The 72089-nt window shown below is 34.8% G+C and overlaps 1 pseudogene; it reads left to right on the forward strand.

The window, feature by feature from the left end:
- The first annotated feature begins 49818 nt into the window (after positions 1-49818).
- On the forward strand, positions 49819-50936 carry LOC119530477 (annotated as a pseudogene).
- Positions 50937-72089: the final 21153 nt, after the last annotated feature.

Raw genomic sequence — 72089 nt, forward strand, 5'->3', positions numbered from 1 at the left:
CAGCCTTTAACACCCTGACATAATATATAAGACCTTGTTTACTAGTTTACTGTTTCCTCATTCTAAAATGTAAGCTCCAAGTTTGGATAAATTTTTGTCCATTCTGTTCATTTCTGCACCAAGAGCCTGGAACAATCTTTCATTATTGAATGAATAATAAATGAATGGATAACTTGATCTATCAATTACTCTTTTTGAATCTGCATTTTGGCCTGTCGGAAATGATAAATAAGTAAAAGTGAAAACGTCTAATGATATCTTTTGATAAACAATCAAAAATATGCCACTGTAAGAATCAAATGGACATTTAATTGGTCACTGATTTTCAAATATTTATAACTCTGAAATATAAAGGTTTTACATGGAAAATAAAGTGTTAAGGCAACTTTCCATTAAAAAAAAAAAAAGCCTGGAAATTTAATGCAGTCATAACAAAGTTTACTGAGAGAAATGACATTCATCTGAGTTGCAGAACCTTGGTTAGTGTTATTTAATGATGTAGGTTATGAGTTTGAAAATAAGTTCATCTACTTGTCCTATGACTAAATTCTGGATAGATCTTGATCACTATCTCTAATCTAGTCATTCATCAGATTCACCATATAAATAGGCAGTTAATTTTTCTACCAAAAGTTAGTGTATGAATGATAATATTATATGTTCATGGAAGATTGTGACTTTTTTTAGAAAGGCTGTAAATAAATCTGAAGGATAAGTTTTAGTGGTACGATATGTTTGATTATATGCTTTAGCAAAAACTAATGTTTGTCATAACTCTTTACATGAGGACAACCTCTTGACACTTTCAAGTCAATGTCCCTTCCAATGTATGATCCTGTAGCCACCATTATAACATACCTAAATAAGTGACTACATTTGGGAATTAGGATAGAAAATGCACACATTCTGGTGTTTTTTCTTATCCCTGTGGCATACTGTCTAGAACTCAACCAACCTTCTGTCTTTGTCTCCTCATATAACTCCCACTACCTATAAAAGACAGGGTTTCAGAAAAGAGTGATGAGTTATATTAATATAAGTAATAATAATTTAAACAATGATATGCATATAAATAATAACTAATATAGATAATGAAAGTAATTATATAATAATATAAATGGATAAGTCCATTAGTAAAAATAATTTCAGCAGTAACTTGTCATAGTCACAAAATTTCTTAGATCAGATAACTGACTATCTTAATACTCTGCAAAAAGAAAAATAAAATACTAAGAAGATATTTCTTCACTTATAAAATGTTAAGTGAAAAATTAAGATGATCTCTGGAACATTTCCAATTTATTTTTAAATCTAAATTCCTTTTATTGTCGAGCCTTTGCTATAATGCACACTTCATACCCAAAGAACATTTATTTTGTGAGAAAAAGCATATAAATTATAACCTATCAATGCACAGAGACTAGACTGTTTTGATTATCTGGCTTGAGCTATAAAACTTCAAGATTACAAAGATGTCACTAAATACAAAAGCAAGAAAAATACTTTCATCTATGTTTTCTTCAACTATTCATGAGTTTCTTCAAGTGTATTCTGGAGGAAAGACTCATTTTACTTCAGAACACAAAGCCTTAGTCAGTATATTATGCTTCCAGTTCAAAGCATGCAAGAAAGCCAGCAAAGCAGTTATTTGATGTTGCTTTGTGTTAGAATCTTGGGAAAATAACTACTTTGATCAGTTTTCTTCCTTGAAAATATCTAGTTGAACTGCTCAAGAATAGTTTTTTGATAACGATCACATATGTGTCAATCCTCAATTGAGTTTGGTGCATAGATTGTGTAAAAGGAAAGTAGGACAAGAGTCCTCTAAGATGCATATACTATATTAATTCTCTCTGGAAAAAAATACCAAAAATTCCTTTCCTTTTAAAAATTCATGTTCCCAAATTATAATTATAGTTTATTTACCCAGATAATAGAAAAGATAAGTGAAAGTGAATGTATTTTAAAATGTAAAATATTTTCCAACATGTGAAAAAAATATCCTGATGTTTAATGCCTTTAATGTACCTGATACCTCTGGAAAGAAATGTTCGTGTCAAATTTAAGAGCTTCTTTACAATTAAGATGCAGTTCCTATTTTATAATCACTGAGGAACAATTAGATGGTTTCAAAGCAACCTATTGGGCCAATACTTACACAGCTGTTTATTTATGCATTTAACTAGTAAGATGATTTTTTAATCAAAGCAAATGTATTTCACATCAGGAAAGGATAAAAATTGATATGTATTCTGGATACTATTTATTATCTGTCTATTCTATTCCAGATACATAGTTTTCAATAATACTCAAAAAGTTTTACAAGTAGATATTATTATTCCAATTTTGCAAATGAGCAAAATGATTTTCAGAGAGTGAAAATGAAAAACTAGCAAGTGACTGCTGAAATTAGAAACTTGAGCTATCTAGTGCAGAAGATGTCATATAAAAATACAATGCATTACTATACATAGGCATCACCACTCCTCAAAAAAAGGAAAGATTTCATGCGGTAGAAAATTGTATGATGTTTGGAGGCAGCACCAGCAGCTGCTTCTTATTCAAATTATGAGTTTTATAAAATGAAATTATCCAAAGTGATCTTCCCAATTCTGGAAACAGTATCCAATGGTAAGCTAAGAATAAGGAACTAACTTGGTTAAATTTTGGGGTTACAGAAACACAAGGCATTGGAGTTCCTTGTAATTTTCTGCTTATAAGTAAATGATGATGCCTAAATGCAGAAAATTTTTGTGTTTGATTTCATTTTATATTTATGGATTTTATCCAACATCCAGGAAAGTATGTGTTTTTGAATAACAGAGAATTAAATGCTATATGCACAATGAACAATTAATTTTTACAAGCAAAAAATAATGTTTCACTATGATTGTGTTAAATAAAGTCCTTATCTTTTGCTGTTTGTAGAAAATTGTACTTTTAGTATACAAGAAAAATGCAATATTTTAAACTCTCTGACTGACATTACTAAAAGGCAAATAAAAGTTATTTCTATGACTTCTTTAAAAATCTTCTTGTTGCATACAAATACAATCCAGTTACTCAGAATATGTGAAAAGACAAAATGCATTTCAAAAGTGAAAATGCCAATGCCTTCATTTCAGAAATTTTAAATGATAAAGGGAGTATATTTTATTTATGTCCATCAAATGCAATTTACACACCTAATTTTTTTAATATGGACTATGAACTGCTTTTGGCTATCTGAGAGATTTCCGTAGTATATCTAAAAAAGACTCAAAATGTGGCAAAGATGGCAAACATATTTACCAATGAATATTCTGCTTAAAAATAAAAATGGACATTTCTGCTGATAGATTTTTTTTCTAAAATATTGGTGCATCACTTAACATCTCTTTTTCTAACATCAATAAAAACATCAACAGCATATAAATTCTATAAAAATTGTTTTGTGCCATTAATATCTTCATTAACTGAACTGTCTTTTTCTGAAGACTAATTTCAATACACACTTATGCTAAATGAGTAAGTTTTTTCCATAAACCTTAGAAATCTTTGGAAAACTGTTGTTTGTATGCTTAAAGTCTCTATTTATCAAAAGATATTAATAAATAGCATGCCAGAAAATTTTCTCCAACACTTTTAAAGATTAATTGTTCTATCTGCTATTCATTTGTGGATATAAAAAAAAAAAAAAACTGCCTCAATTTTCTGAAATTAATACTGGTTCAAAATATATATCACTATTTTATTCATTTTAGCTCATCTTTTGTCTGATGATGAAATAAAGCTAGGAAGCAAGTAAAACAGTGGTAAGAACATCATTGGGTACCCATTGTTTTAAATAGTCAATAGATTTTCCTAAATGGAAAAGACCAGGAAAATTTAGATGAACAGGAAGTTAAAAGAACCAACGTTATCTGATTAAGTACTGGAATTGAACCTTAAAAACATTTAAGAATTTGAAATACAAAAACAAAATACTGAAGTTCTCAATATTTTCTTCGTTGTTATAATTATTATATTGTGGAAAATAAAGTTATAAATTTATTTATAAACTTAATTCATTACAAAAATACATACTTGTCTTCTTTAATTGACTTATTTTTGCACTAAAATACTCTGACTCTAAGGGGAAATGTACAAACTTTAACAGACTATTACTGTCCACATAAAAACCAGTGAATCCTATTTTCTACTCTGAAAGCAATAGGGTATTAAGAGATATTGCTACTTAAAAAGGGCAGTATCTTCAAATATGCTAAGTGAATTTCTAGTATTATTTAAAATCAACATTTCAACAATTACAAATAAGGTAATAATTTCAATAAAGTGACATTTTTTAAAGTTTCAATGAGATGAAACTCTATCCAATGAATATTAATATTTTCCTTTTAGATATCTCTAAGGGATAGAATATTGAACTAAAATTATACAACCCTCCCTTAAATACTTGCATTACAGTAATGTTATAAATGGTTTGGGGTTCTAATTTCTAACTCATTGCCTAGCTGTCTAAAATAGGCACAAAGTAATTTAATTCTTCTATATCTCTATTTACAAATATTTGATATCAAAGGTATAGATTATGATTTTTAGTTTGAGAATCCATTCAAAACTATTATTATTATTTCCCCATGTACCCTCTGATCTCATCCATGATCCTTTAGTATCTGTTTCCCAAGTTTGACTATATACTTCTTTTTATAAAAGGAAATTTTATAAATTCAAGAAAAGCTTACAGATTCCTGTCATGTCTAGCCATTTTGATGTATATGCATACAAACCTCTGAATTTATCACTAATATTTATGGAACATTTGTATTGAACCTGGTTTTAATTATTTTCTGTGTATATGTATGTACATAAACAACTGTATTTCTTTCAAAAATAGCTCTCTAAAAATGGCATATCTATATTTACAAATATAGATGTGTATACACATATACACACATACACATGTATATAAAATATGTATAAATATATATTTTATAACATATATGTATGTACATACACATATATAGTTATTCATTCATACTCTTTCTTTAAAATCCATTTTCAGTTTGCTTCTATTATTTTAAACATTTTGAACATATTTCATATCTATATCAATATATTTATATATCTATAAATACATCAAAGTCCTTCTAATGAATTCATACCAATCCTCTTTAGAGACATTTCTTACTATAAGCAACCATTAATTTTTATGCCTATTTAAGTATCTTTCCAAGTTTTTGCCTTTACAAAATTAAATACATTAGCAATATTTTGATTTACATTCTTACAAGTGATTCTGTTGTCAAGTCACAGATGTTTTACATATTTTGTCAGATAAAACCAAAATTTTCTCTAATAAAGTATGCTAATTTTTATTGTATATAATAGTTTTAATATTGGAAAAATATTTACCAGTCATTTTCACATAATATTTATATACAAAAAGTGCTAAGAGTTATTTTAGCTAAATGGAAAACAGTGAATATGGTGACAATATACCTCTGGAATATTTTTGGTAACATTCAACTGTGTATTAAAAAAGGATAAATACTATTTAAATGATTACTGAAAATATACAGTTCAAAACATGTATGGAAGAATTTAAATCAGCATATGGAATTTAATTGATTTTAATCCATCTGATGCCAGGGTTATGGAATTAATTTCAAAAGTTTCCTTAGAAGCTATTTGGAATATAATCAGTGCCTGCCATGAAGTAAGCACAAGCATATTCCATGCAGGGATGGAGGGAGCAAGAAAGAGAGAAAAGAAAGAATGGATGGTTGAATTTGAAAGTATTTGAATTTAAAGGTACTGAGAAAACCAACTCAGAAATCTCGTAGCTCACAAAGCCATAAACTTTATTCAGGGATATCTAAACGTTCTGAACTTGACACTGTGGGGGGACAGGGGGAAGAAAAGTAACCTTGATTTTTTCCCAAGGATTTGAAAGGTTTTAGATTCATTCCAGACAGGTATTTTGAAATCTTTCCCCATTTTTAAAGGCCCTTGAGATCAATGAACTCACAGGTTTAAGAGGATTGTAAAGATTTAGAGTAGAAATGAAATCATGATTCAAAAGATTCCTTTAGTACTTGAGCTAGAACATGTTTACTTTTCTGTGGCCTTCTTTGTAATGAACCCGAGGAAGACTTTGAGTTATTTCGTTTTATTCCCCTTTTGGTATGTCTCACTGTTTAGAGGAATAGATGACCAGAGAAGTAATTCATACTCACCAACATACCCTAATTTCCCTACAATTTTAAGTAAATTTATGAGAATACTAGAATCTCCCTAAGTTTGTGAGTTTGTGGTTTTAAATTAAGTCCACTGAATTTTAAAATTACTTTCCCGCCCACTAGAATCATAACTCATGAATGTGTATTTTTTTATTTCTTTTTTAAAAATTTCTTTTAAACTCATGTATTTTTTAAAAATATATTTTATTTAGGTTGCATATTTATCACCCACAGAAGTGCCTAACATGTACTAAACATTCAGGAAATGTATATTGGATAAAGTAGCTGACAGTGATAACCAGTGATTTAACCCTGAATTTCAAGTTGTAATGTTTTGCTCAACAATGTTCTCCACAATTGAAAAAAAAATGTTTTAAATTTTACATCTGGGTTAACATATTGCATATTCAATATGTCAAAAGATCATCCCCTTTTAACTTCCATGTTTATCTAGATACCTGCCACTTCTAATGACCTTCACTGCTATCACTGTAAGCAAAGCTACCAACATCTCTTACCTACACAATTTCTGTAGTCTCCTGACTGATCTCCCCAACTAGGCCTGTGCTTCCCTTAAATGTATTTATTCTCAACCCAGCAGCCTGAGTTGTTCTTTTAAATTGTGTTGAGCATGCGTCACTCTGCTTAACACCATCCAATGGATTTACATTTTGTCAGAATAAAAGCCAAATTCCTTACAATGGTTTACAAGATTCAAACGATGGGTATCATGTTCCATGTCTGACTCTCATTCCCCACTATACTTACTCTCCTCATTCTGCTTCAGCCACTTCAACTGGCCTTCTGGCTCTCCGTTTAATCTTTGAGGCAAAGGTTCACCATAAGGCACTTTCAATGGATGCTTCTTAAACCTGGAATGCCCTCCCACACAGACCTCTGTGTCTGCTCCCTCATTTCCTTCAGAATTTTAAGGGTGGCATTCTTTTTAGGGCTATCTTTTCTAAAATTGCAATCCCACCCACTCCCAGCACTTTCTATTCCCATGCCTTGCTTTATTGCTATCCTTAGCAAGTATCACTATTTAACATATTTGATACTTACATGTCTTATTTATTATTTCTCTCACCATTAAAATGTGAGCTCCCAGGGCAGCAAGCTTTGTATATTTAATTTGCCACAGAATCTGCTATGCCCAGAATTGTGTCAGACACATCTATATGCACATACAAACTGCTAAAGAATCAGTTATACAGTGAAGGAATAAACTTTAACAGTGCTTTGTTCTCTTCCCTGAGAATTTGCATGTCTTGTGTCTTCCATATGTTTAAATCTGTTCAAATGTTACATCCTCAGAGGCCTCTCATGTTCACCTTATTTATCATTTACAACACCCACTACAGTTACTTATAACTTATTTTATTTACAGCAATTATTGCTATTTAAATTAATTTAAACATGAATTGTATTCTTTTAATTTCTTTCACTGTTCTACAATGCCTGCTTTATTAGAATAAGGACAGTGCATTCATTCACCTCCATCTCTTCAGCACCTAGTCCACTTGTAGGTAAATGATCAGCAAATAAGAAATAATTTTTGCATATGTGAATGACCTGGGCCTATAACTGCAAACTTTTTAAGCTAAAATAAAAAATTGAACTTCTGTGTAATATTGATAGTAGCTAATGAGCTTTACAATGGTTTTTATCATTTGCTAAAATTCTAATTATTCTCCTATCAATATGATTTTTGATTATATAAACTTATGAAAAAATATAGATATCTCTTCAGACTTACTTTAAAATTAAATGGCATTTATTCTTAATCTCCAAGCTAACCTTATGACTACAGGCCTTTATTAATTTCTAAATTTCATTGTATTTTCAATTCTCTGCACATTAATGACTTATTCATTTATATTTTGCATGATTAATATTTAATTTTTTTAATTATCAGTAAGATAATTAAAGAATGTGAGCATGAATTTTTGATATATATATTCATTGATATATGTAAATAACTATGATATGAGATAAAAATAGGTATGCCATAGGAAAATTCTGTATTATTTAAGCAAGACCAGAAATATATATTCAGGAACCCTACTGAATCAAGTCCTAAAATATGGAGTTGAAAGTAAAGGATATTAGTAGGAGTTTGCAAACTTGCATCAATTCCTCTTACGAGCTTTTTCTCCCCATCTGATGATGATCAGCAATTCAGGTATTTCTAGCCTTTTATCCCAAATTAAGGTCATAGGTCAAATTCATATGAACAAAGCTCTCAATCTCCTGACAATAATACAAATAAAATTAAAAAGGGGCATCATTAGCAAGGCACAGCCTCTCTTGAGATATTTTTTAGCCGTGCCTGACCTCCTTTGAAGGCAATCAATGATTTAAATTGCATTTTTATTTCTTCCTGATAATTTTTGATTTAGCTATTTTAGAAAGTAGGGAGTTACTAAAGCAATGTTCTGTGACTATATAAAGGAGAAGACAATCAAATATAAATTATGTTTCTCCAAAACATTTCAACCAAGGACATCAGCGCTTGATTACTTTTTGAAACCTTTCTAGATTTCATCTGATTTATCTGAAAGCATTTGAAATTAATATAATTGTGAGGTTGGTTCAGTATCTGTAATGTTAAACAAGATACATAAGTACGTCACTTTGCTAATGATCTTAGAGATTTGAATGTTTTCCAAAAAAATCCCATCAAATTTTATTTCTAGTGTTTTAAATAAAAGTTGAAAAGACATATTCATTTGAAAGTTTTCTTATCCTTCAAAACTTGTATTCTTTTACAGCAACTTGTCTGTACCACTTAACAATCAAATGAACTTCAGACAATAGAAAAATGTTTGCATTTCTTATTTTGAATTAAGTTACCTGAATTTGCACTGTGGCTCTTTTTCTCTTTTTTCAGTTGCATTGGTAACTGAACAAATTGATACGAAAAAGGAGAAAGTTTTGGATTAACATCTCCTTAAGATACCCCTGCTGAGATACCTTAGTGGCAGTGATAATGGGAGTACAATACTCTTGATTACCACTAGAGTAAAGTTTAAAGGGGCTGTAAGAGATTGCTTTGTAAGGATATTTTTAATATTTTAAATTTCACTGAAAATTAGAATATTTTGTAATGTCAATAAAATAATATATTATGAAAGTCATGCATAAAATTTTTAAATTTAATTTTATCTTGACATGACATGACAATAAAACATATGGAAGAATAATTAAAAATAACATTGACATAATTTCAAATAAAAGTGTCATTACACTGCCACACTGATAAAATTGAAAGACCAGAAAACAAAACATAAAATTTTTTTATTTAACTCTCAGAGTGTTCTCCATAAATATCAAGAAGAAATGCATAATCTGGTTCCTATCTATCATTGAAAATTAATGAAAAGAATTGTGTAAAGAATTGTGTAAACAATTGTATACAAATTTCTGGAAATCTGTAGGATAAAAATGTATTGAGAAGAATGAAGAAGTCATTCCATTTGGGTAAAGGGGGATAGCATGATTACAAGTAGAAGAGTCAAAACCCTATGTGTGCTAAAGGGTCAGAGAGGAATTATAGAAAATAAACCACCACAGAGACGTTCATATGCATGTGTGTTGTAAGTGGTAGGGATTGTAAAGTTATTTCCTTTTACTGGGATAAAGGAGGAATCTACTAATCAGGCCTAGCCACTTATGGATTTCAAAGAAAGACTTCACCAGTCAGCCATGAACAGGCAAGGATGACTTTACTCACGGCCTGCTATAGCAGGGGAGAGGCAGTAGAATCAATTCCATCAAAACAAAGGACAGCAAACTTTTTAAAGGCTGGTAGTGGGTTGGAGAAAAAGCACTTGAAGACCCTAAGGGGGGTTCAGTGGGATGGGTGAGGGATTTACTGAGTTGCAGTTAGCACCACTTGGCTAAGAATGTTCTCCTTTGCAGTAATTAGGCCACCTGCAGTCTGTAAGCACTGGGAGATGTAAAGGAGGAAAGCTCAGCTTTGGGGGATCTTTGGAGAAGCTCCCAACAAGCTTCTTGATACCCTCCACAAAACACTTTGGAGTCAGTCTGTGCCTCACTCATGGGTCCATGGATCTGTTTTGGCTGGCAAAGACTGACTTGAGAAAGTCCTCTCAGGGATGCCCCTCCACCCAGAATTTGCCCTGCTGGCAAAAGCAACTTTAGACCATGAAAAGAGTATAGTTTTTACAGGCATTCTGAGGAAAGTCCTGCTGACCTCCAGCACCCAGAAAGAGGGAGATCTGCATGCTGGAAAACAGAATAAACCACTGAACTCCTGTAACAGGAGAACTCCAAAACCACTAAGCAAAATCCTAGAGCAGAAACACAGAAGGACAGGGAAAACCCTGCTTACTGCAAGGGCTTTGGGCAGGCCTTCCTCACAGGAGGGCTGAACCTCAAGAAAATATTTGTCTTATCACCAGCTGGTTACAAAACCAAGAAACAGACATTTCAGGGAGAAAAACCCATTGTTAACATTTTAAAATATTAAAATATATAGTGAACAGCAGAAGAGTACAAGACAAACAAAGAAATAGCAAATAATGGCCCATCCAAAGGAAAAAGATAAAAATACAGAAAACACTGATGAAGAAGACAAGAATGTAGACATACAGGAAAAAAAAAAAGCCTTTAAAAATGATCTTAAAAATGCTCAAAGAGATGAAGGAAAATTTAGAGAAAGAACTAAAGAATATCAGGAAACAATGAGTGAGCAATATAAAAGTCTAAGTAAAGAGATTAAAAAATTAAAAAGAAATAAAACAGAACTCCTAGAGTTGAAGACCACAGTAACTGAAATCAAAATGAAAAAAAAAAAAAAAAAAAAAAAAAAAAGCCCAAGGGGGTTTCAAGAGAGGATTGGAGCTGGCAGAAGAATAAAAGAAACACTGAACAGGAAGATAAGACACTGGAAATGAGTAAGGCAAGGATAAGGAAAAAAAAAAAAAAAGAAAGATTAAAATTGAAAATGGTCCAAGACAGTTCTGGGGCACCATCAAGCACACCAATCTATGCTTTATTGGAGTCCCAGAAGTAGAGAAAGAGAGAAAGGGGCAAATGAATAGTCAAAGAAATAATGACTGAACTTCCTAAGCTTAGCAAAAGATGTAAATATGTATATCAAAAAGGCTCAAAGAACACTAAACAAGATAAACATGAAGAAATAGACACCCCATCATATATTGATATGATATATATACCCATCATATACCAAATGCAAGGAACAAGGAGAGAGTTCTGAAAAATAACTGACTATATACAAGGGAGTCCCAATTATATTTATTGCTGATTTCTCATCAGTAACCATGGAGGCAAGAAGGCAGTGGGTTGAAATGCTTAAAGTGCTGAAAAAAAAAAACGACTGCCAGTCAAGAATTTTATGTCCAACAACATTCTCTTTTGAAACTGATGCAGAGATTAAGACATTCTCAGATAAACAAAACCTGAGGGTGTTCATCATCACTAGAGGGCTCTACAAGCATTGATAAATGGAGTTTTTCAGACTCAAGGAAAGAACAGTAGACAGTGGTTAAAAGCAGCATAAAGAAATAAAGATCTGCAGAAAATATACCCATTTAGTTAATTTAAATGCCAGTATTATTGTATTGCATTGTTGGTATGCAACTCAATTTCCTACTTCCTACAAGTGCTAAAATGTGAATTCATAAAAACTAATGATAAATCTGTGTTTTTGGACAAACGAACAAATATATAAATGGTAATAAGTACAAAAAATCGGTGGGGGGACAGAGGTATATAGGAAAAGTATATGTGCATGCTGTTGAAGTTAAGTTGGTATCAAACCAAATATGATTGCTATATATTTAAGATGTTAAATTTTAACCCCATGGTAATAACCATGGGGTTAATTATAACCTGAAAAATGGTGCATTTCAACAGGAAGATGCAACATTTATAAATAATATGCATCTATAAACAAAACCCCAAAATATGTGATGCAAATACAGATTTGAAGGAAGAAATTAATGGTTCTACATTAAAAGTAGGAGACTTTAGCACACCACTCTTAATAATGGATAGGACATCTAGTGAGATCAGTAAGGAATTATGAGACTTGAATGATATATTAAACCAACTAGAACTAACACATATATATAGAACATAGCACCCAACAGAAACAGAAAACATTCTTCTCAAGCACACATGGATCATTCTCCAGGACAGACTATATGTTGCATCACAAAATAAATCTGAAGAAATTCAATATTATTGAAATCATACAATTTCTATTCTCCTACCACAATGGAATGAAGCTAGACATCAATAACAGAGTGAGAAATGGAAAATTCACAAATATGTGGAAAGTAAATAACATATTATTTAACAACCAATAGGTTAAAGATGTAGTCAGAAGCAATATTAGGAAATATCTTGAGGCTAATGAAAATGAAAATGTAAATCTCATGTGATGCAGTGAAGATAGCACTGAGAGGGAAATGTGTGCTATAAATGCTTACATTAAATAAGAAGAAACACTTTAAATCTCAAACCTAATCTCAAAACTGAAAGAATTAGGAAAAAAAAAAAAAAAAAAACAGAGCAAACCAAACCCAAAGCAAGCAGAAGGAAGAAAATAACAAAGATTAGACCAGACATAAGTGAAAAGAAAATGCAAATATAATAGAAAGAATCAACAAAACCAAAAGTTGGTTCTTTGTAGAGATCAACAAAATTGGCAAACCTTTAGCTCAACTGACAAAAAAAAAAAAAAAAAAAGAATGGATACAAGTAACTAAAATCAGAAGTGAAGGGGAGAGATTACTACTGATCCTGATGAAATAAAAAGTACTATAAGAGAATATTAAGAACAAATGTAAGCCAATAAATTAGATATCCTAGATGAAATGAACAAATTCTTAGAAAGACACAAACTACCTACATTGATTCAAGAATAAATAGAAGACCCCATCAAACAATTACTAATAATGATATTGATTCAGTAATCAGAATACTTCCTACAAAGAAAGGCCTGGGACCAGATGGCTTCACAGAGGAATTCTACCAAACATCCCAAGAAGTCTTTACTCTAATTCTGTTCAAACTCATCCAAAAAATCCAAATGGAGGAAACTCTCCCTAATTAATTCTACAAGACCAATATCACCCTCATACCAAGCCAGATAAAGATATTACAAGGAAAGAAAACTATAGACAATATCTCTTATGAATATAGTTGCAAAAATCCTGAACAAAATACAAGAAAATTGAAACAAAATCATATTAAAATAATTATACAACATGGTCAAATAGGATTTATCTCTGGTACATGAGGTTGGTTCAACAAAAAAAAAAAATGAATTAATTAATGCAATATACCACATTAATAGAATGAAGAGAACGAAAATCACATGATCATCTCAATTGATACAGAAAATGCTTTTGGAAAATACACTAAACTTTCTTGATTTAAAAAAAATAGAGGACAGGTGGGGCAAGATGGCACAGTGGTGAGGTCCAGGTTGTGGTTACTCCTCTGGGGCAGTTGGTAGAAAGCCAGGAACTGTGTAGACTGCACACCGCAGAGGAATATGAGATTGGACAAACTTCATACAATACTCATGAATGTGTGGAACAGCTGAGATAAGCAAAATCTGTAAGTTTTTGCAGCAAGGGGGGCCATACTCCTCCCTGTCAGGAACAATATTGAGGGAGGAGGGGCTGTCTGCACTGAGAAACAGGAGGGAGAATGGAAGCTGCAACCATAGATAAACTGAAAGCAGACACTGGAAAATCTGAGAGTAGTCAGCCCAGCGGAGAGGAGATAGGGCTAGCAAAACAGCAAAAAAATAGAAAACAAAATAAAAACAGAGACTTCTTGGAGTCAGGTGAACATAATACGGAGAAGGGCAGGGCTCAAACAGAATCAGACATATATGCAAATCCAGGGAGGGAGAGCCCTTGTCTGAAAAGCCAGCTTCTCTGCTTTCTTAATTGTTCCTTAAATACCCTCAACTCCTGGTCTTTTAGCATTTCAATAGCCCATTAGATCTGCAAAGACTGTAAATAGTCCATACTGGGCCCTTCCTTTTTTTTTTAATTTTTTTAAATTTTTTTTCTCTTTTTATAAAACAATTACTCTATGAAGCCCATTACAGAAAGCCTCCAAGACTTGCAATTTGGGCCCAGTCAGGAGCAGAGCAAAGATATTTCTGAGAGACAAAGCAATAACTGTAGTGGTGGATAAAATTCGCTAAATACCATAACTTCCCAGCCCTTTTGGGAACTCAGATCCCAGGGGTTAGAATTCATTAACTAGCTTCAGCCAGCCACATCCCCAACAGGATCAGGATCACCTGGAGAACTAAAGGCTCCCTGCCTCCTTACACTGGAACTGTGGGCTGGCAGGTGCCACCTGCGGGACAGCATAGGAGAAGCACAGAGTCTAAAGGCCTCACAGGAGGGTCTCATTTTCAAGGAAACTCCACACTCTCCTCCCGAGACCTGGGCCTCCCTGGACTAGGAAAATCTGACTGGGGCTGACCATATCTGAGAAGATCACTACACAAAAAGGCAACAGAGAGGCATGGCAAGAAACAGAAAAACAAGAGGTGAAAAAGTAAACAGAATTTAAGTTTAAAAAGTCTAGAATAAGCTGAACTAAACAACTAAACAGAATCTAAGTTAAAGGTCTAGAATAAGCTGAACTAAATACCAAAGGTTAGAGAACAAGAAAATCCTAGGTAAAAGAGTGAAAACAAACTCCAGAATAAACTAATCAAGAAAGTCAAATGCCTAGACAGCTTAAGATAATGAGCCATACTAGGAAACATGAAAATATGGATCAGCCAAAGGAACAATCTAATAGTTCAACTGAGATACAGGAGTTGAAACAATTATTGCTAAATCAGTTCAATGAGCTAAAGGAAGAACTAATTGGAGATGTTCAAACAAATCTAAATCAATTCAAAAACCAAGTCAGTGAACTGAGGGAAGACATAGCAAAAGAGATGAAGGACATAAGAAGGACACTGGATGACCATAAGGAATAATTCATAAACTTGAAAAAACAAATGGCAGAACTTATGGGAATGAAGAGCATAATGGAGGAGATGAAAAAGACAGTGGAGGGATACAACAGTAGATTTGAACAGGCAGAAGAAAGGATCAGTGAATTGGAAGAGCAGACATCTGAATTCACACACATGAAAGAACAGATGGTGAAAACAATAGAAAAATATGAGCAGGGTCTTAGGGAGCTGAGTGAAGATGAAACGCACAAACACATGTGCTATGGGTGTCCCAGAGGGAGAAGAGAAGGGGAAAGGGGCACAAAGAATAATAGAAGAGATAATCACTGAAAATTTTCCAACTCTTACGAAAGACAGATAATTAAAGATTCAAAAAATACAGCACACCCCAAATAGGATAGATCCCAATAGATGTAAAAGTAAGACGTGACATATAAAATCCAGAAGACAAAATGATAGAAGAAAGAACTGCCCTTACGTAATAACACTAAATGTTAATGGATTCAACTCCCCAGTAAAAAGACACAGACTGGCAGAATGGATTAAAAAACGCTACTTATCTATATGCTGTCTATAAGAAACTCACCTTAGATACCAGGACAAAAATAGACTGAAAGTGAAAGGCTGGAAAAGATATTTCATGCAAATAGCAACCAGAAAAAAGTGGAATTAGCTGTATTAATATCAGACAAAGTAGACTTCAAAAGTCAAACAATTAAAAGAGACAAAGAAGGACTATATATTAATAAAAAGGTCAATGCATCAAGAAAACATAACAATCATAAACATTTATGCACCAAGCCAGAGTGCCCCAAAATTCATGAGGCAGACACTGAGAACACTGAAAGGAGAAGTAGATAGCTCCACAATAATAGTTGGAGACTTCAATACACCATTCTCATCAATGGATAGAACATCTAGGCAGAGGATCAACAAGGAAACAGAGATGTTGAATTGTATGATAAATAAACTAGACTTGACATTTATAGAACACTACACCCCACAACAGCAGGATACACATTCTTCTCGAGTGCTCATGGAATATTTTCTAGGATAGACCACATGCTGAGTCACAAAGCAAGCCTCAACAAATTTAAAAATATTGATATTATAAAAAACATTATCTCAGATCATAACAGAATGAAGTTGGAAATAAATAACAGGCAAAAGATTGAAAAATTCACAAATATATGGAGTCTAAACAACATACTCTTAGAAAACCAACAGGTAAAGAAAGAAATGAGAAGAGAAATTAGTAAATACCTCGAGGCAAATGACAATGAAAACACAACATATGAAAACTTATGGGATGCAGCAAAGGTGGTGCTGACAGGGAAGTTTTGCTTTAAGTGCCTGTATTGAAAGAGAAGAGAGAGCAGAAATTGAGGAATTAAGTGTCCACCTGGAAGAACTAGAGAAAGAACAGCAAATAAACCCCAAAGCAAACAGAAGGAAAGAAATAACAAAGATCAGAGCAGAAATAAATGAAACTGAGAACAGGAAAACAATAGAGAGAATCAACAAAACCAGAAGTTGGTTCTTTGAGAAAATCAATAAAATTGATGGACCCCTAGCTAGGCTAACAAAACAAAAACAAAAACAGAAACAAAAACAAACAAAGAAAAAAAAATAGAGAGAGAGAGAGCAGATGTAAATAAAAGCAATCAGAAATGGGAAAGGAAACATAACTACAGACCCTGCAGAAATATAGCTGATAATGAGAAGATACTATGAGCAACTATACGCTAATAAACTAGACATCTTACATGAAATGGACAACTTCCTAGAAAAGCATAAATAACCAACACTGACCCAAGAAGAAATAGAGGACCTCAACAAACCACTCACAAGCAAAGAGATTGAGTCAGTCACCAAAAACCTCCAAAAAAAGAAAAGCCCAGGACCAGATGGCTTCACATGTGAATTCTACTAAGCATTCAAGAGAGAATTAATACCAATCCTGCTCAAAATCTTCAAAAAAATTGAAGAGGAGGGAAAGCTACCCAACTCATTCTATGAAGCCAACATCACCCTAATACAAAATCAGACAAAGATACTACAAAAAAAAGAAAATTATAGACCAATCTCTTTAATGAATCTAGACATAAAAATCCTCAGCAAAATACTCACAAATTGAATCCAGCAGCACATTTAAAGAATTATACACCATGACCAAGTGGGGTTTATTCCAGGTATGCAAGGCTGTTTCGACATAAGAAAATCAATTAATGTAATACACCACATTAATAAATCAAAGCAAAAGAACCACATGATCAACTTGATCAACGCAGAAAAGGCATTTGACAAAATTCAACATCCTTTCTTGAAAACACTTCAAAGGATAGTAATAGAAGGGAATTTTCTCAATATGATAAAGGCAATATAAGAAAAACCCACAGCTAATATTGTATTCAATGGGGGAGATTGAAAGCTTTCCCTCTAAGATTTGGAACAAGACTGGGATGCCCACTGTCACCATTTTTATTCAACGTTGTGCTGGAATATTTAGCAAGAGCAATCAGGTAAGAAAAAAAATAAAAGACATTGAAATTGGACAGGAAGAAGCAAAACTTTCACTGTTTGCAGATGACATGATTCTACATATAGAAAATCCAGAAAAATTTACAGCAAAGCTATTAGAGCTAATCAATGAATATAGCAGAGTGGGAGGCTACGAGATCAACATGCCAAAATCTGTAGTGTTCTTATACACAAGTAATGTGCAACAAGAGGAAGAAATAAAAGAAAAAATCCATTTACAATAGCAACCAAAAGAATCAAGTATATAGGACTAAACTTAACAAAGGCCACAAAAGACTTATACAAAGAAAATTACAAGAAACTGCTAAAAGAAATCAAACTGGACCTAAAAAAAGTGGAACAACATACTGTGTTCATGGTTTGGAGGACCAAATATAATTTAGATGTCAACTCTACCTAAAGTGATTTATAGATTTAATGCAGTACCAATTAAAATCCTAACAACTTACTTTGCAGAAATAGAAAAACCAATAACCAAATTTATTTAGAAGGGCAAGGTGGCCTGAATAGCCAAAAATATCTTGAGAAAGAGGAATGCAATGGGAGGTCTCATACTATCTGACTTTAAGGCATATTACAAAACAGCATGGCACTGGTAAGGACAGAAATACTGACCAATGGAATTGAATTGAGTGTTCAGTAATGGACTCACATTGATGGACAACTGATTTTTGATAAGGCAGTCAAGCCAAATCAACTGGGACAGAGCAGCCTCTTCAATAAATGGTCTTTGGAGAAATGGATATCCATTTCCAAAAGAATGAAAGAGTACTCCTATCTCACACCTTATACAAAAATTAACTCTAATTGGATCAAAGACATAAACATGAGTGCTAAGACCATAAGACTCTTAGAAGAAAACGTAGGGCACTATCCTAAAGATCTTGTGATAGGAGGTGGTTTCCTAGACCTTACACCCAAAGTGCGAGCAACCAAATGGGATCTCCTCAAAATCACTTTTGTACATCAAAGGACTTTGTTAGAAAAATAAAAAGGCAGCCTACACAATGGGAGACAATATTTGGAACCCACATATCAGATAAAGGTTTAATATCCTAAATATATAAAGCAATCTTACAACTCAACAACAGAAAGACAAACAACCCAATTGAAAAATGGGCAAAAGACATGGACAGACACTTTTCTGAAGGGGAAATACAAATGGCTCAAAAACGTATGAAAAAATGCTAAACTTCACTGGCTATTAGGGAAATGCAAATCAAAACCACGCTGAGATACCATCTCACACCTACCAGAATAGCCATTATCCAAAAAACAGAAGTTTACAAGTGCTGGAGAGGATGTGGAGAAAGAGGCACACTTATTCATGGCTGGTGGAAATGTAGAATAGTGCTACCACTCTGGAAGACTGTGGAGTTTCCTCAGGAAGCTAAGTATAGATTTGACATATGACCCAGCTATTCCATTGCTAGTTATATACTCAAAGGAACTGAAAGCTAAGACACAAATGGACATTTGTAAATCAATGTTTATTGCAGCATTATTCATGATTGCCATGAGATGGAAGCAACCCAAATATCCATCAATGGGTGAGTGGATAAACAAACTGTGGCATATAAACATGATGGAATATTATGCAGCTGAAAGACAGAACAAAGACACTGAACATATAATAACGTGAATGAACCTTGAGGACATTATGTTGAGTGAAGTTAGGCAGAAACAAAAGGACAAATACTGTATGGTCCCACTAATATGAACTAACATTAATGAGCAAACTCTGAGAGTTAAAAGCTGATAACACAGTCTACCAGGAGATAGAAAGAGGGTAGAGATCAGGCATTTGATGCTGAAGGACTACAGAAAGGTTCAGCAGGATTGATTGTATAGATCCAGAAATAGACAGCATAATGCTGTATAATGATAGCACAATATTGTAAGTACATGGAACAAAGATGTCTGTGAGTAAAGCTGAAAGAGGTGGGATAGGGGAATGTATGACACCAGAGGTAAAGATAGATAATGAAGACTGGGACTGTATAACTTGGCAAAACTGAAGTGGCCAATGACTATTACTAAATGTACAAATATAAAAATGTTCTCACATGTGGGAGAACAAATGAATGTCAACCATGCAGAGTGTTGAAAAAGGGATAGTTTTGTAAAAAACATAATCAAAGGAAACTGGAGTCTATGATCAACAGTAACATTCCAATATGCTTCCACTAAATGTACCAAAGGCAATATATCAAAGTTAAATGTGTATGAGAGGCACTATGGGGGAAGGATGTGGGATTCTTGGTGGTGGTGTTTTCTGTCCTTAGTATTATATTATATTGTATGTCATTTTTATTCTTCTTTTTATTATCTTTTTATTATTCATCAAAAAAATCAAAAAAAACTTTTTCATAATAATCAATATGTTCAAATGCTGACTGGTGATAAATGTATAATGATGTGATGATGCCATGAACAACTGATTGTACACTGTGGATAGTTGTATGTTATGTGAATATATCTCTATAAGATTGTAGGAAAAAATATAAATAGAGGTAAAAGTGCTGAAGAAAACAAGGAGAGAGGGATGTACCTATTTACTGTTGATGAAAAGGCAGAATGGGGTAGCCTTTCTTGAGGTAACTGTGTTGGCTCCACAAGAAGCTAAGTATATGGGACCGTAAGGTCCTACAACCTCAATATGGGGTATGTATTTGGAAGATCCGAGAGCAGAGACATGAATGGACATTTTCACACTGGTGTTTATGGAGGCAGTATTCATGATTTGCAATGGGTGGAGGTGGCCTAGGGGTAGGTACATTGAGGAACAGAATGGTGAACTGTGATATATGCATTCAATGGAATATGGAGCAACTACAAGAAGCAGTGAAGCTGTGAGACACACAATGAGGTGAATGGATTCTGTAGACAGCATGTTGAGTGAAGTATGCCAGAAACCAAGGCAGACAGTATAATGCCTCACCAATATGGACTAACTACAATGTGTAAAGTCAGAATTAAATCTTAGAGCATAGCCTAACAGGGAAATGATTATTGTAATGGTCCCTACATTGTAAGCTCTTACAACAGTCATATTTATTCCTGAATTCTAATGGCTATCTCTAAACTCTGAGATGTTGATCCCCTAATGTATAACCTGATTGGTCACTGGAACACTGGGTATCTGAGTGACACCTGAAACTCAGAGCTAGAGCTCAGCAGATATGAATATCAGTATTAACACATACAGCAACAAATATGTACTTGGGGCCCCCCTGAAGTGCTGGGGGAGAATGCAGATGTATTGGACATCCTCAACTGGATTGTTGCTGATGTTCTCACAAACATTGGGAACTGACTGCTTGATGTGCTGAGCCCTCTGTCTTGGGGCTGACCCCTGTGAAGCTTGTTGCTGCAAGGAGAGGCTAAACTTACTTATAGTTGTGCCTAAGAGTATCCCCCTGAGTGGCTCTTTGATGCTCAGATATGACCCTCTCTCTCTAAGCCACCATGGCAGGTGATCTTGCTGCCCTCCCCCCTACATGGGACCTGACTTCCAGGGGTGTAAATCACCCTGGCAATGCAGGATATGACTCCTGGGGATGAATCTGGACCTGGCATCATGGTATTGAGAACATCTTCTTGACCAAATGCGGGATGTGAAATGAAACAAAATAAAGCTTCAGTGGGTGAGAGATTTCAAATAGAGTTGAGACATCACTCTGGTGGACATTCTTACACACTACAGAGATCACACTTTTTAGGTTTTAATATATTGGAATAGCTAGAAGTAAATACCTGAAACTACCAAACTCCAACCCAGCAGCCTTGACTCTTGAAGATGATTGTATAACAGTGTAGCTTACAAGGGGTGAGAGTGTGATCATGAAAACCCTGTGAATCACACTCCCTCTATCCAGTATATGGAGGGATGAGTAGAAAAATGGGGACAAAACGTAAATGAAAAATAGGGTGGGATGGGGGGGTGATTTGCGTGTTCTTTTTTTATTTTTATTTTTTATTCTGGTTCTGATTCTTTCTGGTGTAAGGAAAATGTTCAAAAATAGATTGGGGTGATGAATACACAACTATAAGATGGTACTGTGAACAGTTGATTGTATACCATGGATGATTGTATGGTATGTGAATATATCTCAATAAAACTGAAATAAAAAAAGAAATAGAATACTAGGAATAAAAAGAACTTTTCTTAACATGATAAAGAGCATATATGTAAAGACCACAGCTAACATTCTATTTATGGTGAAAAACTGAAAGTTAGTTTTCCCTCTATGATCAGAAACAAGACAAGTGGTCCCCTGTCACCACTGTTATCCAACATTGTGCTGGAAGTTCTTGCCAGAGCAATTAGGAAAGAAGAAAAAAAGGAACCCAAATTAGAAAAGAAATTAAATTTCACTATTTCTTTATGACATGATCCTCTACATAGAATATCTTGACAAATCCATGCCAAAGTCCCTAGAGCAAGTAAATGAATTCAGACACATAGTGGGGTACAAGATCAACATCAAAAAATCAGTACTGTTTCAATACACAAACAATGAACATTCAGAAGAAAAATCAAGAAAAAAATTCCATTAACAATAGCAACTGAAAGAATCAAATGTCTAGGAATAAATCTAACTGAGATGTAAAGGATATGTGCACAGAAAACTACAAAACATTGTTAAAAGCAATTAAAGAAGACCTACATAACTGAAGGATATTCCATGTTCATGGTTTGGAAGACTAAATATCTTTAAGATATCAATCCTACCCAAAGCAATTTACAGATTCAACACAGTCCCAATCAAACTCCAATAACCTTATTTGCAGAAATGGAAAAGCCAATCATCAAATTTATATGGAAGATAAAGGGCCTGGAATAGCCAAAGCCATCTTGAAAAAGAAGAATGAAGTTGGTAGAGCCATACTTCATGATCTTAAAAATTATTACAGACCCACAGTAATCAAAATAGCATGGTACTGGCACAAGGAGAGGCATATAGACCAACGGAAGTGGATTGAAAGCTTAGAGATCAATGCTCACATTTATGTCCAACTGATTTTTGACACTGTGGTAAAGAAGAGTCAATTGGGAAAGAATAGTCTCTTTAACAAGTGGTGCTGGGAAAAATGGATCTCCACTGGAAAAAAAAGGAGGAGGACCCTATCTCACACTATATAAAAAAATATATCAAAATGGATCAAAGAACTTAATGTAAGAGCTAGATCTATCCAACTCCTAGAAAAAAATGTAGGGAAACATCTTCAAGACCTTTTGTTAGGCAATGGTTTCTTAGATTTTAAATCCAAAGCAAAAACAACAAAAGAAAAAAAATAGATAAATGGGACCTCATCAAAATTAGGAAAAAACTTTTCTACATCAAAAGACATTATCATGAGAGTAAAACAACAGTCTAGACACAATGGAAGATATTGGAAACCACATACATTAGAAAGGTTTAATATCCAGAATGTATAAAGAAATCCTTCAACTTTGCAACAAAAAGACAAGCAATCCAACTAAAAATTTGGTAAAAGATTTGAACAGATAGCTCTCCAAAGAACCAAAGAAGATATACAAATAGCCAGAAACCACATGAAGATGTTCATCATCATTAGCCTTCAGTGAAATGGAAATGAAAACTACAGTTTGATTCTATTCACACCCATCAGAATGTCTTCATTAGCAACAACAACAACAACAACAACAACAAAAACAGAAAATAACAAGTGTTGGAGAGGATGTGGAGAAATATGACATTCATTCATTGCTCATGACAGTGTAAAGTGATGCAGCCACTGTGGAAGACAGTTTGGTGTTTCTATAGACAGCTCAGCATAGAACTACCATATGATCAGATAATCCCACTACCAGGTATATCCCCCAAATAATTGAAAACAGGGACTATAACAGGCATTTTCACACTGCTATCCATAGCAGCATTATTTAACATGCCAAAAAATGGAAGCAATCCAAGTGTTCATCATGCAGTGAATGGATAAATAAAATGTAGTATATACATACAAAGGAATATTATTCAGCCATAAAATGGAATGAAGTCTTGATACATGCAGTAAGTAACATGGGTGAATCTTGAGGACATTATCGTGAGTGACAGAAATCAGACACAAAAGGACAAATATTGTATGATCTTACTGAAATGAAACAATTAAAATAATCAAACATATAGAGTCAGAATCTAGAATATAGGTTACCAAGGGGCTGGGTGGGGATAGGGGACAAGAAGTTATGGCTTAAAATATATAGTGTACCTACTTGGAGTGATGGAATGTTTTCTCAATGTATGGTGGAAATGGAAGCACAACGTTTTGAATTCAGTTAAAAGCACTAAATCAGATATATGAAAATGATTAAAAGGGGAAATATTGGATTTATATATGGTAACAGAATAAAAATTTTAAAGAAGCAACATGGAGCTAAGTTACACAGTGAAACTTGAATTAAACACAGACTTTAATTAATAGTAGAATTATAAAAATGTGCTATCATCAATTTTAACAAATGTTCCACACCAAATTAAGCAGTTGGTCATGGGGTCTTACATGGGATTCCTGTATTTTATGCATTATTGTTCTGTAAACCAACAGCTTCTCTAATAAGGAAAAACGAAGGTGACAATACAACACTATCATTTATTATTAGTTAGTTAAATTGGTGTAAGTGACAAACAAATGTCATTAAAATTTTTGAAATAGTTCCCCGGGGTAGTAATAGTCCAGGTGCTACTGTGTGTGTGTATGTGTGTTTGCGTGTATTTAAGAAGCCATATAGAATTGTTAAATTGAGAAACAGTCTTTAAAACTGGACCCTCTGCAAACAAACACAAACAAATGCAAAGGTCTATAACTATCAACATAAGAACCATATTCATTCCCCACTTAATATCTTTACAGTATTTACTGAGCATCTACCATATGTCATGTACTATCCTTGGTTTTGTAGAAACAATCAGCCAAACAAAGCTTCCTTCATTCTAGTGGGAGAAGACAAAGGATATATACATAAACAAATCACATTATATATTAGTGAAGACAAGGGAATGAAGGAAAAAGGGTGGGGTATAGGAAGAGGCTACAGTTGAAAAAGATTGCATTTTCCACAGTACTTTCTAATGTTAACATGACTGTATACCTATTCATTTGTAGTTTATCTCTAAATGTATAATTATTTTCTGGCTACTCATGTGACAATTACTTGCTGTATGTTTCCCTTATGTAATAGCTTGGGTTACTTCAAGTCTGATTTAGTGAATACTTTTAACAATCGTAAGTGTTCCTTGTGCCATTTTTTTCTGTTTCATGACATTTAAGGCTTAATTTCTGGTACTAAATAAGCAATACTATCCATATTTATCCATTCAGATTTTTAAGAGTAAGACTCAAAATGGCCCTGCTGGTCATTGTTCTGGCAAAACTATTCATACCAGGCCCCCTCAATGATAATTCCCCACTGTATGGATTTACTGCCATTAAGTCAATTGTTCATGCCTGACCTGATCAGCTGTGGCTGATACAGATGGTGCAATTTATTACTAATAAGACTATTATTTGAAAGGGTCCATAGTCAAGAAAGGTTGCTTAGAAAAGGGGCATTGCATCATGATATTCAAATAGAATCTTGGAAGAAAATGTGTTGAAAGCAGAACATCTCATGTGTGGCTTATAACCCAGCTTTAATGGGGGGATAAAATTACACTTACCTGATTCTAGTACTAATTTTTGGTATTAAAACTTAACATCAAATCATTTGTGAAGATACTATTTGCAGATTGTGGTTGAAGGATTTTTCTACGTAGTTAATTATATACTAATTATTCAAACTATCTTTCTACTTATAAATTGTTAAATTAAAACTCATTACCCTTTCTTTCCTCTTTTCCTACTTTTCTTCCAATCAATCTATCTACTTATCCATCAATTGTCTATCTAACTGTGTATCTACCATATAACTTTTATCTAATTGTTTGCTTCTTGGTATTTCCTTTTGTTTAAATTTTCTATATAAATATACCATTACAATGTATTTATTTTTTCAGAAGACTGAATGCAGTATTCTGTAAAATAATTAAGTAGTGTTCTACATACTAAGAACCCATGGTTCCCTTTAAAATAGATATTCCAGAATCTTCACAGACAGGGAAGTGGTAAAAGAAAGCAGCCTAAGACATTCACTTAGATTGCCAATAAGTCTTAATACTTTCCTCTATTTTTGTAATAATAACCTTTTCCTTCAAAGCAAGGTTCAATAACTATCAATGAAGTAAGAGTGTTCCTTGGCCTTATAGGATGAATTATGGTGAATATATAAGATATGCTACCAGTTTTCTCCTCAAATAATTTTCCCAGAAAATATTTCAGCTACTTTAAATATATTTCATAAAAACATACTTTATAACTACATTGTGCTAGACATGAACCAATTTTATGTAAATGAACATTCTGCATTCACCAGATAAAGCATGCTAATTTTAACAATTTCAGACATCTGTGACAGAGTTTCTAAACTATCTGACTGGATTAAGCTTACAAATATGAAAAAGTAATACATGGTTAGTCACCTTTTAATTTCTTACATTTACATTAAACTACCACTTCAAAGGGCAAGGGTAATTTCACACTTTTAAAGTTTTAAATAGCTTTTATTTCCACTTAAACAAAATATGCCAGTATTGAATCACACTTATAATTACTGTTTTCTTCATTTTTAAGACTTCTATATTTTAAAAAAATATTGAATATACCTTTTTTTCAACCAAATAACCAACACCCATAAGGTTCTGTGGATATTAGTATCTTAAACTCTTTATGTCCAAAATATTCTGTGTGGAAAATGTACACATTTACAAAAGGAATTTTAATACTGTATGTATAAACTTACACTTAAAAATTATGGTTGCTATTGTATAATATCTAGTTATATAAAATGTATATATTTGGATGGGTAATTATATTCTCAAGTCATAAAATAATATTCACATGTTTATAACATCTAATATGTACCACACATATTTCTAAGTGCTTTAAATATATTAAGTTCTTTAACCCTTATCATAACTCGTCAAGGTAGTTCTTTTTATTTTCACACTCATTTTTACAGAATAGGGAACTGAGGAACAGAAGGTTTTGTAAATTTGCCAAGATCACCCAATCAGTATGTGTGCCAAGGTTTATATTAGGCAATCTGCCTTCAAAGTCTTCAATATAGATACTTTAGGATCCCTAAAGGAAAGTAGTTTGCGGTAAGTTGTTTTACATTTCAATTCAGGTTTTGCTGTATTTGAATATTAAAATTATAAATGCTTCAGGTAATATTAATTTCTTTTATATGTGACATTTAAGTATCATTGTGTCTGTGCCTTAGGAACAAATAATTTCACCTTGAAAATAGCTCTCAAATAATATAATGAAAGTCAATGCCAAATAGATTTATAATATTTGTCTTAGATATAACATGATAATTTGTGCCATTTGATCTATTGAAGCTTAAAAGGAAAATGATGTCTACTTGCAGAAGTTACTTTCAATTAAGTACAAAATTCTTTCTTTTTCTTTAAGTATCGTCAATATATTTTAAAAATTATTTTAAGCCAACAGCTAATTTTCATTTAGGAAAACTCCTCTGCACACAGAGGCCTAAATAACTAAATTCCAGCCTTCCTAGTTAGTGTTGAGAGGGTAAGTGGTTGAGGGATGCTGTGCCCTTGCCTCCTAAATGGTTCTGGAGAAACTATGGAACTGGCAGGATAGCATGGTTTGAGGAAGTGGGGGAAAAAAACTGTGAATACAAGATTGTTAGAGGCAGTACTGTATTGCAGCCTTTCATTCTAGACAGTAAGAGCTGATTCTGAGAATTCCAGGGATTTTAAAAGCCAACTAAATTTCCAATGACTTTAAATTATCTATGGTGGAAGTAATTACACCATGGAAATCAGTGAACTGCAAATCAGGATTGTGTGTTTGTGAGCCCATTGTTAAAGATTTTCTAACACTTTACTGACTCAGAAGCATCTGAGGCTTCATGATGAAGAAATGTGTGCAAATGCTTTCCAACCAGTGGCCATTGATAACATGCCTGTAGTTGGCCAAGGTGGACAACCACAGTGAGGGGGAAAGCAGATCATGGGGAAGTGGAGAATGTTTTGATACAACGGTGTTTGAAAGTAGTATAGGATTTGTTTCATGTTAGATGATATGGGGTAGAATTTGAGGAAGCGGTGCTTTACTCTGGGTTGGATGCTGTAAGGAAGTGGAGGTTATTTTATGATTGGATTACAATAAATTATGTGTAGGAGGAAAGATTTGATTGTGGTTAAAAATGAATTTAGTAAAGAAGCAGTAATCACATGTTTTATCAAAATAATCTTTTTTTCAGATTATTTTAATAAAAAGAATGGAAGACTATAAGCAAATTTGGAATAAACCAAAAAGATTAGTGGGTGTGCTGGTTTGAAGCTGTTATACACCCCATAAAAGGCCATGTTCTTTTAAACCATTCTTTTTGGGTGCAGACCTATTGTGGGTGGAAACTTTTGATCAGATTGTTTCCATGGAGATGTGACCCACCCAATTCAAGGTGGGTCTTAATTCTTTACTGGAGTGTTTTATGAGAGCATAAAGGGCAGAAAAAAGCCAGAATGCTCAGAGAGAAACATCCCAGAGAAGCAAGAAAGGACACACAGAAACTGAAAGAGCCAGAACCTGAAAACAATGAAACCTGGGAAAGGAGGATCATCAGACACCAGCTATGTGCCTTCCCATGTGACAGAGTGTTCTAGTTTGCTAATGCTGCAGAATGCAAAACACCAGAGATGGATAGGCTTTTATAAAACGGGGGTTTATTTCACTACACAGTTACAGTCTTAAGGCCACAAAGCATCCAAGGTAACACACCAGCAATTGGGTACGTTCACCGGAGAATGGCCAATGGCGTCCGGAAAACCTCTGCTAGCTAGGAAGGCAGCTGGCGTCTGCTCCAAAGCTCCGGCCTCAAAACGGCTTTCTCCCAGGATGTTCCTCTCTAGCAAGCTTGCTCCTCTTCAAAACATCACTCCCAGCTGCACTCAGTTTCCTCTCTTTGAGTCAGCTCATTTATATAGCTCCACCGATCAAGGCCCACCCTGAATGGGCGGGGCCACTCCTCCATGGGAACATCTCATCAAAATCATCACCGACAGCTGGGTGGGGCACACGCCAAGCAAATCCAACCAGCACCCAAGCGTCTGCCCCACACAAGACCACAAACATAATGGCATTTGGGGGACACAATACATTCAAACTGGCACACAGAGGAACCCCAGATGATGGCAGCCTTTTTTCAAAGAAGGTATTCTCTTGCTGATACCTTATTTTGGACATTTTTCATGGCTTTAGAATTGTAACTTGTAACCTAATAAATTCCCATTGTTAAAAGCCAGTCCATTTATGGTGTATTATATTGCATTTTAGCAGCTTCAGCCAACCAAAAGAGTAGGTACTTTGACTGGAAAATGAAGTATTAATAGAAAACAACCTTCAACCTTCTGAGGACTATCTGGATATTCAGCTATCTTTAAGCTGTTTTACAAGTTTGTTGAGTTGTAGATAACTGACAGAAATACAAAATAATTGTTTATGCATATATAAATGAACTCTATCAATTGGAGCCTCAATTGATTCCCCTCTCCACAGGAAGAAATCCAGTTTTACATACATTTATGAATTTGTCTCATCATTCTTGTGCTACATACAAAATTGTGCTTCTTTGAGTTCTCCTTTGATCCTGTTGCAATATCTATCTAGTTCTCTCATTATTAATGAGTTAAACAAAATCTTTAACATGACATATTCATTTTACTGAAAATATCCTGTCAATTATATATCCTTTAATTATCTGTGTGTGTCTGTATGCATGTATATACACAGAGGTACAAAGGGGAAAGAAATTTGTACCTACAATTTTATAAACAGAAAATGCTATTCAAATTTAATATTGTAATAAAATCCTCAAGCAAATGAAAACTTCTTATTAAATAAACTCTTGCAGGAAGTATTCAAGTAAGAAGGGGATCAAATCAAGAAGGATGTTAAAATCATTTGTGAATTAAGATTTAATAAATATATTGATACTGTTTATTGTTATGTAAAACAGACAAAAATAAAATTCCACAGTAAAAATCTACAAAGAATATTTCCTTTCAAATGCTATATTACTTGTCTTTATTATATATTGGTTATGAAAATATTGTTTATTGCTATGTAAATAAATAGTAATAGGTTTCTGTTGGCTGTTCTTTAAGATAATTTTCTTTGGAGAATTCTAAGTTTCAAACAATTTATTTAAAATTTGAAGCTTAATTTATTTGTTACTTGGCATTAAACTTGTATAAAGGAAGTGATGTTTAATAAAATGTACTTATTGTAAAACACTTGCATGAAAAATGCTTTAAAATTTCAACATATAAAATACAGGATGAATCTGAATTGTTTTTATTTTCTCACAACCCAGAGCTAAAGAGCCTTTGAATCAAAAATTTCAAACAGAATAAAAGAAAACAATTTATACAACCTTGAGAATATTTTTAATCTGTTTTGTTAATCTTGTGATGGCTAAAGGAAGTCAATAAATAGAAAATATTTGCCTTTTTAAAATTTTTTTTTAAAAGTCTTAATTTCTACATGGTAGATTAATTGTCAGACTTTCCCCAGTCCTTCACTCCACCATGTATCCATGCTTTTGCCACATAACTTTGCAGTACTTTTCACTAAAGAGACAGAGTCCTATATCCCTTGTCCTTCATTGTAAATTTGACCAGATTACTAGCCTTGGCCAATGACATGTCAACAGATATGGTTCATCTAGAGGCTTGAAAAAACACTTGTGCATTTTGGCTTAGTTTCTTGCTTCTCTGCTTTCAATAATCTTTCCTGAATTAGTCTACTGGAAAAATGAGGATCAGAGTGAAGATGCCTGAAGCATCCTTGTATAAACCATCCTGCATCAGCTGACCTACAGTAAATGGTCCAACACAAGGGTGATACCAGAGGAATTGTCCAATGAAAGCAGCCCTAAATTGCAGGTATGCAGACATATGAGTTAAACACAAGCTTATTGTCCTGAGCCACCAAGTTTTGGGTTAGTTTTTATACAGTGTGCATTAAAGGATTAATTCTGCAGGACTGAGCTGTCCAAACTCTGCACATTCCAAATAAAAGTTGGGCCCCTGACCAGCTCCTAGGAGATAAACTCTAAGCAGTTGGAATATTCTGCTGATTGATAAAAGTGTCTTTGTTTACTGAGGACTTTGGGCTATGCGAGATAGTCTATGTTAACAATGTCATTTATGGTGGGGCTTTAGGCTATATTGTATACGGTTGACCTTTGGAGGGGCTGGATTGAGTAATTAAGGTTAAGCCATACAGGTGTGCCATACCTATGTGACTGACCACCAATAAAACTCTGGACACCAGGGCTTGGATGGGGCACCGTGGTTAGCAATAGTTCAGGTGTATTATCACACAATGTTGCTGGAAGAATTAAGTGCTGTCCATATAACTCCAATAGAAGAGGACAACTGGAACACTGTGCCTGACCTCTCCTAACATCTTTCCTATCTTTCTGTTTCCTTTGCTAATTAAAAAATACATCCTTGGGGAGTGATTTCATCAACATGGCAATGTAAACTGATGCTAAAAATGACTACCCAGTTATTCAGCAAAAAAGGGGGATAACCCTGACTTATTCAGAACTCTGGAGGAGGGTATGGATGGGAGAAGGACCCTATAGATGCCAGATTGAAGAAGAAGAGAGACGTACAAAATGGAAATTTCCAAGTATAGATTTTGGTGGTGAATGCATGACTATGTGATTATACCAGAAACTACTGATTGTTTATTTAGGACTGAATCTTTAAAAAATAAACAGAGGGATACAAAAGCTGGATAAAATGTGGAGAGCAGGATGTACCTAATCACTGCTGATGGGGAAGTAGAACAGTGCAGTGCATCTGGATGGCAGTGTGGTCATTCCACAGGAAGCTAACTATGGGGTTGCCATAGAGTCCTGCAACCCCGTTATTGAGTCTTGGAATAATTGAAAACAGAGACATGAATGGATATTTGCACACTGGTGTTTATGATGGCAGCATTCATGATTAGCAATGGATGGAGATGGCCTAGGGTACATCGACTGATGAAGGGAAGAGTAAACTGTGGTGTTTACATACAATGGAATATTGAGTAGCTGCAAGAAGAAATGAAGTTGTGAGGTATGCAACTAGGTAAATGCACCTCAAGGACAGTATGTTGAGTGAAATAAGCCAGAAATGAAAAGACAAACATGCCTCAGTAATACGGACTAACTATAATGTGCAAACTCTGAGAATTGAATCTGAGAGCATAGGCTATCAAGGGAAGGCTCATGGTAAAGATCCCTAGACTGTAAGATCTTACAGCACTCACATTTATTCACGAGTTTTATAACAGTTATTTCTAGATTCTGAGATGCTGAGTTCTTGTGTATAACCTGGTCAGTTCCTGGAACTTCAGGTATCTGTGTGACATCTGAGACTCAGAGCTAGAGTTTGGTAGCTATGAATGTCAATACTACCACATACAGCAAATGTTAAAGAAGCTAAAATGTGATCAGACTCCAATTAGAGATATTAATGAAATGGCCTTGGTTAGAACTAAGATAAATCAGACCAAAAGGTAAATGGTGATATTGACATATTTTAAAAACTTCAACTTCTGTGTGAGATCAAAGGTAGAGATGATTACTGGTGGAAAAACTATTTTCTGTAGCATACTATATAATTAAACTTGTAGAGTCAGTTTATTCAAACACCATAATTACATGGAAACTTGAATAAGGAGTGAGATCTGGTTTGTTTCTAAATGTTAGTGTGAAGCCCCAATACCTCCCAAAGTAATTTGGGCAGAGGATAAAAAAGTATTTGAAAACCACCCTTGAGGGACTGGGGAAAAATGTAGAAATAATAAATTTACCCATCTGGGGAATTCCTTGTATTTTCACAAGCATTGGGGACTACCAATTTAGTAGTCCTAGCCCTTGATTTTGGAACTTGCATTTATGAAGCTTGCTACTGCAAAGGAGAGACTAAGCCTACTTATAATTGTACCTAAGAGTCATCCCAGAGAACCTCTTTTGTTGCTAAGATGTGGCCTCACTAAGACAACTTGGCAGGTGGACTTGCTGCCCTCCCCCTATGTGGAACATGACTCCCAGAGGGCGTAAATCTCCCTGGTAATATGGAACATGCCTCCTGGGGATGAGTATGGACCCAGCATCATGGGATTGAGAAAGCCTTCTCGACCAAAAATAGGAAGAGGATTGACACAAAGTAAAGTTTCATGGGCTGAGAAATTTCAAATGAGTCAAGAGGTCATTCGAGAGGTTATTTTTATGTATTATATAGATATCCCTTTTTAGTTTTTAGTGTATCAGAATGGAAGGAAATACCTGAAACTATTGAACTGCAACCTAGTAGCCTTGTTTCTTGAAGATGAATGTATAACTATATAGCTTATACAGTGTGACCATGTGACTGTAGAACACCTTGAGAAGCAGCCAATCTACATTCCCTTTATCCAGTGTATGGACAAATGAGTAGAAAAATGGGGACAAAAAGTAAATGAAAATTAGGAGAGATGGGGGGTTGTTTTGTGTTTTCTATTTTGCTTCTATTTTTATTCTTATTTTTATTTTTCTTATTTTTGGAGTAATGGAAATGTTCAAAAACTAACTTTAGTGCTGAATGCACAATTATATGATGATACTGTAAGCAATTGATTGTACACTTTATGATTGCATGGTATGCGACTGTATCTAAATAAAATTGCAAGAAAAAATATTAAAAAATAAAAAATAAGAATAAAATAAAAAATATATATCCTTGAGTTATAATAAACTGTAACCACAAATTTAACAGTTTTTCTGTGTTCTGTGAGTCACAGTGGATTATTGAACCTTAGGGTGGTCAAGGGACCCTTGACAACCCACAGCACCTGGTGGTGATAGACAATGGACACTATGTAAACTTGGCCTAGTGACTTGATTGCAATTTATTTTGACTATCACACAGATAAAACTGTGATAAAATTATATTAAAAAATCAATGTAGAGCCTGCCCTATCCAAGATGGCAGAGTGAGACACTTCAGGGCCCTTCTCCAACAGAAGCTTTGAACATCCAGCAAAGACTGGCAGAATCATCTTTCTCAAAGCTCCAAACACATTAAAGGGCTGCAACAACAGGGAAAGAACCAAATCAAGAAAAGAACTACTTAAAAGGGCCTTTATTAGGCCAGCCCTTTCTGTATACCTCAATGGCATGTTGCAGAACTGGCCACACTCCTTGCCTGGATTTCCTATCCCATATTTTAAAAGAGCAGAGTAACACTTGCCACATACTGGGAACATGTATTTCTGGCCCAATCTATCTGTTGGTGACCTCAGGGACTCACCATCCCAGAACTTGCCATATGCATAGACGGCAGCTCAAGGAACTCTCCTACAGAACACTGTGGGGGAGCAGTCAAGTAGTACTGATTACTGCAAAGGATTGCTGATGGTAGGCCATACAGCACAGTGCCCAGAACCATGTTTCCTATGAAAGAGGGGAAATTCCAACTGTGTAAATGAGGAATTCTGAGAGCCACATGTGTGTGCTCAAAATAAGCAGCATGTAAAAAAAGGATCAGGAAGGCCCCTACAATTTGGCCTGGAGCTATTATGTAAACTTAGTTTATGTGTTAGCCCTCAAGAAGCACTTGTACAAATAAATCTGCAAAGACTGGGAATGATGTTGTCTTTTTTTTTCCTTCTCTCTTTTTTTCTTGTTTTGTTTGCTTCTGGAAATCAAAGCTCTGTCATAATACTATCTGGATACAAGCTTAAGGAACAGATGTCTTAGAGTTCAAATTTCAGCAATAATACATTAAGATATTATGGAGTGTGTTGTTATTATGGTTCATCATGGGAACACATGTTCAGGGCACAACAGAAACTTTCAGCAAATGATCTATTTTACAGAATAAATAGCCCATAAAGGACATATCTTCTCATCACTTACTTAGCACAAAGAATCCAAAAGATCAGGGGAAGAAATTCCATTACAACTGGTCTCCTGGGGTGGCTGAAAACTGCTCTTATTGGGGTCAATAGATGGCAGCTCTGCATACCCCACTTAGTACTGGAGAAGAGAAGCCAATCTATACTGTCCGAGTGTGATTTTTATCCACCTTGGGGTTGAGACCCCAGCTACTGAGAATTCCTGTTTTGATAAACACCTGGAGCTGCTTGCTCCTGATCTCCAGGTTTAAAGTCTGGCAGGGCCTTTACATTAGACTTAACATCTCCCCCAGTTTGTGGAACAGTACACAATAGAAAAGAATGTGGGGTAATGAAAGGCCAGGAGCTTGTTGCTCACAGAGTGTGGTTTTATTACTTCCTCCGGAAAGGAAGTGAGTAATGTGAGGTCTGTGACTTTCCTAACAGATATCAAAATGTCCAGGTTTCAACAAAAGTTTACAAAACTTACAAGGAAACAGGAAATGATTTAAGAAGCTGTTCCAACATGTTGGTATTTGCAAATTCAGTAGCACCCCATTTCTGGTACCAAAATCTGTTCCAGTTTGCTAATGCTGCCTTTATGAAAAATACCAGAAATGGATTAGCTTTTATAAAGGTGGTTTATTTGGTTACAAAGTTACAGTCTTATGGCCATGGAAACACTCAATCAAAGAATTCCAAGCTAATCAACACTAATACATCTGCCCCCACAAGATTGCATTAAAGAATATGCTTTTTCTAAACTAGCACAATATCCCAATGCAAAGAGCAACAAAATGGAGTGATGTAGGTATACCAATTTGGACAAAATAAATGACATGAAAAGAGACAAAGCATGCAACTATATATTGATAAAAGGAGCAATCCACCAAGAATAAATAACAATCATAAATATTTTTGTACCTAACCAGGATGTTGCAACATACATGAGGCAAACACTGGCAAAACTGAAGGGAAAAATAGGTGGTTATACAATAACACTTGGAGACTTCAGTAAACCACTCCCATCAATAGATAAAACATCTACACAGAGGATCAATAAGGAAGCAGAGAACTTGAATAATATAAATGAACTGGACTTAGACATTTATAGAACAGCAAGATATACAATCTTCTCAACTTCTCATGAATCATTTTCAGGATAGACCATATGTTGAGCTGAAAAACACATCTCAGTAAATTTTAAAAAGACTGAAATTATACAAAGCACCTTCTGTGATCATAATTGAATGGAACCTGAAATTAACAATAGGCGGAGAACAGGAAAATTCACAAATTTTTAGAGGTTAAACAACACACTCTTAAACAATCAGTGGGTCAAAGAAGAAATTATGAGAGAGATCAGCACATATCTTGAAACCAATGAAAATGAAAATACAAAATATCAAAACTTATGGGATGCAGCAAAGGCAGAGCTGAAAGGGAAATGTATAGCCCTAAATGCTAACATTAAAAAGAAGAAAGCTAAAATTTAAAACCCAACTGTGCACCTAGATGACCTAAAAAGAACAGGAAACTAACTACAAAGTAAACAGAAGGAAAGAAATAAAGAATAGAACAGAAATAAATGAAACAGAGAATAAAAACAAAAATAGAGAAATCAAAGAAAAAAACAAAACAGAAGTTGGTTCTTTGAAAAAATAAAAAACTTCACAAATCCTTAGCTAGAATGACAAAGAAAAAAGAGAGAAGATGCAAATAAATAAAATCACAAATGAGAGAGGCGACATTACTATTGACCCTACAGAAACCACAAAAAAAAAAAAATAAGATCATTTAAGTGGATACTATAAGCAACTGTATGACAACAAACTATACAACTTAGATGAAATGGACAACTTCCTAGAAACATATGAGTAACCCACGTTGTCTACAAAAGAAACAGAAGACCTGAACAAACCAATCACAAGAGATTGAAATGGTCAACAAAAACCTCCCCCCCCAAAAAAAATTCAGGATAAGATGGCTTCAAAGGTAAATTCTACCAAGAATTCCAAGAAGAATTAATACCAATCATGCTCACACTCTTCCAAACAATTGAAGAATGAATGATACCTAACTCATTCTATGAAGCCATTATCTCCCTAATACCCAGGCTAGATAAAGATACTACAAGAAAATAAAAGTACTGATAAATTTTCTAATGAATGTGGATATAACAAAATACCAGTGAATTGAATACACACATGCATTAAAATAATTGTACACCATGATCAAGTGGGTTTTATACCAGATTTTCAAGGGTGGATCAACATTAGAAAATCAATTAATATAATATAACACATTGACAAATCAAAGGGAATTAAAAAAAAAAACAAAAAACAGATGATCATCTTGATTGATGCATAAATGGCATCTGATAAAATACAACATCCTTTCTTGACAAAAACACTTCAAAAGACAGGAATAGAAGGAAACTTCCTCAACATGATAAAGGGCATATATGAAAAACCCACAGCTGACATCATACTCAATGGTGGAATACTGAAAGCTTTCCGTCTGAGATCTGGAACAAGACAAGGATGCCTCATGTCACCACTGGAAATTCTAGTTAGAGCAATTAGGCAAGAAAAAAGAAATAAAAGGCACCAAAATTGGAAAGGAAGAAGCAAAACTTTCACTATTTGACATGACATGATCCTATGTTTAGAAAGTCCCAAAAATTTACTGCAAAGCTACTAGAGCCAGTAAATGAGCTCAGCAGAGTGGTAGGGACACAAGATCAAAGCACAAAGTCAGTAGTGTTTCTATAACTAGTAGGAGCAATCTGAGGAGGAAATCAAGAAAATGAATTCCATTTATAATAGCAACTAAAAAAAATATTTTAGGAGGTAGTTTCTTAGACCTTGTACCCAAAGCACAAGCAACAAAAGGAAAATTAGATAATTGGGAACTCCTCAAAATCAAAAGCTTCTGTGTCTCAAAAAACTTTATCAGAAAGGTAAAGAGGCAACCAATTAATGGGAGAAAATATTTGGAAACCATATATCTGATAAAAGACTGATATCCTGCATATATAAAGAAATCCTACAAATCAACAACAGTAGTACAAACAGCCCAATTATAAAATGGGCAAAGCATATGAAAAGGTATTTTTCTGAAGAGAAATACAAATGGCTAAAAAACACATGAAAAATTTTCATCTTCACTAGCTATTAGGGAAATGCAAATCAAAACCACAATGAGATACCATTTCACACCAGTAAGAATGGCTTCCATTAAGCAAACAGGAAGCAATAAATGATGGAGAGGCTCTGGAGAAACTGGAAGTCTTATTAATTGCAGTTGGGAATGTATAATGTTGCAGCTGCTGTGGAAAAGTTTGATGGTTTCTCAAAAAACTAGATGTTGAATTACCCTATGATCCAGCAATTACATTTCTTGGTATAGACCCGGAAGATTTGAAAGCAGTGATATGTACAGACATTTGTACACTGACATTCATAGCAGCATTGTTTACAATTGCTAAGAAATGGAAACAATCCAAGTGTTCTTCAACAGACAAGTGTATAAATAAAATATGGTACATATATATGATGGAACACTAAGCAGCAGTAAGAAGGAACAAGATCCTGAAACATATGGCAACATGGATGAAGCCTGAAGATACAATTCTGAGTTAAACAAAAGGAAACATATGTTACCGCTTCTATGAATTCTCTGAATAATGTAAAATCAATGCCTTATAATACAGAATATTGGGGACCTGGTGATACACAGTAGCTAGTGAGGGCGAATTATAATTTAATATGTTTAGAAATGTTAATGATAGTGAATTCAAAGATATAGTTTTGGATAAGGGTGACGATTGTTTGTTAATGAGATTATAAGTATCAGAGCTGTATTGAAGGCAAATAAGTTTGAAAGGGGTTGTTTAAAGGCATGTTTCCCACAGATCAGCACTACAATTATAGGCAGGTGCTTGCATGATATATTGCTAAGGCAGGACATTAGCACAGAGAGTTGACAACAGAAGGATATATTGGAAAAATCTACACATTGCACACTAGAGACTACAATTAATAAGAATATCATACTGGTATTACACAAATACTAGGGACAAATGATTAAGGACAGTCAAGAACTACAAGATGTTTTGGGTCATAAAAATTGTTTAAAATGGAGAGTGATGAGGATTGTACAATTAAGTGATGATAATGTGAGATATGGTTGGATTATCATGGACATAGCATATGCTATATGAGCTTAAGAACCCTCTACTTTATAAACCAAGCCCTCGAATCTGAGGCTTGCTTGGGTGAAATTTATGGTTGTAAAGTGGAGGCTTAAGCCCACCTGTAATTATGCTTAGGAGTCATCTCTAGAGAACTTTTGTTGCTGAAATGTGGACTTTCTCTCACTAAGCAAATAAATTCATCACGTTCTCCCCTGACATGGGACAGATGAATGAGGCCCCCAGATGAATGAGTTGTCCTGGCAACATGGGATACCAATTCCAGGAATGACCCTAACCCTGGCATCAAGGGATTGAGAATGCCTTTTTGACCAAAATGAGGAAAGGCAACAAAATAAGGTTTCAGTGGCTGAGAGAATTCAAATAGAGTCAAGAGGTTGTCCTGGAGGTTACTCCTATGCAAGCTTCACCTAGATATGACAAATGACAGCAGTATGATAAGCCCAAGTCAATAGTAGTCCCAAACCCTTAAATAATACCAAATCTCTATCTGAGACTCTATAAAAAATTTCACTCAATGGGAGAACTGGATATCAATAGCCAAAAGAATGAAGGAGAACCCATATCTCGCACCATATAGGAAAATTACCTCAAAATGGATCAGAGGCCTAAACTTTAGAGCAAAGAATAGAAAAGTCCTAGAAGAAAATGTAGGAATGCATATTCAAGATCTTGTGGTAGGAGGGGGCTTCTTAGACTTCACACCAAAGCACAGGCAATGAAAGAAGAAATAGATGAATGGGATCTCCTCAAAATTAAACACTTTTGTTCTTTAAAGGATTTTGTCAAGAAAATGAAAAGGCAGCCTACTCAATGGGATAAAATATTTGGAAACCTCATATATCATGTCTGATACAGGTTTAACATCCAGAATATATAAAGAAATCCCACAACTCAGCAATAAAATAAAACACACACACACACACACACACACACACACACAATTTAAAAATGGGCAAAAGACTTAAATAGATATTTCTCCAAAGAAGAAATACAAATGGCTAAAAGGTACATGAAGAGATGCTCAACCTCTCTAGCTACAAATGAAATGTAAATCAAAACTACAATGACATATCATTTCACACTTACCAGAATTAACATTACGATAAAAAAAAAAAACAAAACAGAAAACTACAAGTGCTGGAGAGGATGTGTAGAAATAGGTACAGTTATTCACTGCTGGTGGAAATGTAGAATGGTGGTGCATCTAATTTGGAAGGCAATTTGATGGTTCCTCAGGAAGCTAAGAATAAAACTGCCATATGATCTGGCAATCTTGTTACTAGATATATGCTCAGAAGAACTGAAAACAGGGACAGGAATAGACATTTGCATACTGATGTTTACAAAGGCATTATTCATGATTGCCAATAGATGGAAACAGACCACATATCCATCAACTGATGAGTGGATAAACAAACTGTGTTTTGAGCATATGATGGAATAGTATGCAGCTGTATGAAGGAATGAAGTTATGATGCATGAACAAATGCAGATGAACTTTGAGGACATTTTGTTGAGTGAAATAAGCCAGTAACAATAGGAAAATTTTTTGCATGCTCCCACCAATATGAACTAATTACAATGAGCAAACTTTGGTAGTTGACATTTAGAATACAGGTTACCAGGAGATAGAAAGAGGGTAAAAAATGGGTAGGTGATGCTTAAGGTGTACAGAATTTTTTATAATGTTGATTGTAAATGTTTGGAAATGGATAGAGGTGATTGTAGCACAATACTGCAAGTGTAATTAACAGTGCTGAGTGTGAGTATGGTTGAGAGGGGAAGTCTAGGGCTATGTACATCACAAAAAGGAAAGCTAGAGGATAAAACATTGAACTGTATAACATAGGGAAACCTGTTGTGGATGATGACCTTGTACAAATATAAGAACATTCTTACATGAACTAGAACAAAAGTATGTCACTATTACAAGGTGTAAATAATAGGGTGGTTGTGCTAGTTTAAAACTGGACCCAGAAGAGCCATGATCTTTTAATCCAAGCTTGTTGGGTAGAACCTTTTGATAGTCTCCATGGAGATGTGACCCCACCTGTTCCAGGTGCATCTTAATTAGATCACTGGAGTCCTTTTAGAGAGCTCATGGAAACAAAGAGCTCAGAGAAGCTGAGAGAGACATTCTGGAGACAATCTAAGATATGTATTTCAGAGTTTTCCCTGGGAAAAGCTAAGAGCCAGCACAGACTCAGACACTTTGAGACACTGGGAGATGCAGACAGAAGGACTTTGGAGATGCTAAACTAAGAGATGAGGCCCAGAGTTTGCCCCAGAGAAACTAAGAGTGGACCCCCAGATGCCTAGAGAGAAATGCCCAAGGAGAGCCAAGCAGAGAGCTGAGAGAAGCTAAGAGAGACAGAAGCCCAGAGACATTTTAGAGAAAACCATTTTGGAATGCAATACAGGAGCAAAGGACCAGCAGTCTCCAGCCACGTGCCTTCCCAGTTGACAGAGGTGTTCTGACACCACTGACCTTCCTTCAGTGAAGGTATCCTCTTATTGGACAGTTTTATGGCCTTAGAACTGTAAATTTGTAACCTAATAAATCTCCGTTATAAAAGCCAATCCATTTCTGGTATTTTGCATAATGACAGCTCTAGCAAACCAGAACAGTGGTTTATGAGAAAAATGTAATTAATGCAAACTAAGAACAATACCAAACAGTAACATTATAATATACTTTCATCAGTTTTAACAAAGTTACTGTAACAAAGCTAAACATTAAAAATAGGAGGGTAATATAGGAATAGGAATTTGTTTTTCAGTGCAATAAGAATTTTCTCAAATTGCTTGTGTTGATGAATGCATAACCCTGTGAATATACTGAGAGAATTGTTTATATACTTTGGATTGTATGGCGCCTAGATAAAACTGACAAAAAATGGGATGGGGTTAAGATAGTTAGATGATAATATGGGTAGACAGGTGGATAGATATATGGCTAGATAGAATAACACAGCAAATATGACAAAATGTTAAAACATGGTGGTCCTTTATATCTGGGTGGCGTGTATGTCGAATTTCTCTATATTGGCTTTGTCTTAGTTTTACAACTCTCCTGTAAGTTTGAAATTATTTCAAAATAAAAAGTTTTAAAATGAGGATATGAAAGCTGGTTTAGGTTTGCTTATGCCTAATTATATCAGAGACATCAACACCAATGATTACATTCGCCAAGATTTGATTAGGAATCAATAGTACATTTCTGTGTGTCTATGGTAAAGCATTTTGTTTTTCAGACTCGAGTTCTAAAATTAGAGATTCTCATTTTCATTCAGGTTTGCTACCTTAACTCAAAGAAGAAAACTCTTCTATGAAATTTTGAGTGTGTTCTAATGCCACCATCATGTGCTAAAAAGAGGAAGGTTGATTATGTTTATTTGATTAGATTTAGTTCACACATTCCTTAGGGTGGAAACTGTAACTTTGATTGGGGATGGAGTCTAATTCCCAGGTACCTTGAAAGGCCAATGTATCAGCTCAAACTCATCGCTGAGAGGAACAGAGTCCTGGAGAGGTAAAATTAGCAACAACAGACCTCCAGGAACTTAACTGAAGTCTCCAGCTCAAGAAGTGGAAATTGTTAGGTCCCTGAATGTTAGGTGACATACAAAGAAAGGACCATCAACTGTGCTCCCGGATGCTGTTAAAGACACAGTTCAGTTCAGCTTCCACAGAGAGAAACTGTGGTCAGCACAGAAAAGACTTCATCTGGAAGTCTCCAGACAAGACACATTCTGATTATTGACGAGAAGGCTCCTGATTGCCCCCAGAAGCTAATAAAGGGCAATTTCAGCTCAGTTCCACTTCTGAAGAATGGCCTTCAGGACCAATAGCTAAAAGTATGCAAGAGGGCAACACATCCTGTTTTTCTGGAATGTTCATCCAATCCCATTTCTCTCACCCATGTGCACATCTTCTGTTATGATTGCACTCAAAAATTGGATGCTAGAAAGGGAGGAGTCAAAATCGGTCTGCACTCTGTGTTGGGAAGTAGATAAGAATCCTCCTCTGGAAGAACATCAAATTCAAACCTTAGTTCTTTTCATCATGCAACACTACTGGAGCAAATCTGCACATGAGTGATGAAATTCTGAAGTCCCAAGAGTATATAACCCTGGATGCTGTCACCACCAAATCCTACCTTCTCGTCTCTGATGACCTAAGGAACATCCAGTGTGGGAAGAGCTGCCACAACCAATGAGAGGTCCTAAGAAATTTCACCCACAAAACCTGTGTCTTGTGTACACCCCCACTTTCCTAACCCCCTACCCCCTGCTTTTCCTCTGGCCACGGTTTTTTGGAAGTAGAAGTAAGAAAGGGGAAGGAGTAGGCTTTAGGTCTTGCAAGGAGTCTGTGAACAGAAAGGAGAAGAGCAATTTATCCTCTGAGCTTCATCAGCATAAAGGGAAAGGCTTTCTACACTAGCTCCTTACTACAGACCAGAATTTCTGCAAGCCCTGCCCTTGACAATGTTGGAATTTTTCTAAATGTTGAAATAGAAGAAATCAAGTTTTTTTTTATGTTAAAAATAATCCCCTCATCTATACATGTAGCCGTCTCTCCTCTTTAGAGCCTTTGTGCCCATACTTCTGTCTTGAGCAGCCCGGATAATGTGACAACAATGCCCCCTTGAGCTTCTGCCCATGAGAAACTTAGCTAAATAGACACATTCAGAGAATGTCAAATTCTGAAGACTGGTCTGCCCACCAAATGCAGTTTTGGATGTAAAAACTCCTACACATTCTAACTGTGAGACACAGTTTAACTGTATGAACCATATAGTAAGGATATAGATCCAGGTTGAAATTGCTTTCTATAAATACAGATAATGGCAGCTAATTTGGCTGGAGTAAAGTGTTCTTTGTTTGAAGTTAAAAAAGAAGTAGATGACTTTGTGAGTTTTAAATTAACTGCTTTGGTAACATGGACCTGTGTAGTTTTCCTCCCAGTCTTTGGGGAAATGCTTCTTATTTTAGTATAAAATACAGTGTTTTACTGGATATATAATCTAAAAAAAAAAAAAAAAAAAAAAAAGAAACTAGTTCTATGTAGTGTGCTAGGGAATATCAAGTATAAAACTTAATGACATCAGTCCAGCCTACCACTACTGAGATATTAACAAATCATTTAAATTAAGTTAGCACCAGTTTTCTCATTTGTAAAATGTGGATAATGGTAACCTCTCTGGCCTGTTCTCAAGTACAGCTAGGTATGTGGAAGGGGCAGGGGACAGGGGGTGGAATTGATGTCTCCTGGCACACTCATCAGCCAATGAGGGATGGGAGATGTAGCCATCAACCAATGAATGATGGGAGCTGTAGAATAAATTCCCTGGCATCCTTCATATGAACAATCTCAGGGTACATTTTAATACATCCCGAGTTCTGAGAGGACTTGAGGCCCTATTGCATATAATAATGATCTCATAAGAGAATTCTGTACTGGTTTCTCATCCTTCCTTGTTTAATTTTTTTTTCCTTGCTCTTTCACTTTCACTTTCTGAGGCTACTTTCAAAGAAACAATCAATTTCCCAAGTCTTAGACTCTACTTTCAGGAAATCCCAAATTAAGACATCATAAAATCTTAAGTAAATTTTTCATCAATGTTTGATCTCCTTTTTCATGAAAACTTTCAATATTTATAATAAATGTAATTATTACCAAGAATGGTGATTTTGAACATAATAACAGAACAGCATATCAAATCTGATTTTAAATATCACAATATGACTAACGGATATAGACTGTCTTTTATTTGCAGGAGTATATGAATGGAAGAGTATATTTTAAAGCGTTGAATTCCATCTACTTTAATACATTAATATTCTTACCTCAACACATATAGCCCAATTAAATTGACACAGTATTTTTACTAGACTCTGATAAGTGATCAAAACATAATAATTTAAACAGAACATTTTAAATTACATACCCATCTTTTGTCAAAATTTCTTCTGTGAGCTCTTACATGCATGAAGTTCATCCTTGGTAGAGTCCTCAAGAATTTCTCATAGCTGTACTCATGAGTTCTTTCATGTATACAAAATTATTGGAAACACATTCTTTCTTTCATTTTCTGGAAAATATTGCTCTTTCGTTGCTACTATATGTTGCTAATGAAAATCCTGATTCCAAACTAATGTTGTTTACATTATAAATAAATTGTCAAGTGTCTCTGATAGGGACAAAGTAGGGACTTCTGACAATCAGTTCCCAAGAGGAAACTCATATCACAGAGCACTAGAATTTTGGAAAAATGCCTTCCTTTGATGATAAATGATCTCCTTTGGAAAAATTATTTAGTCTGATTCATGGGACCTGTTAAAGACTTCATGTTTTGATATGGGAGTTCGGATGTTATTTAATCAAAGCAGCATATTATGAACTGATTTAATTTTCTTCCACAAAATTGGGTGTGAGCAGCAACTATATATTAAGAAATGAAGTGAGATTGTGTACATCAGGCGTTAAGCAGGTTTGATGAGCAGATGACTCAGACCCTAACAACACCTACCACTGGTGCATAGTTGCCATTGCCTTTGTCCACATTAGGATCTACTCACTGTAATTAGAATGAACTTCTTCTCTTCCATTAGGCTGCTGCACTTCAGTCCTTCTCCTTCCTTGACCTGAAGAACAATACTGAAGGAAAATACATCTGTGAGCAAAAATTTTGATAGGACATCAGGTTATGCATTTTGTATGGAAGGAGAAATGAGCAGAGATTAAGATTTATCCTAAAGCATGTACAATGCCTATTGGTTTGACTGGATTGGTAAGGGATTAGAAAGAAAATTATTGTAGGATTTGACAAAAAGGTATGATGAAGGAGTGCTGTGTCTCTCAAAATGAGAACAGATATTTTTGGCCTATGTGAAAGTTCACTAAAGTTTCTCTATTTCAGAGAAAGCTATCAATAATCAGGTGGACCAAAAGATTCATCCTTTGGAAGTGAATTGGATTCTTTCATCAGTCACCCTGCTGCTGATACAATGGGCCATGAACAAAGTGGCCACGGTTTGGGGTTATTCATGGACTCATCAAACAAGATTGACCCTCATCAAAGTCTGGTTTGCTGCCACTGCTGAATGGCAAACACACAAAAAGCAGAAGCCACAACTACACCTCTCTATGGTACCACTCCCCAAAAAGGATCGCTTATCTACCTGGTAGAAGATTGATTATATTGGACTCCTTCTCTCATATACCTTCCATAAAGGATTAGGCAGCAATTCATACTCTATAGAATATACATCTATTCTAGTAAAGATATTCATTCCCCAATTATAATGTTTCTGCCAGCAGTACCAATTAAGGTCTTTATTTGAATGTCTTCATCATCATGATATTCTGTAAAACATGCTCCCAAACAGGGAAAATATTTCATAGCAAAAGAAATGTAGCAGTGTTCTCAAGCCCACTGAATTCACAGATTGACCAATACTTTTCATCACCCAGTAAAACCTGGTCTGATAGAAAGGCGGAAAAAGCTCAGAGAAGACTCAAGGATGGTTGCATACGTGAGAAAACAGTCAACAATATTTGGGTGCTAATATATGGGATTCATTATATGCTTTGAACTGGAGCTACTTTATGGAGACTTTTTTCCCCCATAAGCCAAAATACAAGAATCCAAAACCCAAGAGGTACAGAGGGAATGGCCGCTTTCACTACTCCATAGAATAAGCCAAAAAATAACTCAAAGAATTTCTGTATACAGTTTCCATAAACCTGGGCACTACTGATTTAGAAGTTTCAGTTCTCAATGGAGTATTGCTTCCACTCATGGATGCATTTTGTGTTGGAACCCAGGATATTCTGGGGAACAGTTTAGTACTTTCCATTGTAAAATTTCAATTCAGAATGAAGGTTTTGTTTATCTATCAGAATTCTGATGAGTTGAGGTCCTGACTGAGGGAACAAAATGTATAAAATTGATGGTAGTCATGGTTAAGGGTGAAGGTCTGATACTTTAGACATGTACCTGCAGATAAAAATAAAATTATTCCAAGGGATCCTTATAAATGCAAATAATTCTAGAAATTACAATAGAGAATTGTGAACAACATGATGAAGGCATTCATGGAAAACAGAAAGAGGCAGAATTCAAGACCAACAAATCAAGGAAAGCCCAGAGCCTCTTGGTGTTCTTTTCCTACTTTACATCCACTTATGCATGATAAATAATAGTACTCAATTGTTAATACAGAACTTCCTGAACTAGGTGGATCTAACTAAGCATTAGAACAAAATTTTGGTCCTCAGGCTTGAATTTGTATGTATATGTCTGTTCAGAAGGGCTAAAAACAACAATACAGATGGTACTATAAAGTAATGATAATGATAAACATTAAGGTTTTTAAGTATATACTATACAGTAAGCAATCAATCCAGACCACAACCTTATAAGGCATATTAAACATTAAAATTAAAAATACAAAGGGGTCAAGTAATCCTTCCAAGTCACATAGTGAGTCGGGCAAGACAGAAATGTGCACTCACTGGATCTAAATAAAAACCTGTACTCTTATCATATACATACCTTTTTGTGATTTGAAAATTGATTTGATAACTAGGCTTAACTTACTAATTTGCAAATGTATTAATATTAAAGAGATGATTCCTGATCCATCAAGGTTTGTATTTGATCAGATAAAGTCTCACACAAACAGATTCGTTCATTCATTTATTCTGGCGTGTAAGTATTTCTAATGTGTTCCAGGGAGTATATAAGGTGTCAGTTATTCAAAGCAAACAGATGATAAAGTCCCTGACATTATGAAGTTCATATCAAATTTATAATATTTTAGTGAGGAAAAGAGAAAATTATTTGAGCGGTAACAATATAATGTAAAGAATGCTGTACTAGTGAAAGGTTAAAGTTCTATTAAACCATTGAAAGGTCAGTTAAGTCAAACTTGGGATGGAGGGAACTGAAAAAGCATAAAGCTAAAAGATAAGTTATCAGGCAAAGGAATGAGATGAAAGCAAGAAGGAAAAGAGTTCTTGTTTTAATTAATTTTTTTACAAATATACCTAAAATTGTAATCAGTCTACTGACATTTTATTCTCAGTTTGCCAATATTACAAAAGAACATTGTTCAGGATTATTATTATTTACTTGGTAACTTCACATCCAATTAACTTCACAATTACTTAGACTGGGACAGTACTGGTGGTTGCAAGGTGAACCTCTGCAAAGAAAAACATCCAGATCTGTGTGCTCAAGTTTTTATAATCACTAACATCCTAGACACATTAGAGTAGAATATTGTTTGTTATTTATCTTAATTAATTTCTATCTCTGAAGATCTATTTAGGATTCAAATGTGAAGATAGACAGTAAGGTAATTTATGTCATTCACTAAATTATTTTTGAAATATTTATTTAATGTCCACTTTGAGCTTGGTTTTGCTCAATATTGGGCATGTAAATTAATGCAAATTATTAAAATCAAACTTATTATCTTCACTTTTGTTTTCTATCATCACTATTCTCAAATGTAGTCTACTCACTAATATTGTTGGTATTTTGTAGAGTTAAAGAAATCCAAACAGTAATAACCCAAGCAGCATATAAAACACTGGTCCAACAAAACAATATTTCTGGTCATCAGTAACAAATCAGACTCAGTACACATAGACATCTCATTATCATTATCTTTAGGCTGTGTATGATGATATTTGCCTTTAAAGATATTTTAAATATATTGCTTTATATCATATTTTTCAATATCCTTTTTCCTCTATTTTATGTGCCGATCTATTAGTGATTTTTTTCCCATAAGCAGAGTTCTCACTTTATCAGGGTTGCTTACTTTTTATCATCTTTTTTTTTTTTTTACTGCTTTTTCATTGCACATAAGCAGCATTTGATGTTCTTTGCTATTAAACTTTGCTGATTTTTTTTGAGAAGTGACAGTATTTAATTTTTTTTGAAAACTGACTTTGTTCATTATGCTTTCTCATCAGCTCAACCATAGATTTAACTTCCTCAATACTTAACAGTTATCTCCAAAACATGCACAATTCAAAATTAATTAAAAAAAAAAAAGAAGAAAAAACAGTGAAACCACCTACCTTTATGATCTCATTACATCTTCTCTTTAGGCAAGATGGCTGTCAAACATCCGAATTATACTACTTTTCTTTTTCTCCTTTTCTTTCCTATGCATTATGATCATAAATAATATAAAAAAGCACTCTCAATTTACTTTTTTGGCTATTAGAGAAAGAGCCTTTCTGAAATATTTCATTTTGCTTTCCTCTCTAGTTTTCTTAGTCAGCAGGTAGTATTTCTTTTCATTATTCCAGTTTCTATTCTCTATCCTTGATAGATTAAATGCTCTTTATGCACCATAGTCTGTGGCTTCACCTCCTCAGTTTCTCATGCTGTTTTACCCTTTACATCTATAAACCTTTTTTTTTTTTTTTTTTTTTGGTACCACGACCTTTTGCAGTCTTTTGAAGTCTTCTCATTTCATGGCTCACTAACTCAGGTCATGAAACTACCCAATGGGGGGTTGGGTGGGAATACACCTTTTATGTTTTTTTTTTTTTTTGTAGACGTGCTAATTTGGCAATCTAGAGAGTAGCACAGAAAAAGGATGTTGGTGTCTAAATTAAAGATATATCAAATCCATCGAAACTTTTTATTTATCTCACACATACATCTACTTGGGTATTATCTTATTTTAGTTTCAATTCTAATTGTCAAAAGATAATTTAGAATACAAAAGAAAAAATGCATGCTCTTTATAGATATTAAGCTTCTTTTAGGACTGGAAATTTACATCAAAATGGCAATACGCAGCATCAATGAAGTAGTACATTTATCTGCCTTCTATAAGACATTGATGTATCAAAACATCAGTAGAGGCAGGCGGCTGAACCGACCCGGCTGCGCCGCCCTTTGCCGCTACCGCTGCTGCGGTCGCAGGCGCCTCGCCGTGGCTTCCCGAGCCCGACGCCAGGCCACAAGAAGAGTAGAGCTCGTCCACCACTTTTGTAATGGTGGAAACGGGAAAGAAGACTCTGCTCTGAGGAGGAAGAAAGTAACTATTGGGAACTTCTGGCTATGACCTACAAGCCGAGGGCAAGGAATACCCAAGAGGAACTCCGAGGATTCCCAGAGGGAAGTCGAGAATATGGAGCCGAATTGGAGACACAGTTGCAACAAATAGAAACCGGGAACAGGCACCTCATGTCAGAAAATAAACGCCTTCGCATGGAGCTAGAAACTATCAAAGAGAAGTTTGAAATGCTGCATTCTGAAGGCTACCGGCAGATCTCAGCCTTAGAGGATGACCTCACACAGACTAAAGCAATTAAAGATCAATTGCAGAACTATATCTGAGAGTTGGAATAAGCAAATGATGACTTGGAAAGAGTAAAATGGGCCACAGTCATGTCTCTGGAAGACTTTGAGCAGCTCTGGAATCAAGCCATTGAAAGACATGCCTTCCTGGAGAGAGAACTTGAGAATCTCCGGCAATCTATTCAGCGACTGAAGGTTAAGGTCAGAGATTTGTGGTCAGAATTGCCCGTGCAGCAGAAGCAGGAGAAACCCAGGACTCCTATGCCCAGTTCGGTGGAAGCTGAAAGGACGGACATCACTGTCCAGGCTACTGGCTCTCTACCATCTACTCCCATAGGTCACCGAGGACCCAACTCAAGTTTAAACACATCAGGGACATTGGAGTCCAAACTTGCATCCTCTGGAACTTTGTGTATGATCAGTCCCCCAAATGAGCAGTTGTCCCTCCTCTGACAGGAGAACCTGAACAGAGATGGCAGCAAAAAATGGCTAAGCAGCACCTGCATGCATCTGGGTGATAAAGGGTTGAGAAGACACCTGGAATTTGGGAAGCTACCTTCAAATATTTCCTCACCATTACTGCCATCAGCCAGGGTGTAGTCAAGATGTTGCTTTAGGAAAACCACAGAAGCCAAAGCCCTTTTCTGCAGGAATGGTTCTTGTTACCTTTCTTCTTCTCTTTAAACTATTTTAAGTTAGTTTGAGAAAAAAATGACAGTATGCAGTCACCATAGTTAGCTGTATGTTTTCTGTCCCAAGCAAATGACTTGAGGTAGTTCCCAGTGGCCCCTGGTGTTTGTCTCTTGAAATGCCTGATGATCTCCAAGCCTCGCTGTCGCATGTTGCAAAGGGACAGCAACAGACTGGACCCTCTGAGAAGAGCTCTAAGGTGCCCACGATGTGGCCAGATTTGAGCAATACCAAGAGTCCTGGTTGGTCTTCAGAAGCGTTTTTATTGTCCAGGGACTCCTTAAACCTAGGAGTCTGAGCCCATCACAGAGGCTCACACCCACCCTTTAAAATTCTCACCCCTGACCTCACTCAACTGGAGCTGTTGTCCAGAACAAAATCTCCAGTGCATTATGGCACAGTAAGGATGGGCGTACTTAAATCATTTCTAGGAGTGAACAGTAGAGTAGGTACATGCCTTTTTTTTAAGCCATGGTAGTGTACTCTGAGACTTTTTCATCTGCTTCTCAATGAGGCATTCAGTGATTTAGAGACGTGGTGGAGTTTTATAATAAATTTCATGTTGACAAGGGTCATTCAAAAATCTGAGTCCTCTTTAGGTAACTACCGACCGTTTGTTTTCCTGACCTGGGAAAGGCTGAGGGTTATGGGTCAAAGTGGCCCTGGTAATGCAGCCCCTAAGAACAGGACTTCATTCATAGCCATAATGAATTAACCAGGGTGAATGTCAAATAGGATCACCACATGAAGCCTGTTGTTGGAAGGTTCCTTTTCAACCAAGGAAATGAACACAGGATTTCCAACATTGGATGGTGTGTCATATCCTCATTATTGTTTGTTATGACCTGTCTCATACTTCCAGATATGAATACAAAAGACACACTAATTTCAGGAGCATGTGCACAGCTTACTGGCCTTCCTTCCTGAAAGAACAGCAAAAATACCCTTGAGTTAAAAATCTAGCTTTTTAAGGTCTACTGAAATTCCGCAGAAAAGTTACTGTGCTGGTTTTGTTACCCTAAGAAACATTCATAACCTGCATCACTGAAGGATGTACTTTTATTTTTTTAAAAGAACAATAAAATCAAGAGACATCAGTGTTAAAAAAAAATCAATAGAGACCACACATTTATAAACATTTAAGTATTTTTCTGAGTATTCACTACGTACAAACATATAAATGTCTGTTACTATTTCTACAAATTCAATTAAATGCTGAGCTAGTGTAGAAAAATGTGAATGTTGGGAACCTAACTAAGCATGATGAGTTTATTTTTAAGTTCTAATTTTTTTATGTAACCCTTAACAATAATAATAAATTGCTCCCTCTTCTTCATATGGTCACTGTCTGTTTTATGTATAAATGCTGTTTTATGTATAGACACATATGCAAATTAAATATGCATACATACATCCTTTCATGTATCTTCCAGCTATTCCAGTTTCTGATTTTATTCTTCGTTTTAAAAGGATAAAATGCAAACCTCTTCTCTTTTTCTCTTCTGAAACTTTTCTTCTGTAAAGAAAATATGTCACCCTCCATCACCCCCTTATCCCAAAAAATACTAAAATATTTTCTCTAACACTCTCCTCTGAACTGATCTGTAGATTCATATAATTAACTACTTGAAATTTTCATCTAGATATTGGAAAAATATTTCAAGTTTAACAAGTCCAAAAGACTTACTTCCCCCTAACAATGTATTCTCCTTTAATTGTCCCCTTATTGAGTACTTGGCATCAGCATACAAGTTGCTCAAAACCAATATCTCATAGCTTCCACCCTCAATTTGTCAGCTTGGCTCATTAGCTCTATTTCTAAACATGTTTCAAATGTGCCGTTGTACATTTGTGCACTGTCATCTCACTTTCCGAAATTATCTTCATAACTTGCGTGGACTATTATAATACTAAACTAGCTAGTTTCCTTGCTTCATTTCCTGCCCTCTGTAATCCACCCTTCATATAGCAGACACATTTCTTTAAAGTAAATCACATGTGCACTATCCTATTTAAAACTCACCAATCATTTTCCATTGCAAGTAGAAAGAAAAATAATCATTTTGTGGTCTATAAGATCCTAAGTGATTTGGCATCAGCCCACCTTTGTAAATATATTTTGCTCTTCTCCCTGTTGTTATCTAAACTATATCTGTATTGGTTCTTCTCAGTGCTTGGAGCATGCCATTTTTTCCCCTTTCAGGACTCTAGATTAGAACTATGCTCCATATGCCATGCTCAGTCTATTACACTAATCTATTGAAAGAGCAACTCTTGGAAAATACTTTATCAACAAAATATCCTTTAAGTCAGATATTGGGTTGTATTTTTCTGTAATAATTGAAAGTTCTAGTCAAAGAGAATAATAATTACCAAACTCTGTATGTAATGAATATAAAATTATGTAAAATATGAATGGATATTTCAGTACTATAGGAAAAAGGTTACTTTGACTAGAGAGAGAAGAGACAGTAATAAATATCTGCTAAGATACTTCCATTAAACAGGCACTTGTTTAGATGATTTACTTCATTTCAATTAAAATATAAAATGCTCTAATTTTGTATCTACCCCAACTACATTTTCAATTGTGATCTTACACTATAATCTTACACTATATATGCTTTCAGTTTTGGGATTTAGGAGGAGTTTTATGAAGTTCAAGTGCCTAGCACTGAGGGTTCATGGATCCCTTGTCCCATAGTAAACATGTTAGCATTGGTGGGTAAGACTCGATATTCCCCAAGGATCTATGCCTACCAATAGCTTTAACGCCACTATAGAACAGGGGATCTTGAGTATTTGGTATGGAAACCCCATTGAGATTGAATATCTGATGACGGCTAATGAAATTAACTTTTCAAAATGCAGCTCTTTACCCTTTCCTATTTTTCATGTAATTTCATAATGCTGGGGACAGCTTGAAGTTTGTCTCCCATGGGTCTCAGGGCAACAACTCATGCTGGAGGAATTAATACTTAGTTGAATGTTATCTTCATGATTAACATTATAGTCAACATAAGAATTGATAATATCTTTAAAGTCTTCCTGTTAGATTTTATATTCTCTTAGGCCCACATCAATTGAAAATCATCACTTATGCAACATCAGTAACACTTATCTCTAAGAATATTTTATAAATTTCTGCTTATTGTAAAAAGATTTTCAGCTCACTTCTTAGGCAAGACATAGTCCAGTTACTGTTGCTTTTCTTAACATCTGACAGTGTATTCTTCTCCACAAGTTACTCTTGTTGACGAATTAGGGTATTAAGAGACAAATTATTAACAAAATTCATTTTCTTTGTTTCCCTTTATTGTGAAGACTTCCTTTGAGAGTGAATCTTTGAGTTAGTTTTTTCCCTGCTTAGTACTCAAACAGTAGCATTAGCACAAACTCATAAATATCTTTGGATTCTTTGATATGGTAAAACATCATATTCAATTTCACATTTCTTAATTATTTTAATTGATTGTGCTATTCATATAATTTCCTACAAATTCTCAATATCATTGCATATCCAAAAAATCATAAACTTCTTCATTAGTCTTGAAAAACTTGTTAAACAAATGTGTATTTTGGTTGATTCTTGTACTTTAGTTTCTTAGATACATTCCAGTTATGTTGCCCTGTCACCACTATTCTAACTTCCTTTTTAAAATATCTATTCTGAGCAGATAGCATAATCTGTCATTGCTAGACTCTAGCAAAATTTCTCTGATCTTATTCTAAATGTGACTTTTATTATTTCCATCATTCAGTCTGTTGTATAAAATAAAGGTGATTTATTACATTTGTTTCTTAGAACCTTTAAACTCAACTATTTTCTCTGTCCACAATACTTCTCTCTAGAATTCCCTTGTCCATTTCCCTGTATTCTCTTAATATCAGTTTATCATAATGGTGTAGAACAAGCAGGAGAATCCCCTTCCTTTGATTTTGGTATGTATATATTGAATTTCAGCCAAATATATAATTCAGGATATTATGCTTTGATACATGCAGATATAAATATAACCTGACCTAGACCTCAATATCTAAATGAACTGCAATTCTTAACCACCTGCCTATGTAATACCACAGACCTTTCTATTACATCATTGATCATTTTTTTTTGTAATAAACTGAGAAGATTGCCCTTTATAGTCATTGCATATCAAACAAAAATGTAAATTATCTATACACATCCTTGTGTAAATTTCAGCGATACAACCAACTTGCTTCTTGCTCATTGTTCTCTCTCCCTTCCTTCTTTTCTCCCTCTCTCAATAGTTAAAATCATTTTGATCTACAAATATTTGAAATCCCTGTCCTCTTGTTAAGTGAGGCAACTTATGTAATGTGCAAAATTTCTTATTATCAAAGTTAAATAAATAAATAGGTTTCTATCAGACAGCACAAAAATATTTATTTTTCTTGTATGATATTATATGAGCAAAGTCTGGCACATAAGAATTATGGCTTATGTTAATTTAAAGATGAAATTCAATATTTTCCTCTAATATTTAAGTTATTGCTCATTATTATACACTCCTATGATGTAGGTCAGATGCTTTGCTTTTCGTTTCATAGTTATTTGTGCCTAAAACATATTTTGATTTTTTCTCAAATTTAACAAAAGCTAGGAAGACTTTCATATTTGTGTTTATTTTGGCTTTCAAAATACACCTGTTTCTCATAGCTTAAAAGAATGATGAAAGAATATTCTTCCTTTATTAACATAGAAATTTAATGTTTATCTAGCCCAACCCTTTCACTGTCCTGACAAATAAAATAAAGTTGAATGCCATTAACTTTTCTGCTATAAAGCTGAAATGTAGGTTCTTCTGAATTGTAATTGAAACATATTTTGTAATGATTTATGAGATTATCTTGCTTCAGAAGTATGATGGTTAAGTTCATGTATCAACTTGGGTAGGTTACGGTGTCCAGTTGTTTCATCAGGCAAGCCCTGGCCTTGTTGTTATTATGAAATTTTATGGATGTAAATAATTAGTCAGGTGATTATGTCCGCAATCAACAAAGGACATTGCCTTCAGCCATCCAGTCAGTTGGAGGCTTTACAAGGAGAACTAATGATTTCAGCAGTCAGAAGAATTTCTCTGTCTACTTCAGACAGAAATCCACTGTCACATTCATTAGAGTTCCCAACTTGCAGCTTCCCCTGGGGAATTCAAAGTCACCTTCACTGAGTTTCCAACTTGCAGCCAGCTCTACAGAATTAAGTCTTGCTAATCTCCATGGCTGCAAAAGCCAAGTCCTATAATAAATCACTTAATATTTGCACCCACACATGTATATCTGTGTGTGTGCATGTGTGCATCCTGTTGGTTCTGTTCCTCTGGAGAACCCTGACTAACAAATAAGTAATAAAACAGAAGAATTTAAATAACATATTTCTGAAATTGATACAAAATAATATGAGCTAAACATAAAAATTCATTTTATTAGTGAGAATGGCAAACCTTAAGTGACTAAGTATCTCCTGTTTTAAAGATAAACTTTTTTTTCTCAATCACTAGTTTTTTAGAAAATATAATCTATAATTTCACTTTCTATGTTTCTATTAGGATTCTTAAGACCAACCTATACACCAAAGGGAAATATTTTTGTAAAACCACTCAGAATACACTTATACAACATTATTACAGTACTCATCAAGCCTTCAAGATGTATGAAATTCTGTTGTATGCTTAATTTATAATTGTCTTTTTCATTATACATTTTTTTTTTTTTTTAAATCATAGTCTGCCTAGATTTTGTGGTATTTAAGCAGGAGCTATTATATTTTTGTGTACATACATGTCTGTGTGAGTTTCTACTTTGTTTGCAAAATGTTCAACTGTTAATATTTCTGCTTTATATCTTATCTAAGTTAATATTTGAATTTACATTTTATGGATAAAAAATAAGCGATGACTGTCAATGATGTACCTAACAAAATCCCAGAAATTATTCCACAATTGGGGGTTCAGTTTCTTAATTGTTTTGTAACCTATATTTTACAACCGAATCATAGATACCCCAAAGTCAATAGAGAAATAGAGAATAGCTCTTTGCATTTTTTCAGCCCTCACTAATTTCCTGTTTAATTAGTTGCCTGTAACATCTACTTTAGTTTTCTTGGCTGCTCAAGCAAATACTAAGCGATGGATTGACTTAAATAATGGGAATTTAATGGCTTACAGTTTTACACCTAAGAGAAATAAAAATCAAGCCCAAATCAAGGTCTCATCAAGGCAGTGCTTTCTTCCCGAAGACTGGCATTCCAGGGCTGTCACTCAGTGACTCTTGGTCCTTGACTTCCCAGTCACATGTCCAGGTACCTGATGGCCCCTCCATGCCTCTTCCTTCTGTTCTGGTTCCATTGACTTCCAGATTCTGGTTGTTCCCTCTGTGGATTTCTCTCTATCTGCATTTCATTCTGCTTGTAAAGGTCTCCAGTAATAAGATTAAGACCTATCCTGATTGAGCTGGGCCACACCTTAACTGAAGTGACCTCATCAAAGGTCTTAGTATAATGGGTTCACATCCACAGGAATGGATTAAGGTTAAGAATATGTTTCTCTGGGGTCCAAAGCTCCAAACCTCTACAGCTTCCTGTTACTTTATGATTCTCTTCTAGTAAGAAAAATAAAACTGTGTCAGTATTTGAACTGCCTAAATGATTCAACACAATCACCAATGATTAATGTGGAATAGAACCTGGGGATTAAACATTGTTAACATTTGTTATATTCAATTTCATAGGATAATAGGACCACATTTATAAAGAATGTTCCATAGTTTCTCTCTCAGCATAGAAAAATTTTCTTAGTTCTTGGGGTACATTTTATAAAATTATGGTATTAATATACCAATTTTATTTCAAATCAATTAAACAATAAACATAATTCTAATTTGGAATAAAAATCAAAAAGTGTGATACAAGTAGCATGTTTCTAAAATAACATTTTAATGACATATATATTATGAACATTTATGTAGGTTTTTCATCAACTTCCTGAAATAAGAGCATTTTATAAAATTCACAAAAAGGAATGCTCAATGAATAGAACATTTTCTTAAAGAAGCATCTTATTAGTATGAGTAGGTAACTGTATGCCTACACACTGTAATTTATGAAGTAATGGAGCCTATTTGGAACCAGATTTAATTGGAAAAGCTAAGGATACTAGTATGAAAATATTTGTATAAATATTTCTTGTTTATTCATTTAAACCATGCAATTCCATGGTTTTTTTTTAAAATGTTTATTCTAGTAACATATATATAACCTAACATTTCCCCTTTTAACCATTCAAATATATAATTCAGTATTGTTAATTGTGTTCACCATATTGTGCTACCATCACTGCTATTACAAAAACTTTTATATCATCCCAAATAAACTCTGTATATTTTAAATCTTAACTCCCTATTCCTTACCCCAGCCCATCCCCCGGTAAACGATATTCTAGATTCTGTATGCATGAGTTTGCCTATTTAATTTTTTCATACCAATGAGATCATACAACATATACCCTTTTATGTTTGGCTTATTTCACTCAATACGATGTCTTCAGTGTTCATCTATGTTGTCACATGTATGAGAACTACATTCTTTTTTATAGTTGAATAATATTACATTATGTATATATACCACATTTTGATTACCCATACATCAGTTGATCAACACTTTGGTTACTCCCATTTTTGGCAATTGTGAATAATTGTGCTGTGAACATCAGCATGCAAATATCTGTTCTAGTTCTGCTTTCATTTTTTTTTTTTTTTTGGAATATACCTAGAAATTGGATTGCCAGATTCTATGATAATTCTATAGCTAACTTTCAGAGAAATCATCAAATTGTCTTCCATTGTTGCACCGTTTTACATTCCCACCAGCAATAAGTGACTGTTCCTATTTTTCCACATCCGCTCCAACACTTGTAATTTTCTGATTTTTATTAGTAGTCACACTAGTGGGTGTGATATTATATTTCATTGTGGTTTTGATTTGCATTTCCCTAATGACTAATGATGTTGACCATTTTTCCATGAGCTTTTTGGTCATCTGCTTATCTTCTTTGGAGAAATGTCTTTTCCCCCTTTTTAAATTGTGTTGTCTTTTTGTTTTTGAGTTGAAGGATTTATTTATGTATTCTTGATAATAAATCCTTATCAGATACGTGGTTTCCAAATGTTTTCTCTCATTGTGGAGGTTGTTGTTTTATTATCATGATAAAAATCCTCTGAGATGAAAATTTTGAGGAGGTCCCACTTAGCTATTTCTTTCTTTTGTTGCTTGTGATTTGGGTGTAAAGTCTAAAAAACTGTTGCCTAACACAAGGTCCTGAAGATGCTTCCCTATGTTTTCTTCTAGGAATTTGATAGTTCTGGCTCCTGTATTTAGGACTTTGAGCCATTTTGAGTTGATTTTTGCATATGGTATAACATTGGTGTCCACATTCATTCTTTTGTAAGTGGAGATCCAGTTTTCTATGAACCATTTTTTGTAAAGACCATTCTTTCCTCATTGTGTGGCCTTTGCTCTCTTGTCAAAAATCACTTAGTCACAAATGTGAGGGTTGATTTCTGAGCTCTCAATTCAATTCCACCTGTTCATATGTCTATACATTACCATTCTGTTTTGATTGCTGTGGCTTTATAATAAAGTTTAAGATTGGGAAGTGTGAGTCCTCCAAATTTACTCTTCTTTTCCATGATGGCTGTGCCAGTTTGGATGTATTATGTTCCCCTTTGATGCAATCTTGTAGGGGCAGATGTATTAGTGTTGATTGGGTTGGAATCCTTTGAGTGTTTCCATAGAGATTTGACTCAATGAGTTGTGGGTGAAATGCTTGATTGAATTGTTTGATTGAATTGTTTCCTTGGAGATATGGACCCTGCCTATTCAGGGTGGGTCTTGATTTAATCACTGGAGTCCTATGAAAGTGCTCAGACAGAAGGAGCTCAGTGCTGCAGCTGAGAGAGAGATTTTGGAGATGGCCGTTGAAAGCAGATTTTCGCTGATGCTTTGGAGATACTAGCCCAGAGTTTGCCCTGAGAAGCTAAGTCCAGAGACATTTTGGAAAATGACATTTTGAAACGCAACCTGGGAGCAAGCAGATGCCAGCCATGTGCCTTCCAAGCTAATAGAGGTTTCCTGGACACCAGGGGCCTTTCTTCAGTGACCGTACCCCCGTGTTGATGCCTTTGAGTGGACACTTTCATGGTTTTGGAACTGGGAATTTGAGCCAAATGGGGCCCCTTTGAAAAAGCCAATCCATTTCTGTGTTTTGCATAACAGTGGCATTAGCAAACCGGAATATGGCTTTTGCTATTCTGGGTCCTTCACCATCCCATATAAAGTTGATGATTGGCTTTGCCATTTTTTAAAAGAAGGTTTTTGGAATTTGGGTTGGGATTGCATTGAATCTGTAAATCACTTGGGTAGAACTGACAACTTAATATTTAGTCTTCCAATCCATGTGCATGGAATGTGCTTCCATTTATTTAGAGCTCCTCTGGTTCTTTTAGCAATGTTTTACAGTTTTTTTGTGGGCATGTCCTTTACATGCTTGGATAGATGTATTCTGAGATATTTGATTCTTTTTGTTGCCATCATAAATGTTTTTTTATACCTGATTTCTATTTCCAGTTGTTCTTTACTAGGTATAGAAACTCTACTGGTTTGGGAGTGTTAATATCATACCCTGCTGAATTCATTTGTTAACTCTAGGTGCTTTCTTTTGGATTTTTCAGTATATTCTCTATATAGGAACCTGTCTTCTGCAAATAGAGAAAGACTTTTCCATTTGTAAAGCTGGGGCTTTCCATAGATTCAAGTGAATGCCCCTAGTGTTCAGTAATGTTTTCTCCACTTTAATGACTTCCATTACTGTTCAACCTCTGGAATCTCTGTTCCCTTCACAAACAGTAATTGTTTTCTGAGATTTAAAACAAAAGGCTTTCAGATTCTAGCCCTGTGGATCCCCCATTTTGTGTCTGTCAAAAGGCTCCAGAGTACTTCTATTCAGTTTTCTGGAGCTCCTCCTCTGAGCAGCTCCCTCCTTCTTTGGTACTCTGCTCTGAAAATTTCAGCCACTCCTACAGACCCAGACTTCAATTTCTCTTTCTTTTGACCAGAATCACCACCCTCCTCTGGACACCACTTACCTGTGCATGGTTTGTACTTGTTCCAGGTAGAAGGCCAAGGTGAATGTAAAATTCACCTGTGTTTCTTTTCTCTCAAGGATCATAGCCCTGCATTGTCAGATTTAACCATTTCATATATTGCCCATTTTTATCATTGTTTTCAGCTTGAAAGTAAGTCAGCATTCTTTGGGTATATAGTCAGAAAATAACAGTTGTTTGAAAATGAAATTGAAATACACACTTATTTCTTGTTACACACTCCTTTAACCATCACAAGAAAAAAGAGATAAGACTATTTATGCCCATTTACATAAATTTGAGGTTCAGAAAAGTTAACTAACACACAAGAATCATGAATTTAGGAGTGGTAGAGTCAGAATTAGTGTCCAGATATGACTGGTTTCAGAGCCTGTATGCTTTTATTACTGCACCCTCTAGCTACCTCTATGGCATTCTTCCCTTTCTAAAAACTACTACAGAATCATAAGATAAGCTTGTTTACATTTTAGATGTTTTGAAAATACCAGTTTCTCTGATGCTACTCAATGTTTACTTTTCACCATTCTCACCAATTAAAAAAAAAAAAAAAAACAAAAAACCAGTATGCCCTTAAAGAATAGCAATAACAAGTGAGTATAAAACCAAATATTTATTGTTTAGTATATGCTAGTCACTGTTTTAATTGATATATATATATAAATTTTAAAAACAATTTTATGAGGGAGATACTATTTTATCCTCATTTTAGAAAAGCAGAAACTGAGGCAGAGAAAGTTAAATAATTTTCACAAGTCAACATGATTAATATATTCAAAAATAGATTTTAATATCTGCCTGACTTTGGATTTCATTTAATTAAATGTATAATGGAATAAGAACAGAAATTGAGAATGACAAAATAAATAGGACACAAAATAGATAAAAAATTGCCAAATTCATTTTAAAGTTAGAAAGACTACTAAAGGGAATAGTAGTAATTTATTTTTTACTCTGGTACACTGATTATAAATATGCCTATTTAATTACAAAATGAAAAATAAAATGATGACTTCAGATTATAAAGCAATCGAATACATTTACAGATGTGGAAACTGATTTCTTAAATGGCTCAGTGAATGAAAGCATTTATGCTTAATGAAAAGCATAAATGTTGCACCAGTGTGGGTGCTAAACTTAATATATCAACACCTAGCTGTTCTATTTTTCTAATATACCATGCCTCCTTCTAAACACAGATATTTATGGATATTTTCCAGCTGATTTAATTTTGACTTTTTATCTAACCTGTATTAGGGACTTACTATGTAATTGTTTCCATGGCAAATGGTTAATTTTCTCATTTTATTCCCACAGAAACCCTGTAAAAAATATTATTATCTTAAATATTCAGAAAAATAAACCAAATCACAATGAAGCTAAGGAACCTGAGAAAGGCCTGTAGAATTAAAACTCAGTCATTAACCAAAAGTCTTGATTTCAGTGATTTGATACTTCATGCTTTATGTAGAAAATATTTTGTTATTAACAAAAGAGCTTTAAGTTTTTCATTCAATGTCTTAACTTCACTTAATTTCCATTAGCTTCTAAGTTAATATAAAAATTTTTTACCATTTCACAAATGACCTGGCTCCCATCTACCTTTGCAACCTTTTATTTTAACCACATAGACACCCCCTACTGTCTTCCTCTCCCTGTCCTGTAATTATCATAAAACTGTTGTATAAGGACCTGAAAAGTGATAGCAAAGTAAAAGCATATTTGACACAACTGTAGTTTGGATGTTCAGTGTAAGTTATTTGCTTGCATATTCCAAACTGCCAATGCAATCCATACTCAGTAAACAGATCAAAGACACAACACACTTATCGGTGAAGGATAACACAGTTTCTCAAGTCCATCAGCCCAATGGCAGACACAAAGCAGGAGGGCACCTTGAATAAAAGTTCTCAAGAGCTGGTCCAACACGGCATCAGTAAAGGATCCAAAGCCTTTGGTGGTAGACAGTGGTCATGGTGCAGTGGCGAGGGTGGGAGCAGTCCTCACAGCACAGCATGGACCTTGGAGGAGGGAATCAGAGTAACTGGGTGTCAGTCTGCCTGACACTCACCAGAGTGGCACCTGCACTGCCTTTTATGCCTCAGACCTCTGATATACTTACCAAAGGAGTATCTCTCTGGCAGGAATCAAGTCAGTGTATATCAAATCCTCACACAGAGGACTGGTTAACATTTGTTAAAAAACAGTTTTTGTTTTTTTTTTTTTTCTTCTCAATTTGTCTACCTTCTATTAGTGGTCAACTCATTTACAGTATTGGTGGAATTCAAGATCTTTAATATCATTTTATATCATGTTAGTACTCAACAATCCACTCTTCGATCGTGGATCACAACAATTTGCATACACTCTTTCTAAGTATTTTTAACACTGTAATTGCTAATACAATCATGTGATAGCTGCTCTAATCTCTTTAACTTGCTCAAACAACCATTCTACAAATTTCCAAAAGTTTAATTTTCCAAATCATCCAAATATGTTAACCTGACAATTTTTCTTCCATGTAAATAACATTATTTTTTTATTTTTATAAAAATAATACACATTCGAGGGCTCATAGCATGCTGTAAAGTTTATTCTGATGTCATATAGGCAGTGTTTAATGTGCCTTTATTTTTGGAAAATCTATCTCATGGCCCTTTTCCACCTTCCATAATAAGGACTGAATCTATTTGCTCTCTTCCTAAAATTTTGTTTCCCTTGATCATGTTTTGCTAACATTTTATTTACATTATTTAGAACTATTTCCTTTGTAGCAATATGATATATATCATTCTTCAACCTCAGAATTCCTTTATCATTAGTGGTCCATGTATAATGAATTTTTCCATCAATCATAATATTTGTAATTTATTGAAATTTGATACATTAGAGGAAAATTTTCCCATTTCTTCCCTTATTTCTCTAAGTTATATTTCTTTCATTTTTAGAACATATCATATAGTCCAATTACCTAGATTATGCTAGCAGTTTCTCTTGCATTTTTGCTAAAGTCATAGATATGATTTATTTCTGGTATCTCTTTGTAACTATGGATTAGGTCCCTCTGTGTTCTTGTCTGTATACCTTCTAATTCTGTGGGTATATGATTTCTGTGGGCATGTGATCTGCTCTAAGCATCCACACTCCTCTTGGAAATTGGAATATTGCCATAGTAGGATATTCTGCTTTCTGTATTCCTGCTTTTAAGGCTAATATTCACATGGAACATGCTCCTAAGTAGCCACATCCATTGCCTTAAATCACATCAAGTTTAGATATATTTGGCAATAGATCTATGATCGGCAATATTTGGTGCCCAATATCTACATGTTACAAGTGCTAGTCTTAAAATATCCCATTTATCTTTTAACTTCTGTTGCAGCATGTCTCATTTGTTTTCTAGCTGTGTTTTGTTGATAGTTTTCCTCATCTTTCGAGTATTAAAATGCATCTGACTCACTGCTGTTCTCAAAGCGCCCAATGATTCTCTGCCTTTCTCCCATGTTCCTGAATATGGTCCATGACTTCATATATATTTTTGATTGAAAGTCCTAAATATGAGAGAGCTGACATGGCATGGCACTGAATTTTTATTGTGTTCTTTTAAAACCTTCCAATTTTATATCCATTTCCTCTCTCTGGTACTATGATATCAACGTTCCTATTATCCCTCCTACTAATTCCTATAGGAATTTTAAAGGTTTCCTTTCTATAGTTCTGCTTAAGTAGTAAATCCATAAATGGTAGGCTAAGTGGTTCTTGAAAGTATTTACTGCATACCTCTGTTAAATTAGTTTGATGTTACAACATGATATATTAACAACATCACCATTCCATGTAATATCATTTATCATTTTTGGATTTTTCCCTAATCATTACATCATATTATTTTTTGTAAAATCTATATGTAACTCCCTCAGGTAAATTGGTCAATGCTCTGTGGGTGTAATTAAGAGTGTTGTATCCCATTTTGGGGATCTTACTCCAGTAGAGGTCTTGCTGGAGTTTTTATTATAAATTTGTTCACAAGTTGCTTGATTCACCAGCCTTGTGATATTAAAGTTAGTCTTATTGTATGACATAATCATATATTTTTGGTCATTCAAAAATATTATGAAGGGTCTTATCAAATCTGGTCCAGCAGAGATGTTAGCTGTTGCTAATTTTCAGTGTGTGATTTCACATACAATCATTATTTCATATCCCAGTGGCCAGAATTTGTTTACTATTGTAGAAGAGACCATATTTATGTTCTCTGTAATGCTCTTCTTCCCGTGCTTAGTTTACAATTTCTTAACAAGTAGGTATCTTGTATGCATTAGTCTGCATTAAAGACAGAGGATTTTTAAAAATTATCAGTGAATGTCTGGTGGGTAAGGTCAATTTGTAAATTTTGGTCTAAATTTAGAGGATTCTTTTAATCCACAAAATTGACTGTGATGAACACTAAGGGAAACACTCTAAGTCACCAATCTAATTCTGCATAAGCAAGCTCATTATCAAACTGCTCTCAGAACACTTCTGGTTTAAAGAATTCAGGTTTTGATGTGGCTAATTTAGCTTCATGTATAGTCGTATTTCCATAATAGAACACATTTGGCCATTCTTTGACCTTAAGGTTTATATGAGTATCATTTTTGATATCATAGTTCCAATGGAACCCCATTCTTCACTATCTCACTGGACAGTAATGGAGCTAATTTCACATCAACCTTAGGCAATTCTTTTGTGGAATTTCACAACTTTTGCTCTATTAGAGTTATAGGTATGGTTGTGTGGTCATGGAACAGTACTGGGGAAAGTGCTATTTCCCTCTTCTTCCCCTTTGTCTTTTTCTTTCTTTTCTTCCTTCTCATCAGGGTAATCATTGTCATACTGTTAAGTTAAATAAATTGGCTGCCTCCCTTGGCAGTACTGGGAGTGAGCCCCTTTCTGAAAAGTGACAGAAACTTTTGTCAAAAGTTAAAAATAAAAGTGGTGCTCTCCAAAAAAAAGCAAGATAACATGAAAACATCACAGTTTAAGAAATAATTGGAAATAATATGGTTTTCGCTCAGTAAAAATAACCTTTAGACAGTATGTTATAATAACCAATCTATGATCATTCCCTGTTTTATATGACTCTCCTTGGTAACATGGTCAACCAACGATTATAACTTCCCCTTTGGAAATCCCCTAATTGCCTTTGTAAGCTAATGTAACTTGCTGACTATTTTGAGACTTATTTTGGTTTGAGATCTCACTGTTCAGTCTACCTTTCAATAAACCCACTTTATTTATTATTATTAGTGACTCTGTTTCTTTTGACAATATTCATCTCCATAATCACCATCGTTAACTTCCTCAGATATCCATTGTGTTGTGGCCACACAATATAAGCCACTTGCTGACTTCTTAGTACCATTCACAACTTTTCCTATTGTGTGGTTATGTGGGCTCATGTCTGTTATAAGAGTTGCCCACAAGATTATAATAACTATTCATAGCACAGCCCAGAATTGTTTGACAACTTCCCATTGCTTGGTAAGCTGTAGCTATGTTAGTACTTAAAGAGCAATGTTAATCATTTTGATCTGTCCATATGGTTAGATTATGGACCCTAATGTCCTTAGAGTGATAATCTCCATGCCTACTTAAGTACTTCAAGGTATCATAACATTTCTACCAGAAAAGCTGGTCAAACTAATCTGCACAAGCATGGGAGAATAAATGTTCTAATTGTGATGTTATGTTTTCATATACTCATATGGGTATTTTGAGGTTTCAAGGCTACTTACTTCTGCTATCCAGTCAAGGATGAAAGATTTTTCTTTTATTTGTACAATTGGGTCCTTGATGATTGTAATTATTGTTACAGTTTCATTACCAGAATTACCAGTCACCTTTCTGTGTCTCCCATGATTAGTATTCTTGACAATATCATTCAGCAAAAACCTAGCAAAAACAATAACAAGATATATAGCTTTTAGTGCAAATATCTGGTATTTCTCACAGATGCATTACTAGTTTCACTAAACCAGAGCTACTCTGGCAGCAAACAGGCATCTTAGAACTCTTCCTGCTATCAAGGTTGGCTGTTCTGTCAGTTCTAAAATACCAACAGCCCATTGTGCATAATATGCACCTGCTCTTTCACTTTAATATGTGATTAGAGAAAGCCAATCAGGTATTAACCTGGGTGTTGTTCACTCAAGCCTTGAAAAGTGCCTAAAGCTGCATTTAGCTCAAACAGAAATTGTTCACGAATGCCAATCTCAGTATCTTCGGTAGTATGATTATCAAAGTTCAGTGCCCTCAGTTGGCACTGGGCATTCCCGGTCATCTTATTCAAGATCCTGAAGGTCCTTGTCACAGCTGCTCGTAGAGATGAGACTGCTCCACTGCTTCTCTCCACTCTTCAAAAGTGCTAAAGCTACTGAGGTGTAGCGCTGGTGCAATAGGAGATATGAGTCTAACTTAAAATTCAATAGAGGTAAAGTTGTTTGGCAGTGTTACAGATAGCATGTTGCAGAAGTTGGAGAGGATGGAACTCTTGCTACTGGTTTTACCTCTGTTCTTGCAGTTAGTTTCTCTTCTAAGCAGAATGTAGATCAAAAAGATGGATAGTCTAACCAGGACTGCCCTGATCAGTACCCTGCAACACATCTGCAAGTGAGATAGGCAAGATGTAAGTATGCCTAACATATGCTAGGTATTTTCCCCTAGGGTTAGCCAGTAAGAGTTGCATAAGGCTGGTGGTATAATTTCTCTGAGCTACATAATTCCATCCATGCTTCTAACTAACACTTTTCCCTCTATTACATTTTCAGTCTGTCTTTCTGTATCAGCTAGTATTTTAATTTCAGTAGGTTATGTTCTAATCATGACTGTAAAACTAGGTAATTTCAACCTTTCCCTATGATTTAAAGCTTTAGTGGCCTTCCACACTTGTTTAGACCAATCTTTCAGGTTTGCATTATTTGTTGGTAAACTCAATTTTTCTTTTACTAGTCCATTATATCTCTCTATGCTTCCTGTTGCTGTGGGGATGCATGCTAAATAAAGTTTCAGCATATTCCTTTGTTCTCTGCCCATTTTTGCACTTCCTTTCCTGTAAAATGACTAACTTGATCTGATGTTGTGAGTAGAGCTAATGTAACTTGCTGACTATTTTGAGACTCTTACTTCAGTTTGAGATCTTACTGTTCAAACAGTTTCTCTTTCAATAAACCCATTTTATTGAGGACCATAGCACGCTATCGATGTTTCAAGAGATTTAGTAGTTAATTTCTGATCATTATTTTTACATGGAAAAGACATTTCAATAACTGACCATGTGTCAGCCATATTACAAAATTAAGCTTCATTTTCTGTTAGTGGCATTGGACCTATACAGTCAATTTGCATTATTTGGAATGCTACATCTGGTTTTTGCTTGTGGGATATGATGTTTTTACATTTCCATGCTTCAAAGTTTTTAAAGATCTCACATTTATGAACACCGTCTCTTGCAATGTGTGCATATATGGGCAAATTCCTCTTTCATAACCATCACATTTGCAACTTGTAACTCTTGATGTCTTGTCTGTTCATGTACCCATTCACATATTTTCCTCCATGATGATTTGTCATTTTTCTGTGTTTTTCATTCTCCTTCTTCTTTCCTGATTATTACCATAACTATAGTTGCTCTATGTCCTTTTTCTATCCTGACTATCCTGCTTTATTGTAATAAATTTGTCCTTTTGATGTACTGATACATGTGTGATCATGGTATCTATCTTTGAATTAGCTATTTTATCCCATATTTATTTGCCCAAATGTCATGGTTATTAATTTGCCAATTATTCAATTTCTATGATCCAGCCCACTAGCTACTGCCCATAAATCTGTAAATACGTATATTCTTGTCTTTTCTTCTTTTAGCGTTTGTTCAATTGCCAGTTAGGTTGATATTAATCATGCATATTGCACTGAATACACCGCCCCCTTTCGGGTTAGGGTTTTTGCATCTTTGGGTCTCAATAACAGTGACTTTTTAAGTTTAAACTTAAAGTTATAAGCAAGGAGGAAATTGTAAATTAACCTTAAAATGTAGCCTGAAGCAGCTTTTAAATGTAATCTTAAAACGGGAAGAACACAGGGGCTGAAAACCTTTAGTCTCACAAAAGAGCAAGATATGAAGTCTGCAACAATATGTAAATGCAAAGTTTGCACCTTTCACAGATGTCACCTAGTTCCTAAAGGAAATAGGAAATAACTAAATTACTGAAATTCTCAACCTTTGTTACATGTTAAATAAATGGTTAACTCTCTTTGTCCAGCTTTAATGGGTTTAACTAAATAATCATTTTGGGGAGATTGCCCCAAACCATCCAGATATAGATAAGCCTTTCATCTATCACTCTTGTTGCATGTTCATTAAATGATTCTCTCTCTTTGTCTCTGAATCTGCATAAAAACCAGCTGAAGAAACACTTCAGGGAGACAGATTTGGGAAAGTTTCCCCTTTCTCCTGCTGGTGTAAATAAACATTTTTTTTTCCTTCACAGCCTGGTTCGGTGTGACTTCTATCGGCCGCTCCAAGCAATGAACCCAGATTTGGCAAGTGCCCCTTCTACAGAAGTCACAGCCTTCCATCATGAGGTCATGGTGACTCTACCATGGGAACAGGAGTTCATGGTGGCTCTAGCATGGATAATTCATGCATTTCGATGAGCCTCAGACCAGGGTGGTCCCCACTGCCTAACTGGTTGCACTTAGATCAAATCAACCTTCAGAAATTCCGGAAAGCCCACAGTTGGCAATGCTGAGATTCCCTCAGTTAATACCGAGGGTCAATTGTCCATCTGAACCTCCTTCTTGGAAATGTGCCACTTTCAGTTGAGAACCTGTTGATGCAGCACAATTCCTTTGTGCTCATTTGGTGTTTACTTAGCCCATTCCAATAGAGGTTATTGTATTCTTAGAAATATGATTTATCAGTTAATGGTGGTGTATGTTGCAATACTTCATACTGTGCCCAAACATTGTTTTCTAATGGAGAATATCTTGTCACAACCCATGGACACTTTTTGGTCCAGAAACTTACTGAACAAAAATTAGAGTCTTCTGGTGTCTTAGTCCATAATGATCATGTCACAGAGCCTTGTTTAAATATACAGTCTAGTCTAAATTTAGATTCTGGTACAATCGGTGCTAATATCTAAGTCACAATTAGACATTAGATCTACTAACATTAAATGTTATTCATATTTGCAATTATCCTTAGAAATGGCCATCTTCACGTATGGGTCATTTTCTCTGACTTTGGCCAGGGGACAGAGACTGCTGAGTTCCTGTAGCAAGATAAGGACTCTATCTCCATCCTTCTTCTTGATTTACCTTGTATTTCATTCCTTACTGTTCTAGTTAAGAAAGGGTCCTAGGTGGTCTAAAGTAGTTCTTGATTTACCATCACCATTATTTCTAAATTCCTATTATTAAAGGGATTCCTAAAATCTTGTATCCCATTTTGTTTTTGCATTTTTCTTACTGGTATAGTTTTTTTTCTTTCTTTCTTATTTTTCATTCTGGATTAAGTGGGGTGGTCTCAATGGTTTTTCAAACAGAAACAGTGTTCTGAATGCATAATTTTTATCCTGATTTAATTATTTAGCAGTTCTAATACATCAATTAATTTTCTAATTGTATCAGCTCCCGTGAACTGTATGAATAGAACTCTTCTCTCATGACCTAGTGCTGATCTGAGCATAATTTTCTTAATTTTGTCTGTTGCTTCTGCTTTTAATGAACTGTTGCTATCGTCCTCATAAATCACAGTCAATAGCTCTAACTTCATCAAGATCTAATGGCATTTCCAGCAGAGAACCAAGTCCCACTTTTCACTACCATTAAATTTGGTAAGGGACATCTTAATTTCCAGCCTCTAGATATCCAATAAAACAGTGATCTTTCTTTTTCTTGATGTGTTTCTCCAAAACTTCTGAGTATTTGACTCAGTCTAGCATTATTTGATATGTTTAATTGTATTAATTCATTGCATGCTAGTGGCAAATTACATCCTAGATCTAATAGCCACTGTGTTTTCAATTGTTTCTCCATGTTGCAATTGTTTCTCCATGTTGACTTAATTATATGATTCTTGCCCTTTGCTGGTAAATGCCCTTTGCTCAGTTATTACAATAGGGTCATCATCATTACTGTTCTTAGTATTTTACCTATAATGATGGTTCTTGCTTCCCAGCCCCTCTAGTTCTGTGGATCATCCACTCAGCCATCATTCCCTAGCAAGGGATCTGTGTCTTCACCTAAAGCAAACAGATTGGGATTTGGGATTGGTCTTATAAACACTATCCTTTGGGCTAGAATTTTCACTTCAGTTCTATCTTTGTCTACTTTGTCTATTTTATCTATTTTCTATCTTTTGTCTATTTTGCTTATTGTTCCTAGTAATAGATAAGGTATTTAGTTTTTATTAGCTCTTTTAACTATAGGATAAAACTCTTCTGGTGATCAGGCTGATATCTGGACCATCCCTAATCCTAAATTTTTGTCTTTGAGGTCTTCTATTGGTCTCCAAAGATCTTCATTTTTCACCCCATAGCTTTTCCCTGTTTAGTTGTTTGAAAAAAAAGTCCACATTATTAATATTCCCCTATTTTTTCTTGGTTATTCTTCCAAATATAAATGCCAATTAAAATAAGAACATATAAAATTCTAAAAGCGTCAGTGAGAATATGTTTAAATAAAAATTGTATATTCTGTTGACTGATTTAGGTATTATGCTTTACAAGTGCCATTCATGAGATTCTTTATACCAGTAGATATTCTGACAGCATCTGTTTCTAACTTGTGGCTAGCTGTCCCTTTCACAGGAGGCTTCTTTAAACTGGCTTGCAACCTGGT

This window comes from Choloepus didactylus, chromosome 3 (genome assembly GCF_015220235.1).
Source record: "Choloepus didactylus isolate mChoDid1 chromosome 3, mChoDid1.pri, whole genome shotgun sequence".
Lineage (NCBI taxonomy): Eukaryota > Metazoa > Chordata > Mammalia > Pilosa > Megalonychidae > Choloepus > Choloepus didactylus.